This window comes from Tetrao urogallus (assembly GCF_951394365.1).
Source record: "Tetrao urogallus genome assembly, chromosome: 11".
Taxonomy (NCBI): Eukaryota; Metazoa; Chordata; class Aves; order Galliformes; family Phasianidae; genus Tetrao; species Tetrao urogallus.
The window spans coordinates 16,915,680-16,987,518 of NC_136824.1; the positions used below are offsets into that span (position 1 = coordinate 16,915,680).

At 41.4% G+C, this 71,839-nt stretch overlaps 3 protein-coding genes across 3 annotated transcripts; 1 reads left to right on the forward strand and 2 right to left on the reverse strand.

Annotated features, from left to right (window-relative positions):
- Positions 1-3,891: 3,891 nt before the first annotated feature.
- On the forward strand, positions 3,892-15,429 carry CHRNA5 (cholinergic receptor nicotinic alpha 5 subunit; the record flags this gene model as incomplete). Its single annotated transcript, XM_079540842.1, has 6 exons — positions 3,892-4,012; positions 9,190-9,341; positions 10,432-10,476; positions 11,631-11,740; positions 12,537-13,368; positions 15,268-15,429. The coding sequence occupies 6 exons, from the start codon at positions 3,892-3,894 to the stop codon at positions 15,427-15,429; spliced, it is 1,422 nt and encodes a 473-aa protein (XP_079396968.1).
- A 2,483-nt stretch (positions 15,430-17,912) lies between these two features.
- Positions 17,913-23,657, reverse strand: CHRNA3 (cholinergic receptor nicotinic alpha 3 subunit; the record flags this gene model as incomplete). The annotated part of the gene is made up of 6 exons (XM_079541134.1): positions 23,537-23,657; positions 22,155-22,294; positions 22,040-22,084; positions 21,002-21,111; positions 18,660-19,671; positions 17,913-18,041 (listed from the first exon to the last, which is right to left on the reverse strand). The coding sequence occupies exons 1-6, from the start codon at positions 23,601-23,603 to the stop codon at positions 17,913-17,915; spliced, it is 1,503 nt and encodes a 500-aa protein (XP_079397260.1). The 5' UTR covers positions 23,604-23,657.
- Positions 23,658-29,783: 6,126 nt separating this feature from the next.
- CHRNB4 (cholinergic receptor nicotinic beta 4 subunit) lies at positions 29,784-41,777 on the reverse strand (the record flags this gene model as incomplete). Its single annotated transcript, XM_079541133.1, has 6 exons — positions 29,784-29,924; positions 31,845-32,817; positions 35,734-35,843; positions 35,968-36,012; positions 37,298-37,443; positions 41,723-41,777. 6 exons carry the CDS (start codon positions 41,775-41,777, stop codon positions 29,784-29,786), a joined length of 1,470 nt encoding a protein of 489 aa, XP_079397259.1.
- Between the last annotated feature and the right edge of the window lie 30,062 nt (positions 41,778-71,839).

Genomic DNA, 71,839 nt, shown 5'->3' on the forward strand with positions numbered 1-71,839 from the left:
TGCAGAGCAATTGTTTCAATTGCTTTAGCCTTCTGTAATTAGTACTTTGTCAGTATTCGAGTTTTGTAGCTAATAAGGCTAGACTGAGTTTTTTTTGCACCTTGTGCAATACTAGACCTTTTCTTTTAGGTCATAACCTAGGAATGATAGTGTAAAAAGTCCTGAATAGTTGCACCAACATGCAGGGAGTAAGATTTAATCTCCATAACAAAGGACTATAAATATCTCAAGCTCCATTTCTATGTAGAGAATTTAGCATGCAGTCTTCTTATAATTCATTTAAGATATTAGAGAATACCAGCATCTCTTGCAGATTTCTGAATCACTGATATCCATGATGATGGCTGTTTCATAATGCTTGGAATATGCCTGAAGAGTAGCAATGCTGACACAGAGGTTCTTTCCAACTTGTCAAAGATCACTTAAATTACAGCAGACTCCAGCAGTGCTTTCTGTCTTCTAGAAATCCATTACAGCATTTAAGTCAGGGTTTGTCAATGTGTGCACTTCACACAAGGAGTCTTGGTGAAGTAGTAGAAGTATTACTAGGGAGTTTATAGATTTATGAAGATGTTGTTTCTTAAATGTTGCTGTTTCTAAGAGAGGTAAAAAGCACATATGGATCTTTGTTTCAAGAATTACCAGTGCTATTTCTTTGCCTGACTGCTTCATTCCCTGGTGAAAGGGGAACTTCTCAGATTCTGCAGTAATCAAAAGCTGGGATGCTTTACATTTTCTGATCTCTACTCTGTTACGTGTGGAGGTGTTGTGCTAAGCTGTGTAGCTACACATAACTCATAAGACCAGAGAATTAATTCTGGTGATGCATTTGAGTTATCTTTGCTGATTCCTCTTTTGTTTTTTTTTTAATTTATGTATTATTTTGGGTGTGCTTGTTGCTAGCATGGAGTTTACCAGGTATTACGTTAGTATTTTAGATATTTAGTTACTGCCATGGATTAGGTGTTATTTTGACACCAGAGCTTCATGTGGTCCCATGGAAGGTGACAGATCTTTCAGATTAGGTAAAAATATTTACTTGCAATGGTTTGCCCAACATGATGTTAGTAAACTTAAAGACTGGAGAGTTTATGTCTCCCTTGGATGCACAATAGAACTTGCCAGGACAGGTACTCACAAATAGGTTGTCCTAATAAATCGTTGTGTGTTATGTTATTCTAGGTAGCTTCAGAGATAATGAAAGTTAAATAAAGAAAAAATAAATAAATACATTCTAATGACAATTCTTTTCAAACGAAGAGCAGATACCTTGTAGGACTGTTACCTGTGTGATTTACCACACTGTGCTCTGAAACACAGGTTACTTCAGATGCAAGTCCCTGCTCATCCCGTTATTTTGTTTTACATACTTAAAAAAGCACACAAGGTGATAAAGGATGTGTTAAATTTGGCTGCTGCTGCTTTTTTGTTCTCAAACCACTTATTTATTCTTTCAGTTCAGATTCTTAAAACTGGGGATAATAGTTCTCTACTGTGTTGTACGAGTATATTCACTCATAAGGATTGCACGTATTTAAATGTCACGGTTTTGGAAGGCACAGAGCTGTATGTGATGCACTGATAACACATCCAAGTGTATACAAGACATACAAGCCCACGGTGTTAACGTGCTCAGGTATGTCACACAAAAGAGAAATGTACCTTCAGAATACTGAGGGACTTCTTTAAATGTCTTCTGTGTTCTTCAAGGAAGGCTTCCTATACAGCTTTTGTGCAGTAAAAGTTGTCCTTGTTTTCAGGTTTTAACTGTAGTCATTTCTATTACAATAAGAAAAACTGCTAGAATATTTCATCTGCGAGAACTGAGTACCCTTCAGTGGCTCTATAGCTCTCTGCTTTCAGCAGGAGAAAATTCAGCTTCTCAGACGTTTTTCAAAAGATTTTTTACAAAGAGAACAGAGCAGTTTGCTGTTTTTATCTGTGATTAGTTTGGCGTTTGGTTTTCCAGTTAAAGCTCTCCGCAGTGCCCAGTAAAAGCTGCCATCAGCCAATTTGCTGGGGATTCACATACTTCAGTGGAGACCTTCAGCTGTCAGCTCCTGCTGAGAGAGGCCCAGGCAGTTCTCTTGTAACTGTTTCAGTCTCAGCGATAACTATTAAGCTTAGCATGCTACTGTCAGTATTAACGTTTTGCTCCAAGCCCAAACGAGAAGAAAAAAAAAGGTTTATTGTTTAGTAGTCTTTTCTATACCAGTAATAATACAGCAAAATTGCCAGATGATCTACATAAAATATTTAGACAAAGTTTGGGCATGCAGTGCAGACAATTCAATCCTTTTATATCTTCCAGCATCTGTTTGGTCAGGCTGGGACGCAGCTGCAAACAAATTCACGGTTATGTAATAAATCCAGTTAGCTACATCCTGCACTTTGGAGTGGCAGCTATGTTTAGCTCTATTAACTGAACGTGGCTCTGAAATGCGTTTACCACCGTGCTCATATGCTGATAATAGAAACACAGACTTTATGTGGTAACCTTAGGTCAGGAACAGCAGGTGCAGTGCGGTAGGGGAGCGCTCATCACAAACAATAGATTTGTAATTCCAGTTGAAGCAATGCCCAGTAATTTTTGGAGCACACGGAAAACATCCAAACTCCACTGCAACACGAAAGAATTCAACATTGGTGGGTTTGGTTGTTGGGAAGGTTGCTTGTTTGATTTCTGTGCCACGCTTTGGGCTTTCGTTTATTCTCCATCTTGTGCTGACCACTGCCTGTGCACTGAGCACTTCACAGTAAGAGCCACATGCTGGATGTTTTGATGGTGTTGATGCATGTTTTGATGGATGTTTTTGATGCATGCAGCATGCAGCCAGATTCTCAATATGAGGAATGCTTACCGCAGAGCATTGCGATCAATGCTGTGCTGGGAGGAACTCCTGTGTAAGCAGCCCTCCTTCCACCCTGACTGCAGTATGTCTGTCACGCACAGCCCAGTGACACACGCAGCCCAAGCACAGATGCAGGACAGGCAGACAATATGAAATACGAGAGTTCAGCAACTCAGAGTGGGTCTGATGCTGAAGTACCCGTGTTGGTCATTGAACATAATAGCCACACCATTTTTCTACAGCATGAATACTTGAAGGAGAGAATTCTGTTGTGGTTATACGTTGCCACTTTCAGTAAGGCTCATTCCAGGACCTACAAATGCTGGTCATTTTTTTGGAGTGGAGGAGGTCCCTCGTTGTGCAGTGCTGTGCAGAGCTGCTCAGCCCATCTCCCACAGCGTTCCTCTCTAAATGTACAAATCTTCACGGTGTCTTCCATGTGAGCACGGCTTGCTTCGTGCCAGCTGCTTCCAGTGCTGCCGATGCTGTGCACACTCTGTGTATTAACATTACGGCCATTGAAGAAAAAATATCACTAATCACTGATATTTCACAGTTGGTGCATTTAAAGTTATCCCTTCTCACAGCTTTCTGGTTACTGGGTATTGAGAATAGGTCCTGGAAGGAGCTTTTATTATATACGTTAGCTACCCCCGGCAGGTGGAATTATCTTAGGTCTTTTTTTAGCTTGCATCAATTAATTTGTTTTGCGACTAAAAGTTCCAAACCATTCTGACTCAGAAACTGTAATTCCGTGTGGAAGAGCGGTCAGACAGCGCCGGCTCGGAGCTCTCCCTCAGCAGCAGCGCTCCTCCCGCACAGCCGAGAGCACAGCCGACACCCCCGAACCCCAGCGGGGCTGCGGAGCACCGGCCCGGGCCGCTGCCGTGAGGGAGGCGGTGAGGGAAGGAGTGAGGGCGGGCAGCCACGGCGGCCCCCGCCCCTCGCGCCCCTCGGCCGCTCCGCGCGGGGCGTGGCCAGCGCCTCCCGCCGGCAGCGGCGCCCCGTGCCCGCCGCGGGGCTCGGAGGCGGCGGGGCCATGGCCGAGCCGAGCGCCGGGCTGCGCTTCGGCCGCCCCCTGCTTCTTCTCCTCGCCTGCCTCTTCGCTCCCGTCCTCGGGAAGCCCGGAGCCGGCCCCGCCGTCCGCGCCTCTCAGGCGGGTAAGGCGCTCGGCGGGGGTACCGCTCGGCCCCGGGGCCGCAGCCCGGCTCTGGGCTGAGGGGGGAGCGCTGCGGTCACTCCGCGGTGCGGAGGGGCGCGGGGCAGCGCGTTGTCTCTCGGAGTTGAGGAGCGGCCGCCTGACGGCCCGCTGCGGGCGCGGCACGGGCTGAGGGGCGCGAGGCAGCGCGCGAGGGCGGGAAACGAAGCTTGGAGGAGCAAAATCGATGTTCCTTCAAGGAATTATTGATCGAGAAATATTTCTAAGTGCTTTATGGGCGCGTTGCTAAGGCTTCTGCCAGAAAGAATGATAATCCGGGAGTCGCAGGATACGAGCGGGAGGGAAATTAACGGAAGATAAAGTTGGCTTTTCTGAAAGCTCGAAGTTTAGGAAATAGCCCTACGTAGGGTGTAGGGGAACTGGATTGCATCGCCCTCTTGCTTTTAATTCAGCATACACAATTGCAATCTGTTACTGCTAAATGTGAGTGACAAGGTTATTCTGTAACACAGAATTTGGAAACGCAGCGTTTTCCATCGCAGCAGAAGACGGTGAAGATCTCTGCTGCGACCCGAGCTTCTTCCTGACAGCAGGAAGCCACACGCCTTCCCCTCCGAAAGGGGATCTTGGCATTTATTTGTTTATTTCCGCCTCTCTTTTCCTCTTTTTGTTTTCTTTGGTGATTCTTAGAATGCTTCTGCGATGCACACCCTCTAGATTAGGTCTGTACAAGCAAACAGTTTGCCTGTGGAGGTTCTGTGCACTTGCTCATCCTCGCACTCCTTGCAGAGCACAGAGGGCTGCCTGCCACCCCCGTGCTTTTATCATACAACCCACAGTGCGGATGTTTGGAGCAAAAACAGGGCTCCGAGCAGGCAGCCCGAAGGTGATTGTATCTATTTCCTGATGAACTGCAGGCTGCGTGACAGTATAGCATGCTGCTGTCGTTATAAAATTTGTACGTGCACTCATTAGTATGAGCAGTAATTATCCCTTGATGCTAAGCTCTTAGGGGACTGTCTAGTTATACTTTCCAATTATCAAGCTGAAAACTTTGATCTTTTAAATTCAAGTGAGCGTAAGAACTGTTTTCCCTGCTTTCTGCATGCAGATGTCGAGCCGTTGTTCATACTGGTTAAGGCTAAGCAGCGTTGCAGTTGGAAATCTCTGACAGTTTCATGTCTGCAATACGTCACTTTGCTCTGCTGCTGGCTGGCACGATACTGCTGTGCTGGGGGAGAGCAAATAGCAATGCTCCAAATGACTTGAGCAGCCTGAAATAAATGGAAATATGTACAAGTTCCCGCAACACAGGTCTGTCTTGGTTGTACTCTTAACCTTGGAGGTATCTAGATATCCTCTGACGAAACTGAAGACCGTGCAGCAACTGCAACTTGTGATCATTTTAAGGAATAGAGGGATTTGTCGTTGTGTTACATGTATCTTCCGATTAATGAAGGGGGGTTCTCTCTCTGTGTTGAGCATTCTTTATATGTTTTTATTTATATTTTTAAGATCCGTATAGTTAATATAGAAAGTACTCTTCCTTTACTTTTTCCTGTCTGTGCAATAATACTGTGGCTTGTGCTTAAAATTGTCACCAGTTCCCAGCGTAGTCTGATGTGACCAGATCTGCTCAGGGAATTCAGAGGACAATTACCAATGCTCGGTGTAGAAAATTCAGAGTTTATAGGAAAGATGGAAAATTTAAATATATTTCCATTGAAATGACCATGGGACGGTTGTAGAATAAGATACAAAGTGTTTCCACTGCACGTTTAGCTTTCAAAGTGCTTCCTTCATTATAAATTTTGTGAAAGACACTGAAAATTAGAGTATTGTCTTAATAAAAGTGCAAGTGTACCCAAGCAGGTGTGCTGCGTTAATGCCACTCCCTGGTATGCAGGCAAGCTGTTGGGTGTGCTGCAGTTTGCAGCAGGCAGATTTATGGATAGCAGGCTGTGCACTACACCAGAATACCATTAAAGAAGCAAGTTTTAATTATAAAATACGGATATATGGCCATGATGATTATCCTTCATAGTGTTCTTTCTCATTGTAGTGATATTAAATAAGAAACCTGTGCTAGAGATTCTAAATTATAATATTAGACTTCTAAGAAGCCCCCTGCGCCATGGACCTCTTCTCAAAAAGCACCAAGTAGTGATCCAGTTGTTTCTGTTACTAATTGCATTTCCTACTTAATTTTTAACCCATTGTAGCCCTGTCAAAAGTATGCTCCCACTGCATCCATGTTCTTAAGGTAATGATACAAAAAATGAGCGCTCTTGGCATAGAAATGATTGTCTGTGATTGCAGAATTCAAATTTTGGCCACTTCCTGATTTGATTTTTTTATTTTGTCCTGTACACAAAGTCACATGGAAGAAGACTGAGTGGAGAGAGCTTTGGGTGCAAACAGAAGTAAGCGTTGCCTCCAGGATTTATCACTGTAGAGCGCAGCTACCTGCGGTTCAGGCTGCAGAAGTTATTGAGCTCCACCAGGCTAAAGCCACACAGGTGCAGGCATGCTTGGAGTGGCCCTTCAGGAGCTGAAAACCCGCTTCAGTGTGAGCCTTGTTCTCCACTTTGCTAATCCTTTCCATAGGTTTAACTTCTTCCTGCTCTTTTCCAGTGGTAGCCTCCTCCAAGTGCCTGCTGCCTTGCTGCCAGCTGTATTTCCCCTCTTTTGCTCTGTTCTGTACCTTTTTTTCTCCTAACCACCGGTTCTTCAGATTGTTTTAATTAGTGCTAATACCGATAAACGACGGTTACACACGTGGTAATTTTTAAAGCATGCAAATACACAAAGAAGAGTAATTGAACGCATGCAGTCCATGCAGTGGATGAGCTGTGTGTCCTATTAAATAACATACAGAAAGATGAGGGGCTTGTTTTATTTTTGCCCATTCTTCAGACCTTGTTACTGCCTCCAACCTCCTGCATATAACCTCCTCTTACAGCTTATTTAGTAAGCAGAAAAGAGAGCTAGAAGCATGAAAACGTGTGGATATTTCCATGAGAGAGAGGAAAATAGCAATAATTAGTTGAATTATGCTGTTAGTAAATATGGTAATCTCATTAAATCAGTGAGTATGGTGTAGGTCTGAGTGTGAGGTGTTTGAAAACCTTGCTCTGAAGCGTGGCAAAGTGGTAAGGGCACATATCCCCTCTTAGCTCAGCGTAAGAGAAGCTGCATCTGCAAGTGGTGTGTACCTGGAGAGTGCTGTGTTGGTGCACAGGAGGTCGTCTTACAGGAGCACAGAGACTGTGACAGTGCAACTCTGCCTCTGCATTGCTTCAAGGTCAATTAATGCTCACAAATTGTTCACAAAATTCGGTAGCGTTGGAACTTTAACAGGAAAATGCAATTAATGCTCATACAAAAATCATGTATTTATGAAACATTAGGCTGGAATGTACACAAAACTATTCATCATCGAGGAAACAGGGATATAGAAACAGAGAAATTGAGTTGTGTCTTCAGGAAGTGTTCTCTCGGATGTCTGTAATAAGCAGGGCTTGGCAAATCTGTGTGCAGTTAGGAACGGGAAAAAACCCTTGGCTAACGAGGTTGCATTGAGCTTAAATATCAGTAAGAATTCCTAACAGTGGTTCTGCTGCACTGTTCTGACCAGCAGTGCTGACCGAGGTGGAGAAATTCCCTCGTGGTCGGGCCCTCAAAGCACAGCAGAGTGCTGTGATGGGTGGGAGGAAACCAAAAGCTGCGATGCTGCGCTTGTCTGGGCCGGGTGCAGCTGCAGGCAGGGAGCTTTGGTGCATTTCAGTTGGTGTCTTCAGCCCAGCCAAGTCTGCCACAAACGCAAGCCCTTCAAATTGTTGATCCAGGTGGTGTTAAAATGAGTGACAGGCAAACATCGTGCTACCTGCGCTGACCACAGCCCCGCAATCTTAGGCAACAAACTTTAAATAGAGATCTCTGATGTTGCTTTTAATTGATGCTTTTGTTTCCTTTGTCTTCTTTCACAAGAAAGGTTAAACAGTCATTTTCCTGCAAGCACCGTTCACTACTTCATCATCTTCTGTGGCGTGCACTAAATTCACCTCCTTGCCAAGCAAAATAATATTAATCTTTTAAATCTCTCCTCGCGTGCATGTCTGCCTCTGGTTTTAATCTGTTTATGCCATTCTGTGGTGCTTTCCTATTTTCGATGCATCTTTTTTTAGATGGATACTGTTAGTGAGCACATCACTTCTAGAAAAGTCGTGCCATAGCTTTTTGTTATGGTGCATTAAAATGAGATGTTTGTGAACATCTTTGGGTTACTTTGCCCCTTAGCCTGACTATAATAATTATGAAGTCTTTCTTTTGCAGTAGTTTCAGTCAGTTGAAATCCCATCAGTGAGCAGCAAGCTCCTTCGTGTGTTCTGGTGGTCTGTGTGATCTCATGGGCCATCATTTGTTGTTTTCCAAAGCTCTTCCAAACATTCCATTCTCCAGGGAGATGGGAGGAGACATTTAATTTGCTGTTCTTTGTTAACTGTACAAAGACTTTGTCTGTGTAGGTCATCAGTCAGTCTCCAGGCACTGAAATGGATCCCTGAGCACTCTGAAAATGAAGTGACTGACGGCATGCTATTACTTAAAAAGAAACGTGCCTTCTGGTCTATAGAAAAATAGAGGATTTAGTGATAGACACATTAGCACATGTCTAGAAAATAATAAAGATGTGGGGAAAAGTACTTTACAAGTACTGCAGAGCTCACGTGTCGCACCGGCACAAATGTTAGAAGAAGCAAGGTGGAGATAGCTGCATTTCAAACAGGAGCAGAAGCTCTGCAGTGTACTGAAGGCCTGTGTGCTGGTCTTTAAAAGTGCCACTTTGGTTTGGAACAATAGAACTTCAACTCTTCATAGGTAAGTTTTGAGTTTTAGAGATTTCCATGGTTGCATGGCGCCTGGTAAGTGCTATAAGTCAAATGACATGAGTGCATTTTGCCTCTGTTATTATTAGTAGTAAAAGTATCTTCATTTATTGAGCAGTAAATGTGCTGGCAGTACTGAGGGGCCAATACAGCCAGCTCGTTTTGTAACATTCTGACACAGCCGTGGCCATGCTTCTAGATGGAGGGGGATGAGGAACTTATCACTACCTGAGCGTATGCACACAGATGTACTCGTTTAGATCACTGTTAATAAGTTGCTTTTATTGTGCAGGTGTATCTGAACCTTCTTTTATTGCCAAGAGTGAAGATCGTTTGTTTAAACGTTTATTTGAAGACTATCAAAGATGGGTTCGTCCAGTGGAACACTTGAATGATACGATAAAAATCAAGTTTGGTCTTGCAATCTCTCAGCTAGTAGATGTGGTACGTACAGTAAATAAGCTTGTTTCTTTTATTTTACTTTTTCTCCCAAAACTTATTCTCTTCAAATTCTTCTCAAATCGAATCGGTTGGTTTTTCCACTTGGAGTTTTTCCTCCACAGGTTTCTTGTTCCATCTTGTTTCCATAGCAAAACAGTGAGAGTGCATGAAATACAGTCACATGAAAAAAAAGGAAGAGAGGAAAGAATCACAGGAGGGGGAAAATACTGCTTTTTAAGCAGTTGAATAATATAAGGACATAACTGTTAAGTTTTAAAAGTTCTCCTAAAAGTGTATTAGCAAAGACTGGAATGGTTTAGGGGTGCTTTCTGTTTTTTACATCGCAAACTTGCATCAACTGTAGCACTTAGTTACTATTGTTGGAAATAATCCAAGTAATTTTGTCAGGACGGTATCTCTGATAAAAGCAGAATTTATTCGCGATTGTAATGGCGGGCGTCCCACAAGTAGGAGCGCGCCTATGGACACAACATGACAGCCTTTATACCCTGTTTTCTCCCCCTTGCCTCCCCCTTCCCTGTTTCCCCACTGGCTGGGTACTCCAGGTTCACAATCTTATCAGAAGGTTTACATTTACTATTTACTTGTTCATTTATTTGTTATCTGGTGCCAGTCAGTAGTCATCCTGTTGTTTCCAAGATGTCTCGGTGCTCTCCTTGTCCTATTGATATGGTGATTTTCTTTAAAGTCCTTATCGTTAAACAAAGAACACTGGGGGATGATGTCAGGCCTTCCCAATGTCTCTTCAGGCGCTTCCTCGGGCATGCCATGGCTTGTTCTCTGGTTTGCTCTTGTGCAGGATATTCTTGCAGAGTGTATGACAAAATATACATATATACACCTATATACAGAGTATGCGTTCCTGGGAAGGTTCGTCTATACGATAAGTGATGTAAACTTATCAGAGATCTTCCCCAAGTTAATCTACTGGGACTCCCAGAAGGAACTATGATAGTGGAGATCATAAAATAAAAATAATATTATACAATTCTAATGCAGAAACAACACTTGATTCTCACACTATGTGCAATGCAATTTTTTTGTTTTAATAAAATACATTTCATTTTTATAGGATGAGAAGAATCAGCTGATGACCACAAACGTCTGGCTGAAACAGGTGTGTGTAGAAGAGCAGTGAACTCTGAGGTTTCATAACTGCAAATTGAAAATTGGATGCAAGTTTCCTAAATATCTGTTCGCTCGGACGCTGTAGTTCTTTCTTACTTCACGTAGTTTGTTTACATTGAAAGGATGAATTGTTACAAAATTCAGTTTAAAAAAATGAAATATGTTTTTAAAATGTGCCTTATAAAAAGAATTTTGAGGCTGCATTGTATGGCTGCTGAGTAGACCAAGGTGTGTGTTGTCACCATGATGAAAATCACTGCCTCTGTACAACAGGTTTTCTTTCGAGAGCTGTGTTAAGAGAAGTATGAAGGGTTTGTGTATATTGTTATATATTTGTTTTAAGATATTTCTCTTGTCAGGTGTTCAGTGAATAACTACCACTGAAGTTTTCAATTTCAGACCTGTATGTACTTGCTATAAAAAGCTGATTTTGCTCATCACAGCATTTGTTTATGGACAAGAGGCAGCTACAGGCTTGATAATAATCTAAGTCCCATGCTAAACTTAGTGGCCACTATTAGCCTGTGAAATGCTTCTCACAAATCATTCTTAATTTAACTTAGAGAAGTGGTTGGAGGCTCTAATTATATTTGCTGCCTTACTAAATTATTTTTATTTTGGCTATTTTTTTTTTCTGGTTCTTTCCATTCTCTTCTCTCCAATGACTGTAAGTTCAGGCATTTATTTTCAAGAAAACTGTATTACTACTTAGCAAGCAGAACTTACTGCAGTTAAGTCAGCTCAAATGAAATAAGAACTGACCTGAATGTATTTACAATTCTCTCTGATGAAAAATGCAAGTTTCTGAGCATTTGCCCCTCTAGAGCTTTTAGTTCAAATATAAAATACTATCTCTTAATACTTTTACTTGTGTAAACATGCTCTGAAAAAAGATTTTAATACCGTGAGGTCTGTATCAAAATAGTGTCAAATGGCTCTTATCATAAAAAACAAATGCTGGACAATGTCCTTAGTTGTCTGTTCAGCAAATTCAGTGTTGTATGTGAAGTTCAGAAAACTTACAGAAGTGTGATGCATTTGTTTGCTAATTTTAAGTTGCCTGTATGTCTATTTTTATCTGATCACGTCCTGCTTAAATAAACTCCACCTTTATTATGATTTTTACACCTCTTGCATCTACAGGAATGGATAGATGTAAAATTAAGATGGAACCCTGAAGAGTATGCTGGAATTACATCTATTCGTGTCCCATCGGATTCTATTTGGATCCCAGACATTGTGTTATATGACAAGTAAGATTTTAATCTTTTTATATAGAACACCTTTTCCTCTTGCTAACGTGACAAGTGTTATATGACAAGTAAGATTTTAATCTTTTTATATAGAACACCTTTTCCTCTTGCTAACGTGACTCTCCAACCTGCTTGTAGGAGGCTTCTTGTACGTAGTATGTGGATGTACATTTAGTACATTAAGAATTAGCAGTAAGTTTGTTTCTTCAAGAATTGATGGACCCCAGAGGAAATAAGTTTTGAATGAACCTTTCTAATCAATTCAGGTGCATGTGCAACACTTCTAACATTTTCTGGCTTGGTGAGTCAAGAGAGACTGATTATAATTTCAAGCTTGGAAGTGGAGCACAAGTAGAGTGGTTGTTTTTTTTCCCCAATTATTGTGATTTCTCCAGATTTAGAAGTATTTGTGCTGTATTACCAATAGAAACATCAGGGTTTGGTCAGGCTGCCAAAGGTCAGGATTTCTACAATCCCTTGCTTGAATCATCAGGGCTGCTGTAAATTGTACAGATCTTTTAATGGCTTGACAATGTTCTTCACTTTTGTGAAGGTAATTAACTGTGTGAGATTCAGGTTAAAAAACAAAACCAGAACAAACAACAAAAACCACCCCCCCAAAAAAACCAAACCTATAAACCAACAAACCCCCCAGGAAATCAACCAACCACAAGAAGTAAACTATGAACACAGCACAGTACAAAATTGTGGTAGTGAAAGGGGAGAAAGAAGGAGCAAACAGCTGAAACAACAATAACAAAACATCTCTTCCTCCACATATCTCTTTTTCTTTCAGTGCAGATGGACGTTTTGAGGGGACGTCTACTAAAACTGTGGTAAAATATGATGGCACCATTGCTTGGACTCCACCAGCAAATTACAAAAGTTCTTGTACTATTGATGTAACCTTCTTTCCCTTTGACCTCCAAAACTGCTCTATGAAATTTGGTTCCTGGACTTACGATGGCTCCCAAGTTGATATAATTTTAGAAGATTATGATGTTGACAAAAGAGACTTTTTTGATAATGGAGAATGGGAAATAGTGACTGCAACAGGGAGCAAAGGAAATAGAACTGATGGATGCTGCTGGTATCCCTTTGTTACATATTCGTTTATAATTAGACGTTTACCTCTTTTTTACACGTTGTTTCTCATCATTCCTTGCATTGGACTTTCTTTTCTAACTGTCCTCGTCTTCTATCTTCCTTCAAATGAAGGTGAAAAAATTTCCCTTTGCACTTCAGTCCTGGTATCTCTGACTGTTTTCCTTCTTGTCATTGAAGAGATTATTCCATCGTCTTCTAAAGTTATCCCACTTATAGGAGAATACTTGGTGTTTACTATGATATTTGTGACACTGTCCATCGTGATAACTGTCTTTGCTATCAATATTCATCACCGCTCTTCGTCTACACACAACGCCATGGCACCTTGGGTTCGCAAGATATTTCTTCACAAACTTCCCAAGCTGCTTTGCATGAGAAGTCATGTAGATAGATACTTTGCTCAGAAGGAGGAAAAAGGAAATACGAGTGGATCAGAGTCATCCAGAAACACCTTGGAAGCTGCTCTGGACTCTATCCGATATATCACAAGGCATGTTATGAAGGAGAATGAAGTTCGTGAGGTGGGTGTTCTAGTCGTATTAAACTCATTTTGTTAAAAGTGGAAATTTAAAAAAAAAAAAAAAGAACAAGGCAACTGAAACGAAGCACAACAAGAAGGAGGAATGGTTCACTGTGTGGGCACATTCAATATGTGCTAGGTTTTCTAGTTTTTATACTTCACTGGAAGTCATACACTTGTTTCTGCTGGAAAGAAGTACAGGTATGCTCCAACACTGAGCTCCCAGGTTGGTATAATGCTATATGTGAACTCCTGGCATATTTATGCTTTCCTATAGAAGCCCATGTTGTTGTTAATCAAATATGCTCAGGGACACACGGCTGTTACAAGAGCATGTGCAGTAACTGCTACCTGCAGTGCTGCTGCATGCTGTTTTCATAATGAAAGAAGTAGGTATTTTTCATTTTAGTGTTGTACCTGCAGGCTGCCTGAAAAATATATTTGATTTACAATTCCAGAATAATTCCTGCTAAGCCTTTTTCTTGCATCTTTCATTTCCAAATATAGACAATTTTAAATTCCATAGTTTATATTAGTTTAAATACAGGCTGTCATCATAGATTAATTATTTTGTGCTGAGATCAGACTTTGACTGGATGAGCTCTTGAGTGATCTCTTCTAGCCCTATTATCATTTCCCTTTGACAACTTTTGATACAATTTAAAGGATATTTTTCAGTCTGTGCATTTTCACAGTGAGCTATCCTTAGTGTGGGTATTTATGCTGTGCAGGTAAGATCGTTACAAATTAGTTTTCCTTCCTAGCTTTAAACTAGCACCACTTGTAAAAGTTGCTGAGAGGTATGTACTCCTATGTTAGCCTTGGAGCAAATTAATTCTTCTAATGCAGCTTCTCAGGACTGTGCTCTGATATTATCACGAGGGATCCAGACTGGATTTTGAATACCTACTGTACTGTCAAAATAGGATTCTTGTATATACAGTGCAGAGTATGTCCATGTATATACAGCACAAATAGAATAGTTTGCTTAAAGGTATAGTTTTGAGCAAATTGTGGGTCAATTCTCTTTATTAAATTACTTGATTCGATTGTATGTGGCAAGAGAGTTGATAGGTCTTTTGTTTTTGGTTGCTGCAACTCTAAACGCCAGAACTGCACATACAGCGGACTGGGGATTCACTTACATTTTGTTATTTGGCCCCTGGGGAATGCAGGCTTTGACTGCAGAAAGATTTTAGCCCTGGTTGTTGAAAATAAAGTTTACACAGCTGGTGTTGTAGCCTTGCCTTGCAGGATGCAGTAGGCCTGGGAAATGCAGGTAGCTCCAATTGAAATGAAAGTTGCTTTTTTGGCAGTTTTAATTTGCTTGCATGATTATATCAGCTGTACTTGCAAAACTGTCTGTAGACATAAATAATCCTATCAAAAAGGGAAACAGTCTTGAAAGCACTGTGAGTGTTCTACCTGGTGTGTAATTCCATGCACTAATTGTCACAGTTCTCAGATGTTGTGTGTAATCTAGAGCTGCTGTCTGCTGCTAATTGTTTGCAACTTTAGCATCTAGCTTCTGCCTGGGAGTCCTACTCTGTGGTGAGGCTGTGGCATGAATCCTAAATCCTCCAGTATGTTATTAAATTGCATACTGATTTTCTCTCTATACAACTAAGGATGTTCTATGCTCATTGGGGTCAACTGGTCCACTAAAATTTAGCATTTGAGCTGCATATTTTACTGGTCTACATAGAGAGAAGTGTTTTCCTGCTGTGGGTCACAGTGTGATTTATTAATATGTGTATATATTGAAAAGGAGGGGGTAATCAAGTTGACCTGCCTAGGAGGGGGAGGAAAATATGAAGTGATTAATTATTGCAGAGTCTGATGCTGCATTTTCACCCGCTCTTGCACATACTGGACAGCTCTTATGTTCTTTGTTTTTTAGGTTGTTGAAGACTGGAAATTTATTGCTCAGGTGCTTGATCGAATGTTCTTATGGGCCTTTCTTCTGGTTTCAATAATTGGATCACTTGTGTTATTTATTCCTGTTATTCATAAATGGGCAAGTATAATAGTACCTGTGCATATAGGCACTACAAATACATAAGATATTTTTGGATCTCCTGCTTAGATCATTCTAAAAAGGTTTGGTATTGTTAAGTTTCCATGCATGTTCTTTGTAGGCACGTTTCTGATAGGAAAAAAAAATACAGTCCTAAACTTAACAATTGTGATGTTAAAGCATGGCACGTAGGACTCACAGAAGTCAATTTGCTTAGTGCCAGTCTATTAAGATACTTGGACATCAGGTCAAAATCAAAGACCTTTGCAAATATCTGCATGTGCGTGTTAGAAGCAGTACATACTGACACCTACTGAGAAGGAGAAGGATTGAGATTTCTTAATGAAGATCCCTGTAGTCCCATTATTAAGTTACTATGGAAAATATTATATTTACTGTTAAATTTTTGCAGATGCTTGCACAATAGAGTTGTATTTCATCTTATTATATTATGCAAATGAGAACTTGTATCTACACAGTAAATGAAAAATTATAATAGAAACATCACTTGAACTTCCTTTCTTTTCAGCAGACCAATAAACAGAGCATTCTGACTGCGTTATGCCTCCATAAATTTTCAGTGGCATTTGCTGCTAAACTTAAAATCTTGTTAATTCTACCATACTGATGTGACCCTGTGATATACTGAGCCTTAAAATGCTTACAGGATACGTGAGTATTGACATCTCTGTGTCAGCTATATCTCATATATGTATATTTAAAATTAACAATTAATAATAATAAAATTATTTACTCTAAACTATATTAATTAAATAATGGGTGTTAATTTTCAAATTGATTCCAGTGCTGCTATTCTTAAAAGTTTTATTTCTGGCAGAGACTCTAGAAGAGAATGTTTTTCCTACACGTTAGGTTTTGTCAGTTTCTTTGTTCCTCCACAACACAGCTGATTCCAGCAGGGCTCACGTGCAGCCTTTCAAGTTCCCTGCACAGGGAAATGATGCCAACTAATCTGTAAAAACCTGCTGTTATTTTTTTACCAAGTTATAAATAATTCTGGTTGGAAAAGAAACGACTCTTCTGTTCCACAATTCCATCTAGTGTTAGATATCAGTATTTTCTGCTTTCCCATCATAATTTATTTTAAAAGTGAACTTGCAGTCTGATTTAATCCATTAGTACAACAACTTTTTCAGTATCACTAATATTAATGCATCAGAAACTGTGTGAAAATTGCAGAAGTGCTTTGGGCATCTTGTTTCCTTTCCAAATGCAAAGTTTCTTTTTATAGTCCTTCTTAGCTTTGAATTACTTACTCCAGTTTACCCTTATCAGAAAGGAAAACAAAGCAAGGATATTAGCCATGTATCTTTTTAGCTCCCCTCCTGCACCCTGTTCAATAATGTCTGAAGACTCTTAATTATATCATGGGGTAATTGGCAGTGTGGCCAACGGAGTTCCAGCCTTTATACTAGTAACTAACAATTTCTGTAAATGCATGAAGTTCTTTCAGTCGTTTCTTTAATCAGATCACGATGTCTGTGGATGAAAAAGGTATGTTGGAACCCTCAGGGTTTTCAGCTCATCCTCAGGTGTGTGTGAAATGAAATTATTTTTAATAGACTCAGAAGCATGGGCCTTTACTTATGTAACTCCTTTCTGAATGTGCTGAGATGTAACTACTGTAGTTTTGTCTCTTGGTCAAAATAAATGAAAGAAAATCCCAATTTTCAACAGCTTGATTCTCTTTATTTTTATAAATGTTACCTCATTTGACTGCGCTGTCTCTAAAAAGTTTCCAGTTTGGTACAGAGAGAACAATTTATATATTTACAAAGCATCTCATTACAGTATTTTTGTTGTACTGTTTATCCAAGCTCTCAAATCATCTTGTTATTATTTAAAACAAAAGGCATACCTAAGACATAATTTTAGCATACTTTACAGGAGTATTTTGTATCCACTTGCCTTCCCTTGTAATAAAACCATCATCTGTTACTCACCTACTATTCCTTTCATAACAAACCCGCCCACAGACCTTTCTTCCCACACTTTGAATGGGTTTATGCACTGGGTGGCAGTGTTCTGTAGCATTTGGTACATATGCTTCCTCAGCCATTCTGTCCTTATCAGGGCACACGTTGAATTAATACGAACTTATTTCCAAAGGTCCCATCATGTCTGGTGCCAATTGTCTTCCATTCAACTCTGGTAGCCTGTAGTACTCAACCTGTCTTGATTCTCTGAACATCTGTATAATTTTCAGTTTATCAGCAGCTTCTTAAATAGTTCCTATGAAGTTTAACATACAACCCACATCTTTTCCAGCTATTGTGAAAAGGAGCTGGCAAGCACAGCACATATTACTTGGAGAAAGTTTTAAAATATATATTTTTTTCATGTTATCACATTATTTAATAAAGCCTTCTAGGTCAAGCAAAGTCGAGCCAAGAGAGATCCTTATTCTACTACTGAAACACACAGAAGAGCTATCAGGTGCTGGGGTAAGAGTGCAGAGTTTGGTTGGCACAAGTTTTATTTGATTTCAGAGCATGATGTTTAAGCTTTTACATGTCATCTCCAGTCATCAAAGGTTGTAGAAACAATCCTGCTGTTCCCAGAATACATACCAGGATGAAAACCCATAGAAAAATACGATCAATTACCATGGCAACATATTTCCAGTCATCCTGAATCTGAAAAATAAATCAAATATTAAGTACGCATGTTTATTAGATTTTAAAGCATTAGCAATTAGGAATCTTTAACATAGCGTGCAAGTAATTTTTTTGACCTTTCCTGTGTTTATACTGATGAAATCATCTTGAAGCAGTTTTGTTTGAGTATGCTATTTGTGCTAAACCAGAAGCTGCTTCAGATACAAAAAGTTGTTCACCAATTCATCAGACTTCATGGGATACTGCTTCTGTATGCCAACACTGACAGTAAAAAGCTTTGTGTTTTTAGGTGATCACAATTAGCCAGAAAAGCTTACTGAAATACACTACTGGTCTTTAAACAGTATGTTGCAGATGAACTGGTGCACAGTTACCTGTGTGTTTGGTACACATTTTGTAGGTAATGATGAAATTTTATTACGTTCTCATGCAAGATGTGTTGTCAAGAAAGAGAACGCTGTGCAAGAGAACTGCTCCCCAAAATTATCTACATTCAAAGTTGCATGTGTTTGTAACACAGCTTATGTAATTTACTTACACCAAACAGTGCTCTGTGTTGTCATTTGGTTTTTTGTTTTTTCTTCAAAGCAAATTGATCATAAATGCAGTTTGAGTAATGGTAAAATATATTCTTACCTCTTTTGCTTCATTCTGCATTTTCATATTTTCTGCAATGTATTTAACACTTTCAATAGCATCTCTCATTTCTGGTGACAGAACGGAAAATGAAAACAGAGGATCTACAGATTCAGAGCTGGAACTTCTTGTGAGATTGCCACTGAAATCGGAAAACTTCATCCGTTGGTACTGGCAACAGCTGCATGCCACGTCTTGACATACAAAGCCATCTTTGCAGCATTTGATTTCAGAGCTGTTGAAGCAATTTAAGTTTGAAAACTCAGAAGTGTAAAGGGGCTTTGGCTTCTGATTATTCTCTTCATCGCTGGTGGGCCTTGTCATAAACATGATCCTGGGAAGTAAGTTCAAGAAGATAGTTCTCACCCACACAGGCATGGTGTGTGTCTTGGGTGTTCTGTAGTGCACGTTAAGAACGAATACCGTAATGACAATAGACAGCGTTACAAATATCATAGTGAAAAGGAGGTACTCCCCAATAAGGGGGATCACCAGGGAGGTCGAAGGTATGGTTTCAGTGATTACAAGAAGAAACACCGTTAAAGACAGAAGGACTGATATACAGAGCGTCACCTTTTCACCGCAGTCTGAGGGCAAATAGAAAACTAATACAGTCAGAAAAGAAATCAGCAGACATGGAATAATCATGTTGATGGTGTAGAATAAAGGTAAGCGTCTAATGTAGAGAGAGTATGTGATGTCTGTGTAGATCTCTTCACAGCAGTTATATTTAATGTCATGTTTATACCCAGGAGCTTTAATAATGGCCCATTCTCCACTCTCCCAGTAATCTTTCAGGTTCATCGTAGTGCCGATTAAAACCAAGTCAATTTTGGCTTTATCATAAGACCAGGAACCAAACTTCATGGTGCAGTTCTGATAGTCAAATGGGAAGTAGGTCACATCTATTTTACATGAGCTTTTAAATATAGCTGGGGGTATCCAGGTCACATCACCCGTGTACTTCAGTAGGGCCTTTGTCTTGTCATCGACCTGGAAATCTCCAACTGCACTGCAAAGCAAATGAAAATAACATCAGGATGCATCTGATGCAGCTAGTTTCACATTGTCAGTTCATACACATTCAATCTTTAATACGGTTTGTGGAAGCCAGCAATTCCACATGCGATTCAGCTCCATGTCAGTATGCAGGACTGTCAGTGTTTGTCATAAATTATCACAGTTAAACAGCTTCATAAATTTTGAGGATTTGAAAAAAGAAAGAGATTCTCTCTTACAGTAATAACATAGTGCAGTCAGTATACAAAACAGCAAATGTGAGACCAAGCATGTCAGAACCCAAGGGCCAGCATCAAGGGATATCTGCAGTACTGATGTCTCCACTTCTTCTGCGGACCATGAAGGCAGTAAGTAGCGTTGAGGTGCATCTTTGCCTGAATTGTGTATTCACTGATGTTTTTTTTTAAGTTTTGTATCGTTCTCCTGGTCCCATCCAGCATAGTAAGATCTATGTGACAATTACATTTGTTTATACAAAAAGTAAAACTGAAAATGTAATTTTCATTCTTACGGCTGCAGTTAGAAAAGCAGCAGTGTCACTGCTCTCCACAGATTTAGGCTTTGGATCTGTGTAGTGAAACACATCAGACTGAGAGCAGAGGAATCCATTTAATTATGGTTTGGCTCTTCACAGTAGTGTTTTAGCTGTTACTTTTGTATGCTGCTATAGGAAAGGTGTCGAATTATGAGTTTAGCAGATAGAAAGTTAGAACTAGCTTGTTTGTATGTTTCAGTCTGACTCAGATAAGAAAACTGCAGTCCAAGGGAACTTATTGTCATTTCCCTTGTCAGCAGTGTAAAAAACAGTAGTAAAACTGGGGTCTCGTGAAGGGAAAAAGTAAACCTCACTTTGGCCTGCCCCCCCCCCCCAGGGCTTGCACCTTCAGGTTAGGACCTGGCTCAGCCAGCGATGCTGATGTAGATGGCGTGTAAGTAGCAGAGAGATGGGACATTGGAAAGTAAGCTTTTTCAGCAAGTTCACTGAATTTGTTGGTATTTATTAGTTTTTTAAAAAATCAGCAGCAGTTGCTCCTGTAGAATCACAGAATGGTTGGGGTTAGAATGGACCTTAAAGACCATCTAATTCCAAGCCCATGCCATGGGTCTCAGATAGCTTTCACTGGGTCAGGTTGCTCACAGCCCCATTCAGCCTGGCCTGGAGCAGTTCCAAGGATGGGGCACACACACTTTCTCTGGGAAACCTCCAGCATCGCATCACCACCACAGCAAAGAATTCTTGCTTCCATCTCACACAGATCTTCCTTCTTTGAGTTTAGAACTGTTATGACTGAACTAAGAAAACAGGTATGTGGCAGTCTTACTTGTTATATAATACAATATCTGGCTTCCAGATCTGGCCAGAGGGCACTCGGATGAATTCAGCACCTCCATAATCCACTGGATTCCACCGAAGCTTGTAATCATTCCAGATCTAATTAGAGAAGAAACGAGTCAGTGCATTAAGTTTGCAAAGAGATCAAAATCCTGTGGACTAGAGTCAAAACAAGTGCTGTGGGGTGGCTTTTAGGGTTGTTTCGTTTTGGATACCGCCACAATCAGATGTTTCTTAATCGCACATGCAAGTCAGGTGTCTGTGTGGGTCTGGAGGTGACTCAGTCCCTGTACCAGTGAAACAAGGTGAGAAAGGAAGGGAGTAGTAACTTAGGCCTCAAAAAGCACTGCCACGCAGTGGAAATGGATTGAGGGGTGCCTGTGTTGCTGTGTGAAAGCACTGAAGGACAGACCCAGGTGGCATTATTCAGTCAACCGACTGTTCATTAGTGCTCATTAAAACCCAGCTTAGCCAAATTGATGATTAAGATGAAGCTGCCTATTAAGTTGGTTATGCTGACCACCACAGTAAGTAATCGCCTTTTTAACCTATGAAGTTCCTTTTAAGCCAAGGCAGCATTGTCGAGTCAGAGCGCTGTGACGAGAGCCCCCCACGCGGAGCCTCCCGTGTGCCTTCCTATCCACCATGGCAACATTCTAGAGCGAAACGCGACGCTCGGGGACGACGCTGAGCGCAGGAGGGTTACTGCTGCAGCTGATCGCCCTCAGTTTAACAGCTGCACCCCGACGCTGGCCCCGTATTTAGACGCCGTGTTGGTGCGAGGGGCCGGTGGCGGTTACGTTAGTTGAGGCGCGCTCGCCCTAGCCGCGCTCTCACAGGGCCCGAGGCGGGAAAGAGCGAGCCGCGTGCCGCGGTGCTGCCGCGTGCCGCTGGGGGGCAGCAGAGCGCCGGGCAGCAAAGCAAAGCTGAGGGAGAACGGCCCGGAGGCTCCGCGCGTGAACCCCGCAACGTTAGGCGGCCGCCTCGTGCCGGGTTCGTCCCGCCGGGTTCGGGGAACGCTACTCACGTGCTTCAGCCACAGGTTGGTCTCCATGATCTGGTTGACTTCGTCCTGTAAAACAAAGGCGTGTCGGGTGCGGGGTCGGCCCTCCCGCGGGCGCCAGGTGGGGCCGAACACTCACCACTTTGACCAGCTGGGACATGGACACCTCGAACTGGATGATGACGGGGTCCGAGATGTTCTTTACCGGGCGGACGAACTGGTTGTAGTTCTTGAAGAGAGCCGCGTACAGCCGGTGCTCGGGCTCGGAGCCGCCGCAGCCTGCGGGGCGAGGCGCAGAGATGTGCTGCATCTGCTCTGCGATACCCCGAGCCGTGCTGATGTACGGCACAGCAACGCGCTGCTGGTGGGGAGGCCGTGCGCGAAGCTGCCCAGCAGCTGTGTGCTCCGAGCACCGCCCGGCCGTCAGCGCGGCACCGCTTTCCTTTTAGGCGGCTATTCCTGAAAGTCTCCTGCGGGCAGCGCGGCTGCCGTGCTCCAAACAGAAGGACGTGTTTTGTGCTGCTTTCTGGGTGTTGCGGCAGGCTTGTCAAAGGCACAGAGCTAACACCTGCTGAATGAACCCTCTGGACCGTAAATCAACAGATATTTGCGAGGACACTTATAATTTTTTCACTCTCCTGGCTAGTATCTTTTATAAATGAAGCAGAGGTATCCGCAGGTGATGGAGCTGAGGTGTTTAACAGCAGGTGTTGCTTTCTGGTCTTTGTAAGAGCCCTTATCTCCCTGAGACAAGGAAGTTCCCCTCACGTGTAGCTGTATTCAGATAACACTTGGAAGGTGATTTCACTTCTCAGATTAGCGAAATCACTCAAGCCAAGTTGCTAATTGAAAAATGAACATACTTCTTTGATACTTCTGAACTGCTAGCATTGCCCTGGTGGTGGTGGTGGTGGTGTTTTGGTATTTCATCTCCCAAATCAAGGCTTCCTGGAATAAATATTCAATCTCTTAGATAAGTCATATTAAAGCTAAGTTATAGCGACTCTTTATAATGGCCAGTCCCAAATTGCCAGCCTTTTGGTGTGCTACCAGCAGTTGGATTAAATCTATTGCCCACTTTATCTCCAGAATGAACGTATTAATGTTTTGTTTTTTTTTTAAATTTAAACACTTGATTTGCAGAGATAAGGCACTGTTCGCAGCACGCATTTAGAACTTTTTAATATTGTCTCTCTTCTAGTCCGTAATTGCTCCACAATATATAAAACCAAGCCTTTACACATAAGGTGCTTTCTCTTCTCGACATTAATATGGCTTTGTGTGTCTCGTTTGGCATATTGAATCAGGATGACTTAATTACCTCACAAGGAAGAGTTAGAAGCAAAACAAGACAAAAAAGCCCAACAGTGTAACAAACTGGTAGGATTCTGCACATTTCATCCCTTAGTTTGGCGTAAGCTTCCACACTTCTTAAAATAAATTGGTACCCAAGCCACCTCCTGCTCACCTCCTCAGTTCCTCCTCTACACACGACAGATAAACAAATTAAGGATCACTCACCTTGAAAGAGGATGCAAACAACAGCAGTTAAGAGGAGAGCGTGTGTGCTCTGCATGGTGCTGTGCATGACAGCCTGGCGACAGGGGCTGCCGGAGATGAGCTGAGCTGCCAGGGTTGTAGGAGCACAGCTCCGCTCCTGTGATGCGTGCAATGCCTGCGAGCAGCAGCACCCCGGCACGGCGCTGCGCAGTGCGCTGCTGGCAGCTGGGCTGGGCTGCCCCCGACCCTGCTACCCAGGCAGAATCAACTGCAGACAAATACTGTGGGCAACGAGCAGCGTCCCAGCGTGGGTTAAAGCCCGTGAAATGGTGTGTGGGTGAACGAGGTGATTCGACAACGCTGAAGATTTTTTCGATCAGCTGCTGTACAAAATCCTTCTTTGTAAGAAGCTCGTGCCATGTTACTAGGAGAAGTCTAGTTAATGAAAATCTTCCAATTGAATTGTGCTAATGAATATTGGTATTAGGGATGCCTGATTTAGCAGTGATCTGAGATCATGAGACCCAAATTTCCAATTATGCTGTGAATGTTGAAAGTTTTTTCTTGGCTCCGTCTCATCCGTGCAAACACAAGTGCTGGGTGCCCAGCTGTAGCCTGCTTCTTCACTGTGAGAAAGGGATGGTGCTGTTCCAAGGAGTAGTTCAGCACATACTGGCCTGGAGCACTTCTGCTGTGAAGAAAGGTTGAGGGAACTGGGCCTGTTTAACTTGGACAGGACAAGTCTGCAGGGAGGCCTCATTGTGGCCTTCCAGTACCTGAAGAGAGCGTATAAGTAGGAGGGGGAATGGCTGTTACGAGGGTAGATAGTGATAGGACAAGGGGGAATGGTTTTAAACTGAGATAGGGGAGGTTTAGATTAGATATTAGGAGGAAGGGGGTGAGGGTGGTGAGGCACTGGAACAGGTTGCCCAACGAGGCTGTGGATGCCCCATCCCTGCAGGCATTCAAGGCCAGGCTGGATGTGGCTCTGGGCAGCCTGGTCTGCTGGTTGGCGACCTGCACACAGCAGGGGGTTGGGACTGAATGAATATTGTGATCTTTTTCAACCCAGGCCATTCCATGATTCTGTGATTCAGTTTGACGTACATAACTTGCCAGGATCTAAGTGCAGAGTGATGAGATCAATAAGAGCAGAGGTTTGAGTTGGAGGCCTAGCGTGGCCAAAGTGTTTCAGAGTAACTGTTTTTGCACAGTTCTTTTTTTCATGAGTTGGGAAGGTGGAATTGAGGAAAGGTGTAAGATCCCAGCCTGATCCCAAAAGTACCTATTGTTGAAATCTTTTGGGGAAAGAAGATGAGGGACAATGGGGCGTTCTATTTGAAGTTCTGCTAAGGTTACTCTTTATGCATTGTCCTTGGAGAGCTTCTTAGGACTTGTGGGTTCTCACTGCAGAAATAAGAGTTTTAATCTTTTCTTACTCTCATGAAATACTCTGAAGTTAAAAAAGAAACAATTCCCCCAAAGAAACCAACAAAGAAGCAACCAAAGCCCTTTGGGTAAGGGTTATCCTCTATCAACCTTTCAGAGCCCCAGCATTTGATTTGTTTCCCTTTCAGTCAAAATTGAGGTTTGCAGTGTGGCTCATTCCCCGGGTGCCCGTCAGCTTCTATGTTAAATTGTGTATTGCTTTTTGCCTCCCCTGGAACAGCCAGGTGGCGCAGGGCTCTGCTGCACACATCCAGCAGCTGGTGAGGAGGGAGGAAGAGGGGAGAGAGCACAGTGGGACTGCACCCTTCTTTTGGGTGGTGGTGAGAGGGAAGCTGTGTGGGACATGGGACTGTACCCACCAGGTGCTGCTTTCCCTGCTGCTAGGGAAGAATAAACGACAAGCCCGTGTGGTGCTGTGTTAAGAGGTTGTGCTGGGAGAATGAGCAGCAGGCTGGATTCAGCTGCTGTTGGCACAGAGCTTGTTTATCTTGTTTGCTCTATCTCTCAGAGCATCATTCACTGCGTCCCCAGACACATGCTCTTAGGATAATTTCTGTAATTCTATTAGCTTTGAGGAAATAGGCTTTACTGTCCATTTGATTTTATTTCTTTTTTTTCTTTTTTCAAGAGAACACAGGCGTTTGGTCTTGTAGCTTAACCCTTTATGGATACGTTTCCTTGTCCTTCCTTCTCATTTTGCCTTCATGCTTTCCATGAATGAGCAGCATTATAACTGGGATTCGTGTTTGTTTCTTTTTAGCCCCAGCTAGAAATGAGCTAAAGCATCAAAGGCCAGATCACAGCCCATGTTCCCCAAAATTCAGTGTCTAAACCAGAAGAGTTTGGAAACGGCTGATCTCTAGAGGCAGTGAAGAGCCATTGTATCCAGAAATACAGGTATTTTTTTTATTTGCCAAATTGCTGAAATGTCCAGCTGTGTTTGAATGCACAGATATTTTGTCTCTAACATCACATGGTGGAGCTCCTGGTGAAACCAGCTCAGGTTTGTAGCAGGATTATTTTCTATGTCTGGGGAGAGAGATACAATAAGAACACGTCACCATGACTGCATTGCTGAACTACACAGAAGAAGGATTTGTACAGTCAAGGGGAAGTTCATCCACCTAAGAATATCTGCAACAGCAAACCGTGTTGCCTTTGCTTTTTAAAAACCCCGTGTCATGTCGTGCCCCTACTTTGTGTGTTTCTCTGTTAAGATCTGTTAAGATCAAATCATGACCAACTCATGTGATGAGAAGATTATTCCCCCACTCTACTCTGCAGTACTGGTGCTTCTGCTATTAAAAGCTGTCTGTGCTGGTCTTCATTTGCTTTCGCTGTGGGAGTGCAGAGACAATCTCAGATACACCCACCTGGAGGCAGATGGCAGTGTGGTGGTGCTGGCAGTGCTGCACATTCTGAGGGCATGCAGGATGTTGTATTCAAGGATGGTAATGGTAGGGGATGGAGATGGTGTCACCAGAGCCTTTTCCCCACTAGAAGGGAAGCAAAGGTTGGTTGTATGCTTTCACTGAAAGAGTTTAATGGAATGATCATGTTCTTTTTTTTTTTTTAATGGAAAACATTGCTGTAAAAACCTTGATTTGTTTGATGAACTCGAACCCTGTAGTTGTGTTGGTCTGTAGTCTGACATTTTTAGTGCTTCCGTTTCTCTGGAAAATTTCTATTTTTGAAATTTTGTCAAGAAAACAAAATGGAAAACCCTGTGATTGTCTGACAAGTTAAGCTGGGATGGCTTTATTTTTACATAGGTGGAGCTGCTGAGAGGCAAATGCAGCATTTCTGAGTTCCAAACTGCAATTTTATGAGGACAAAGTTCTTCAAACTTTTATGACTTGGGTGAAATTTTCCATTCTGAAGTTTGCTGTGGATCAAACTAGTTCTGAAAAATTTACAGCAATACAATCGTTTTTCCGAAGCACAACTAGGGAAAAGTATATTGCCTTACTCATGATTAAAAAGGTGTCAGGTGGCTCTGGTACATGGAAAGCACCAGAGCTCACCATGTCCTGAATGAGGAGCCCTGACTCCTAAGGGATGCTCCTGGGGACAAGGGTGTGCATTTTGAGAGCCCTTTCTGTGTTTGTCAGGTCAGAGGCTTCCATTTGCCTGAGCTCTGTGGCGGCTGCCTGCTGAGATGCCAAATCATTTCTGAAACTTTTGTCTTTGTAAGAGATAATTTGTCTGAAGGAGCCAAATGTTGTCAGTTGTGGCTGCTTGTGAAGAGTAAGACTGACTGTGAAGCAGAAGTTCTGGGGGCCTCAATTCAATTCCATTCAGGCAGCATCAAATGGAGAAGTGGAGAAGATGGGACAGGGGAGGGGGGTAATGATTGGTAGGAGGCTGATGGCTGAGGGTGCAACAGAGAGAGAAGTGCTGTTGTGGGGAGAGGAGCACAGAAAAGGGCCTGTGCTTCAGGCATGTCCAGCAGTTTGCTGGGTGGACTGCAGGGTTTGAGGCTGACTCACTGTGTCTCTGGTTGCCCCTCTCTCCTCGGGAACGTGCAGTGGTTTGTGACAGCACTGAAGTCTGTGCTGCCTTGCTCAGATTTGCTGTTCAGGCTTCATAGAATCATGGAATGGCCTGGGTTGAAAAAGATCACAATATTCATTCAGTTCCAACCCCCTGCTGTGTGCAGGTCGCCAACCAGCAGCCCAGGCTGCCCAGAGCCACATCCAGCCTGGCCTTGAATGCCTGCAGGGATGGGGCATCCACAGCCTCCTTGGGCAACCTGTAACAGTGCCTCACCGCCCTCTGAGTGAAAAACTTCCTCCTCATATCCAACCTAAACCTCCCCTGTCTCAGTTTAAGACCATTCCCCCTTGTCCTATCACTATCTACCTCATAAACAGCTGTTTCCCCTCCTGTTTATATGCTCCCTTCAAGTACTGGAAGGCCACAATGAGGTCTCCCTGGAGCCTTCTCTTCTCCATGCTTAACAAGCCCAGTTCCTTCAACCTTTCATCATAGGAGAGGTGCTCCAGCCCTCTGATCATTTTAGTGGCCCTCCTCTGGACCCACTGCAAGAGCTCCACATCCTTGTTGGACGTGGAGGGTTGTTGTGGGATTTAAAGGAGCTCCACCTTTACACTGTCTGCGCAGCACCGGCAGCTGCTCTGGCTTCCCTCTGGCTTCTCTGTAAGCAGAAAGAACTACCTAGCAGCTGGGGCATTGTGTGCACATGTGCTTATGATATTCTATGTCGTGGCAGCTGCTGGCAGATAACGTAACACAGAGGAGTCTCCTGGGATAGGCAAAGTGCTCCTCCATTCCCTTGGGTTGCCTCTCAGCTCACAGCCACTGTTTCTGTTGCTGCAGCAAAACAGCTGTGCTATTTAGGTTTAAGATTAGACATTTGAGGTGAGAGAAGCAGATTTAACCCCTTTGAATTCCACACCTTCATCCAGGCCACATGGGGTACGTCCAGAGCAGTTAATGTCTGGGAGAGGACAAGAGCATTGCCACCCCTAGGGAGAGGTGGGGAGGGAACACATAAGTCAGCAAAAGTCCTGGAATTTCTTTGAAAGTTGGGAAGGTTTCTGTGACATGTGCATATCTGTGTCATTATCTGCAGTGATCTAGGTAGGGACATTACTAAGTTCTACTGAAAGCAAATCAGGCCAGAGGTGTCTGCAGAAGCAGCCTGCTGAAGAAGACAGCTTTAAGTGTCTGCTAATCCTCCCCCAGGACAGGTGAGCCAGATCCGCTGCTCAAGTAGTGAATTTTAAATTTGTTCACCATTCATTTGTAGCTGTCAGTGCTTGTAACATTGGTGTGTGTCCTGATAACACCTCTAGGAGAAGCTGAGGTTGGTTTAGCTTGAAGAACATCAGGACTGTGCTTGTCTTTGTGGAGGTGAAGAGGTAGGCTGACATGGTGTTTGGCGGGATGCTCAGGCCCTCAGCCGTCCTTTGCCAACACACTACCTGTGCTATGTGCTTTTATAGCACACATATGTTTGTTTAGGATGGTATTTAAACCTGCTTTAACATCTCCTCAGCAAAACATGCAGGTTTGTTCTCAGGTGTCTTAGCCACCTTTCACAGCTGGTTTGTCCCCAGGATGCTTTCTTCTACTGTTAGCCTTAGATTCATGAAGGTGTGTGTGAATGCCACTTAAAGCTGTTAAAAGTTGTAGGAACATCTCAGGACTATATATAAAGGAGAATTTTTGCATTTTATTCACATTTTGTCACCGAACAGAGCGTATAAATGTTAATATTACATATTAATTTGGCCTCTGTTGATTAACCTACTAGCAGGGACAGCACAATGAGAAACCAGAGGTATGGCTCTGTTTCTCAGTTCCGTCTTAAATATCACAGTCAACACAGCTAAACAATGATTCCACCCACCAAGCTCTGTATAAATCAGACACAAATCATTCTGATGCATTTGAGGAAATAAAAGCCTTCTTTGTAGTATGGACACTGCAGTGTTCTAAGGAAAGAAAATGGCTTTCCTGAGGCAATGTATATAAAACACCCTTTTAATAAATAATCCTTGTGAGCCAAGCTGGCATATTATACAGGAAATGTCTTTCTCTAATATTCAGGCTTCAGAGAGTTGAAAAAAGAGCCATGAGATCACCAGAAGTACTGAACTCATTGGGAAAAATGATTCTTTCTTTTTTCCTTATGTATTTTTTCCTATCAAAATAATGTTGCTGCTTTCCATATCCCTACCGTAAATCCGCTGGGAGAGCAACTCGTCTGACATCTCTCTGGATTTAGCAGAGGGAAACTGAGAGCACGATGAGACCCAGCATTTATGTAGGCATTGGCAGTTTTAGATAAGAGCTAAGGGTTCGTGGCAGCAATGTGGTTTTGAAAGAGCGGCTGCAGAAATAATCCAACAGTCCCCAGAACACAAACAAGGACAAATATCCAGAGAAACAGCCTGTCCACTACCATGGCAACATACTTCCAGTCTTCAATGACCTGGAAAAAAAAGCCAGTTAAAGATATTAGCAATTTGTCATGTTATTTTGCTCTTCCTCTTGCTGATGCAGTCTTTGTTTATGAAAATAAAAGGAAGCAAACCTCAAGGTCCAGGGAACAAAATGACTTTAGACTTGGGAAGGAATTTTTCTCCTGCTACCATTCCCAGCAGTGGAGAAAAAATACTGTAAATATTTCTGAGCTGTCTTTGATGTGTGAGGTGCAGGGCATGGCTGCCTGGTGTTCCGGAAGGACCTACGGTGTAATCCAATTAAGGATTCTTTTCTTTAATTTTAATTTGCAGATGCTATTAATCTCTTTGGACAAAGAGAAAGAGTAATTATTGCTGTTAAACAAGGTTAGTCTCTGACTTTTCTTACCGGCAGTCTTCTTATCAAGAGACTTAATGAATATTAATACTGTTGCTTCTATTAAAATCCCCTCGGCTTTACATGTGTTGTGTGTGGAACAGAAAAAACAAGGCTAGTCTTAGATTCTGTTCTCAAACTGAAGTGACTTTCTGGCTTTCATTGCAAAGGATGAATGTATCAATCTTCGTTTGCATCTCGAGAATGATTATTTTTCCTCTGTCATTGATTCTCACTAAACGTGGGACATTGTCACCCCAGTGACTTCACCATGCTTTGTCATTTATCTTGTCTCTTAGATTAGAACATGACACATTTTTCCTTCAGCACACACTTCTAATTCCCTCTGCTGCTAATGGCAATTTTGCACTTCTGAAATGAGGCTGTAGTAAATGCACACTAACAGTTATCAGACCGTGATCGTGAAGATAGCAGAAATTAAGGTTATGAATCCATAAAACAGTAATATGTGGTATCAGAGGACCCTGTGTGAAAAGCATTCTATTCATTTTTAATGTATGAAATACCCTTGAAAGTTGCTCTTAGTCTCAGTTGGATCTTTTAAAATGCAACATGTTCTTGCAAGGATTTCTGAGCTATTAGAAAACTTTTTGCCTGCTCTGTGAAGTGTGCTGCTTTTCAGTCAGTCTCAGTGCGTGTAGGTCGTGTTGAATGTTAGCATCTGATCTTCATTTATATTGACAGTAATTTCAGTTAATAGAAAACATGAACTACTCAGCAGCATGTTCCTAAGGGACTTCTGCAGTATCAGAAGCCAGGCTTCATTTAGTCTGCTTGGCAGGAATGAAGAACTTACAGTCCTACTGGGATCTGGGACTGAGCAGGATGACAGAGGGGATGCTTGGCAATTTTCCTTAACTGTGATCTAAACAAAACTCTGAACCACCTGAGTATTTCTGAGCATTATCTGTGGTGTGTTTGCACCAGCTGTCTTGTGCTGCCTAGTAGCTCGGGTAGGGCATGTGAACAGGACAGCAGCAGCACTGCTCACGTGTGCCCTGAATCCTGTCCTTCTCATAGCCAATAACAAGTGTGATTTAACTCAAATGGAAGAAGTATCAGTTCTGCTGGCATTAGGATTTTGATTCTACCCATCGTGTTTGCTGTAGCAGAGCAGCTTAATAGCAGCTTGTCTTGCTGAATTCGAGACAGAGATCTTCAGGTGTTCTCAAAGGTTGAGCTGCAGGTACACTGGTTAATGTGAGCTGATGTGTTGCAGTCTGTCTAAATATGATGGGGAAAAATATTTTCAAATAGAGTTCTCTCTGACCTGGCAGTCAGCATTACTGTTTTCTCTGCCAAACGCTACCTGAAGGTGACAAGACAGCTTTTTCAAGGGTGTTTCCTGACTTACTGATCAGCGTTCTCTTTTTGTGTGGTCCTAGTAATTTACCAAATTCATTAAGTTTTTTTTAACCCTTAGTTAGAATATCTTGAAAACCTTCAAGGTAGCTAGAGAGTGCAAATCTCCTTCCTGAAGGAAAGCATGCTACAGAGGAGGACGAGGGAAGAAGTTTGGAGGTTTACTTACACTCTGGTCATTGTCATCACTTTTCATGTGCTCTGCTATAAAGCTGACTCCATCAATTGCTTCTTGGACTTCGGGAGAAAATTTTGTGCCTGTTCTTAACCTAAAATCTCGATGGCTGCTGACATTGTCAAGAGCATCAGTGATTTTCATGTCGTACTTTTTGGCAGAGGCTGTGTTCACAAAGTAAGTCGAGTTCTTGTAGAAGTCAGCTGTGTCCATGCAGAGATTCTCTGCTCTTGTCTTTTTGCAGTTGCACGGCTTTTGCCGTGGCGAATTATTTTCTGGACGCTTCATGAACAGGTAGGCTGGGAGTCTTTCAAGGAAAACCAGCTTTACCCACGGAGGCATGGTGTGAGTGCTTGGAGATCTGTGGTGGACATTGAGTACGCAGACACTGGTAACTATGGAGAAGGTCACCAGTACCATTGTAAACATGAGATACTTCCCGATCAGTGGAACATCTAGAGATGTTGGAGGAACAATTTTGGAGATCAGCAGTAAGAACACGGTCAAAGCAAGCAACACAGATATGCATAAGGTCATTTTTTCGCCGCAATCTGAAGGCAAGTAGAACACCAGGATGGCTAAGGATGTAATTAGCACACAAGGAATTATAAGATTGATGGTATAAAAAAGAGGTTTCCTTTTAATAATGAAGTCATACGTCACATCAACATAATTGGGATCCAAAGGATTTACAGTTCTTCTTCCTGGGAGTGCTACAATGTCCCATTCTCCACTTGGTGTAAAGTCATCCATGCTTGCCATGGAAGTTTTAAGTACCATATCAATTTCTGTATGATCATACGTCCAAGACCGGAACTTTAAGGTGCAGTTTTGTTGATCAAATGGGAAATGCTTAACCTCAATCTTGCAGGCACTCTTGTAAATTGCTGGAGGCAACCAGCGAATGCTCCCATTATTCTGTACAATTGCATTTGTGTATAGTGAAACTTCGTATGTACCATCCGCACTGATGAAAGAAACAGGACAGAAACAGGAGAGAAGACCAGCAAACATTAAGAGGAAAAGTTAAAGACAGAAAAACTTTGTCAGTTTTTGCCTTGTGGGCCTCAGCTGTAGGAGTTAAAGCTTAGTAAGGTTTCAGTATTGAATTCTACGTTGTAGGCAGCTATATAATTTGACAGGGAGATTAATGTATGCATTTCTCCCAGACAGAGAACTGATATTTTGTCCTGTAGTTACAGTAAACAATTTTTATAAAATGATTATTAAATAAAAAAAAGTGCACATTTTATCCAAAGACCTCGAAGCATGTTGAAATATTTCTTACAGTAATTAAGGCTTATAGCATCTTTGAAAGCTGGGTAAAAATGGGATCATTCAGCATGAAAATGGAGGTACCTTTGATTAGGAACACAGCCACAGCCAGGAGCACACAGCAACACTCCCAAATGACTTAGACAAGGAAATAGGGATGAGCAGCTAGCTGGAAATGCAGGGAGAGTGCAGGCAGAGAAAATGTAATTATGTGGTTTATAATTTATCACATCATTCCAGTTAATGTTTGCGTGTTACAAAACCAGGACAGACAAGCCACGGAGTTCTTAATGCCCACAAATGATCTTGGCTTTGTATCTCCTCCGAATGCTGCACTTCCCCAGGAGAGTCTCCTGTGTTATGATGGGCCTTTTAGTTCAGGGAGAGGATCGTTGTCACTCAGTATTCAGAGTGGTTTCCTGTCCACTATTTCTGGGCAAGCAACGTGGGGGTTTTTAACCCACCAGGTGTCCCCAGGCAGTAACTCAAAGTGGTCAGTTGCTGAGGAATATTCTTGAAATCTAATGTTTCTGAGCACGTTCAGTGTATTATTCCAGATGTGCTATGCAACACCTTTCACACTCAGCCAATCTTACTACCCAAGGAAATTATTGCAGCAGGGAGGAGCAGCTGTCAGTGACTCTTTCTTGACATTTGAGGAAATGCAACTGTTTTTATTGACACTGGGTTAGCACTGTTAGACTGCAAAAATGAGTCTAGACGAGATACATTCCATCTCTTTTTGATAAACAAATGCAGTTGTAAAGAAATGTGTGTAACCTAGAGATAATATGTAAATAAATGTATATAATGTAGAGACAACGTGTTGAGTGTAAAAAATGAAAGAGAAAAATCAAAGCACAAACCAGTGAATATCAACTGGCTGTGATTAACTAGGACCATTTTACTGCAGTGGGACATCTGCTCCTTCAAAGTTAATAAAACAGTGTCATTAAAAGAGCTGTTTTGGTGCTAAGGCTGATCTTTCTAAGCAAGGAATTACTACAAGCATCCAAGGCTTGGCACCTGTGTTGCTGCTCTCCAGATCAGTTACGTTTGGCTGTGTAAAGGCTTCCTGCTGCTGGTGAGACCATGGTGGCTGGTTCAGTAGGCAGTGGAACAACCAGACGCAGAAGCAAATGGCAACAGTGCTAGGAGTCTTTAGTTTTCTGCTATTCTGTGGGTTGTTATTTGTCTGTTTTGGTGTTGTTTGTTTGTTTTTAGTAAATAAACGATATCTTTTTGGCATACTCTGTCTCCCTGACTTAGATTTATAGTTAAGGCATACGACACAGTGGGTAGACTTCTGGGCTGACAGTATGTGTGAACTTTTGCTGGCTGCCCTTGGCTCTGTCTGATGCCTATGAAACACTGCTTCTGCAGGAGAAAGTTGTAGGAAGGAGATGATCCTTTATCTAAGGTTTAATTTGAATCTTTGTACTGCTGTAAAAGTTTTGATATGGGGAGGCTTTCGCTTGTTTCTGTGCATTTAGGAAGCTTTCAAAAAGTGTTCCGTGTTGCCCCTACAATCCATTAAGCATTACCATCTGGGGAATACGGAAGAAAGAAGCCAGAGGGCAGTGTCACAATTCAGCAGAACAAGATTTGAGCAGGCAGAATACATCCTAATCCACTGGCTGAATTATTTTGTGACTAACGCAGTAGTTTTTGGTATTTAAATATTTCTCTAAGCTCATCTCCAGCAGTAGGATTCCAGGGACTTAATTCAGATATATATAAACTTCCTACATTTCCCATCTGTACATGTTAGTAAACCATTATGTATTCTTGAATTCATTGGTTTTCAAAAGTATCATGACATTGCATTATACATTTCAGTTATTGTGTGGTTTTGCTGCTTGTTTGTTTTTCTTAAAGACTTGATATCATTTACTTCAGGGATCTGCTAGAGACTTAAACCAAACAGACATAAAAATTGGCAGTTATTTGTTGTGGCAAAGCAGTATTGGACTATTCCACTACCAAGCTTTTCTTTTTCTTAGTGCTGTGAAGCAACAGGGTCAAATGTTGACAGATTCATGATATGTTCTTATAATCGATTTTGGAATCGATTTTTGAATGCTTTATGAAAACAGAACATAATCTGGTTTTGAAAAGGAATGTTAACTGGCAGAATTCTGATGCCTGTGACTTTGTAACAGGTTTATGACTTGGAGTCTGTGTTGAAAGGACAGAAAAAGAAGTAGGAGGCAAAAACGTAGCCAAGTGCCTAAAGTATGGGATAGAAATGCCTTTTTGGAAATGTGGTCAGTGTGCAGCTGTGCTTGTATCTATAGCTCATGCTTGCCATGTAATCTAATCTGATAAAGACTTGTGTCTGGGCTGTCAGCCTCCTCATGGATGTTCTGCTGTTGTAACAACCCATGCTGCAGACATGGCCCAGGTCTGCTGGAATCTCTAAGACTTTGTTTTGCTGAAGTCTTGTAGGCAAACACCTCTGTCAGATATACTGGATACTAGCTATAAGTTAGCAAATTTAGCTTTGGAATTTGATAAGACCTATTTCATTGGTTCTGATGCTTTTTTTTCTTGATACACGATTATGATTTTGTTTGCTGTCTGCATAAACTATGGATGTTCTACTTACTTATTGTAAAGCACAATGTCTGGCAGCCAGATATGTTTTGCAGGTATTCTCAGCATATTTATTCCTTCGTAGTCAGAAGGCTTCCAAGCCAAACGATAATCAATCCACTCCTAAGAGAGGAATTGTACAGTTGTGATGGGGGTATCCAGACCAGACAACAAAACAATCACTATGATGGAGTGAAAGCAGTTGTGTTTGTGGATTGCAAGAGCATGCTTCTGTGGGTTTTATTACCTGGTTTAACCAGACATTTGTAGTCATGATCTGCTCTCGTTCATTCTGCAGGGGAAGACAGAGAGAAAAGTTGTTCAATATTATTGCAGCAGTGTACTGTCAGTAAGTCTCCATGTATATGGCTCCAAGGGGCTTTTGACAAAAACAGTTGTGACTGGTGTGAATGTTGCTACTTGGGAACAGTTTCTTCCCACAAGCTGATTTATTTATTTATTTATTTTCCCCCTGAAGATTTGATTTGAAACAGAAGGCACACTTTGGCCACCAGGAGCCCAATAATTTGTTTAAAGTTTATGTAAGGTTTGTCGTGAAAGCTCTTGGCTGGCAGGCTCTGCTTCACGGAACTGGCACAAGTTTCTCTGCAGCAGATCTGTGCAATCTGGGGTTCTACTGGATGAACAAGATAGGAGATCAGAGAATTGGGAACATTTCTACAGAAAAAGAAAATACTTCTTTGCTGCTGAAGATGCTTGGTATTCTTAGAGCCCATAAGAGCATTTAGTTTTGCCTTCTGCCTGAAGAGTGAAGGCACAGGGAGAAAGGGACTGAACTGCATCATTCTTGATCCCTGCCCATGCAGAGAACCAGCTGTCTGCATCTTTTTCACCCAGGAAAGAGCAGCAGAGCTGAAAGCCCCAGTTCATGAAATCATTCCCACTTATGTGCTAGATTTTATTCAGGCTGCTGTTAATGGCTAAACCTGACTTGGCATCAACAGTCCTTGGAAGGACTGTTAAACACATGTTAACTTGGAGTAAAAATGTCTTTCAGACCCTCTGCAGTCAATTTTATTGAAGATGGGGAGTTGCGTACATGAGAATTGATTTAATGGTTTATGATTGATATTTAGTGATTGATTTAAGCTATTCCAGACAGAACTAGCATGTCTTTCTCTTAGTAACATTTCACTGTGCTTTGCTGATATACTGTGGGATCTTAAGCTCTCTTCCTGGCTTGTTTTCATACCAGTAAACCACATTTTGCATTTTGCAAAAAAAAATGGCTTAGTATTACAAACACAGTACAGAATAGATCCTGATCTAGTGTAACTTCTGTCAGCTGCACTGAGGTAATAGCATGATTTTGATTTTTGATCAGTGGGATTTTATTGGATGAAGATCTGGCTCTGTCCTTATTGCTTAGGCATAGACTGATCTTGCTGTTGTAGATGCATTCTGAAGTAAAACCAGTAAATTGCATGTATGGGCCCTGCCTACCAAATATTATGTAAATTATAAAATAATAGGGACAGGTAACAACAGTCTGACTTTTACTTATATGCTGTGCAGACAGTAATGAGTTAAAAAGGAACAGCTTAATTTGAGCTTACCACACTGATGAGCTGTGCCAGGGAAACCTGCAGTTCTATAGATACCAACTGGGATGAGTTGACAGCTGGGCGAATTAACTTGTTGTACCTGTCAGGACTCAGTAGGTGGTTCATTAGCTTCTCCTCAGCATCTGCTGCAGTGCTTCCTGTAAGACATCAGATATGGGGTTACAGAAGGGACACCAAGGGCCAAGCTGTGGCGATCACAGAAGTCCTATGCATCACATCATTTTCATGAAGTAATGAGGGCCTTTGGTTTCTTAAAGATTGTTGTAGGCTTGCATGAACAGAAGGAATGGTGCTTGCACCAACATCCTGCTGAAGTGGGCTGTCTGTCACAGAGCACAGATTAAAGCAGGTAACTCAGGGCGCTGTGGGTTTCTTTGTACAGAATGAGGTAAAGCTCAGATTGACAAGTACTTTTGGGAACTCATTTGCAAAGCGGAAGCAAACCCACACTCTTATCAGCAGAGAAAGAGTGTTTCAAAGATCTCAGTGAAGGGAGTCTGGGTGTGACTTCGCTCTTCATTGTCATAGGAGGCAGAAAAATGATTGCAGTCACACTTAGAAGCTGAAAGAGCGATCAAGGTGAGCTGCAGAAGTCACAGTGATAGCATGCTCTTTGGTAGGCTGCAATGTTTCTGTTTCAGAATGATTTTGTATGGAAATCAGAAGTGCTAATCTAAGCCTTACTTCATGTGGGGAAAAAAAACCCTGATTTGATTTGGACTAGCAGAGATATTTCAATCTTAGACAGTTGAGGCTGGAGTTCGGAAACTGCAAAATACAGGATCAGCAAGCTGCTATCAAACCAGCCTGAACATTCTGCATGGAGCAGAAGGACCTATGGCACAACTCCAGAGGTAAATGCATCTGTTCCATGTTCTTACTCGTGCTTTTTGATGACACTTTTCAAACCTCTGTTGGCCACATAATAATTGTGATGCCTATGGTCCTGGTGACGTGCTGCTGACTGTACTGACCCCTTGCAGGGGAGCAGTTCTGTGTATGTAGAGTAATTCTGTGTTGTGTGATACACTTGACAGGGATGGACACAGGTGTTTTTGAGAACAGATTCTAGTCCAGTGAATGGATTGATTCTTCAGTAGGAAAGGGTACCGAGCTACCCCAAAAGTGCAGAAATGAGAATAGTGTCACTGCAGCATATTTGCTTAATTGTTCTCCAGAGTGGAAAAACACCACATACAAGTGTTTTAAATTTACTGTGCTTTTTATGCTGTAGCATATCCATGAGACCCAGAGAAAGGCAGATGTAGAAAGACCAGAAAGGTGTATGTAAGCAGCCAAGGTCTATGTGCAATTTAATGTCTAGTTTCCACGTGAACTGGGCTCCAGGCTACTGGAGAGACACAAATCCCTCCTGAAATTTGGTACTTTTGAATTCCACTCAGATTAATAAATACTACAAGAACTTCTTGTTTATGATCCAGTAAGCAAGCAGAGGGACATGGAAGAGAGCTTTGTCAAACAGATCTTTTATTTTTCTACGAGCTGCTTTTTCACTCGAGCTCTGGGGACAGGAATCACCAGGCTCGTTTTAATTCTGTTAAAACCAGTATGTGCTATGGCACAAACAATTGTGCCACACGTGCTTAACCATAACAACGTCCTTCAGGCTTCTCAAGTACAGGCTTCTCAAGTACATCCCAAGCCATCTTGGAGAATACCAGTGTTGTGTTGGTTTGTTTTCTGATTACAATTGCTTTGCACTTGTTTCCAAGTCATTATAAAAGCCCTTGTACCATGCAATATTTTAATATTATGTTCATTCTCAGTGTAAGCCTCCCTAATCAAAGGCTTATCAAGCTAGAGCTATGCTGATCCTCGCTAAGCTTCAGATTCTGTTGGTTTTTGGTTTTTTCTTCCTTGTGTTTTGCAATTAAGATGGAGCTAAATTTGATACTATGTAGAAAGTGGGACTGCACCCCAGGAACGGATCATTTTGTGTTTAGAAGGCTAGCTGAAAAGCCTTGTGGTAGCTACAGAGAGAATCCTGGTTAGTTATTTTTGTTGTTTGTGGTCTCTTTTCAACAAAAATCGTGTGCTGCATATGTAACTGATATAAGCAGACTGCTGCAGTTCAAATATAAGTAGATTGTCGTTTGGTTTGTTTCATACAGTGCTCACTGAGTGCTGCTAGCAAAGAGTGAATTCTTGTTTGAATTGTTTTCACTATCAATAAACTGTGCAGATGAATAATTGCCACGACATCTCATAAAAATGGTTTGTTAAATAATGAATCCCTTGGAGACACTCCTCTCTGTTCTTAGGGAAGGGGCTCCCACAGCGAGGGATTATTCTATTCAAAACTGCCACCTCATCCCAGCCTTTCCATATCTTAATCATCAAGAATAAATATCAAAAGGGCTACTTTGATATTTCAATTCGGTGCTTATATCCAATACCACTAGGTGTCAGCAATGCACTGCTTTAAAGGCTGCCAGGTCCAATCTCCTGTAAATAAAGTATAAAAACAAATGGTTCTAGAATCATTTTTATCATCTATTTTCCATTACCAATATTGTTGTAACCAGATGTCACCTAATGAAAACAAAATTACCGGTCATTCAAGTTTGTCCTTTGTGCATTTCATGATGTTCATGACTGCACTGGAATACTTCTGTTTTTCTCCTCAGAGTTGGAAAAAATGCAAGTGCACTTTTTTCTGCTCATTAATTCTTTTTTTTTTCTTCCCAAAGTAGCAGTCATCAACAGAAATGTTACAGGGAGCAAATGATGCTTTTGGACAGATGATCTTAGCAAGACTGATGAAGCAGCCTTCATCTGGGGGTAGACTGTATTTGTGTACTGGAAGCAGTAATTGGGAAAAAGTACCAGAGTGGATCCTGAGCTAAAGAAATTGTAGCCTCACTGAACATGCTGCACATCTGTTCCGTGTCGAGGAGAGCCCATTGCCTATAGCTTGCAGTGCAGATTCTGCAGTAAGTTTGTATTCTGTGTGGGAGTTATGACCATTAAAAAAATTGCTCCAGGATGCTCCTAGTTTCCCAATAGAAGAAACAAAAACAGATTTGATTCATTACCCAGTGTAATTTTTACCATTTACATGGTCTAATTTATATATAAAACATGAAATATCTCTTCAGGCTGTGCTCCATTGCTTATTTTCATAGTGGCATTACAAATATGTTAGGTCTGAATAGAAGAGAACATGGAGCAATGCTGATAGATACAGGCATGTGCACAGTTATCACTGTCTAAATGGTAACATTTAACATAAGCCATGTTTCCCCATATCCCTGACCAGACATTTAAATAACTGTTGAAATAATATTTGCTTAGAAATAATACCTTGTACAACAGACTGTCATTTTTGTTCTTTCCTCTATCACATATGATTTATGCCAACAGTGGTGACATACCAAATTCCCATCTGTAATTAGGAAATAGCAAGTGGGATGCAGCAACAAGATAACATTTATCTTCTCTGAAATCACTTAATGATGTTGTTGCTTTTCAGTGGACTCGAGTAAAAAGGTTAATATAGTGTCTTACAGTAATGTGCACTAATTTGGAATGCTTATTGTTCCAATGGAAATAGCAGTGAATTTATTTTATTGTAAAGACTATTTTAATTTTCCCACTGCAATTAATGGGAATAAAAAGGAAATGCCAATGAGTTTAAAAATATGTAATGTAAGGTAGGCCCTCGCTCTGGTTCCATAGCAGATGTTTACAAAAGTTGCCTTTCAGTAACTGAAGAAGGAAAAACATGGGTCGAATTGGTAAATGTGAGAAAGATGTGATTTTGTCCTAGTTCAGTTTCGGTTTCGCTCCAGACACTTCAGTGGAGTCGCCCTGTGGAAGATGCTCCCATGGTAAATGTTCTGTGCTGCTTCTGAGCTGTGCGTGTTGGCTTAAACAAATGCAAGAAATGCTGATGGGCTAAAAAAAACTGCTCTTAATAGACATTTACATTTTTTAACATGTATTTATATATTACAACTTGATTTAATCACTAGTTACATACAAATCAAACAATGAGGAAGTAAGAACTTAGCAAAATACATGAACTTGGGTGAATAATTGTAGAGAAGATCTGTCTCATGGCTTATGTCTCAGTTCCATTTTTATTTTTTCTCTGTCACTACTTGCTTTTCCTGTCACAGATGATCGTGGAAGAATTGAAAGGAGCATTCTTTAGTGATTATCCCTGCAATCTCCTACTGTCATTTTATCTCCAACTTACTGTCTACATATCCACAACAGTGGATTTGCTACTATCTAAAACAACACTAAACAATATATTTCATGCATCTTCTTAAAGTCTGCAAGCTTCTGAAGTGGTAGAAACCGCTTGAGAGCTTATATCACTGTCCTACCTCCCAGCCACAAAAGCTATCACTGCTCTGCAAACTGTATGTGAAAGAAAAGATCACTTACCGTTGAAATAGAAGGAGCCCACTACAAAGAGAAAGAGAGTGTACGTATTCCTCATGGCAATAACAGGAAGAGGTGGTTACTGCTCTTCAATTAAGACAGCTGGCAGTAGGCTCTGTTGTCAGGGTTGCACAAGCAAGAGATGTAAAAGCAATCCTGAATCTTGGAGGTATTAAATCCCTGGAAAGAGGCAGACAGTAGGACCTGGCAGAAGCATTCTGCAAAGTGGAGTTTTCATAAGCATTGTGGTCCCTCCCCCTTTGCAGCTGTTTAAAGAGCTTTGTGTAGAGGAAAAGCACATAAGAAGAGGGAACATAATGTGATAATGTTGAATGAGAGGAAATGAAAGAGCAAGCTAAGGAACATGATCCGCAGAACAAAACTGCTTAATCTGTGCTACTAGATAACATTTAGAAGGCTTTCTGGTTAATAAATGCAGGAGTTGGGAGCAGCAGCGTGAGAAGAGCTGGATATAACTTTGTGCTGTAGGACCTGTTAGTAAAAGTCACGTGAATAAATTATAGACCTAGCAGAGGTCATCTTCTACGTCAAGAGAAAAGCTTGATTGCCTGACTACAACACTCTGAGACCCACACGTATGGTCCTATGAACCAGAACTTCAAAAGGCTTTTTGAGAGCAGCAGAAGAGAGAGGGGGAATTGGTTGTCAGCAGCATTTGGCTGGATTTCGTAAGAACATAAATGCAGCCTGCTGATAAATGGCTGTAGCCATGAAGATTCTCCAAAGGAATGATAGGGGAATTCTGTGGAAGTTGTCATTTACAGCTGAGGAGTTCAGCAGAGTGTACAGTATTGTGTGTTTTGAAACTTGCCATGGAAATATATGTGGAAGGAAGGAGAAAAAAGAACTTACCTGTCCTTTGCAAGCACCATAGGACAGACTGAAGCTTCTTCATAGAAAATAGATGTTAATCCTGTAATTACTATTTTATGTCCATACTGAGATTCCTTTCTGCTTAAGGTAATCACAGTTCTGCTCTCATCCCACCTCCCAGCAGTCAGACTCCCAGTGGAGACATTCCTGTTTTACCAGCACAACCTTTGTATGCACTAAGCACTTAATCTTTACTTCTGCGTATAGCACAGTTGCTGCAGAACTGCAGCTTTTTGGAGAAGGTCAGCTGCTGCTGTTTTAAGGCAAACTCTCAGTATTGCTTTGAGCAATTATTTACCTTCCCCCTCGGCACTTTAGCCACCTTTTTTCCACTAATTAGGCCAGTATGTTCTTTTGCTGTCTTTAAAGGAGCTACTATGAACCTTACCCAATTCTTTGTTGTTGCTGTAATTGTGCTATCTACAACTATATTGCATCCCTGAGCAGTTCATCAGTTGTTTTAGGCTCATTTAAGTAGGTGGGGAGAGTTCAGTGCAAAGGATAGAAAAGCACTCACTGCATGCATTTCTACTTCCTTAAAACAAGGTGGTTTGAGTCAGTTTTGATGAAGCATCTTGAACTGTTGCCTTCCCTTACTCTGAAAACTCAAGCTATTTTAGCTATACCACGTCCTCCACTGAGGCTTCTCAGTAGTTCTTCAAAAAACTTGCAACCTTCTATCATGAGATGTATGACTTGTTCCTTCTCACCTTCGCCACCCTCCTTTACTGTAGCACCCTCAGTTATAATTTCCCAAACTTTACATGTCATTTTAACTGGTAAGTGCCTTTGATTTCTTCTAACTACAGCTTGCTGTTGCCTCTTCACTAGCCATACGAACATAAATGTGCCATTGCTGCTCACCTTAAAGATTAGGTTCAGCCTGGTATCAGAGGTGCCCTGTGCTAGCTCCTGCATGTTACTGCATGTTATATCTTTGTGCTTCTATTACTGCCTTTTCTCTCTTATTCACTTTGTGTTAGCTGGAGTTGACTGACGTGTGAGGTTAGAATTCTTCCTTCAGAGTAGTGTGGGAACTGACTGGGGATGAGAACAAACAGCACAGTCACTGTGAGGACAGTGCTTGGGTGAAAAAGGCCAGTGGAATCCCAGTAACTGCATGTAAATGGACTAACTGTGGTAAAAATACAAGCTGGAATAAAGCAGAGGAGTAATAAAGCACATGTAGAAATTGAGCTTTCCCAAAGAAAATGACTCTCTTTTAACAGTCAAAACTTTAGTATGTCCCAAGCAAAACATTTACACTGAACCCCCTTATTGCTTATTGCTCCTCACCACTGCGTCCTTGGCTTGTACCCTGGCTGAGACCTGTGTCATCAGACCTCTTACACTGTTGTGTTTGCTAGACAATGCTATCTTCCATCATGTATGGAGAACTGCTCTCAAGTAGCTGCTCCTTCAGTTATTGAGAGTATTGTTGAGTAAATACCGGTCTGTTGGGGAAGAAAGACTGCATCTGTTTCTCTATTTTTACTTTCTGATATATGACCTATTTCTCCTCAAAGGCAAATCTTCCATCTGCCAACCCGGACTATGCTTCAGCAGCAGTCACAGGGGTAACAGATGTATGGACCCTGAAGCCATTGAGCTTGCACCATCTACACTGCTTGATGCTTAAGAATTGAATAGCAGCTCAAGGTAGAACAAAACTGACTAGGATATATTCATTCAGAGAGGAAATACTGGAGCTTCCAAAGCAAAAGCAGCATGATTTGCAGTTTTTCACTGCAGTGAGACAGGTCCAGATATAGGGATATGACTGGGAAAAACAACAGCACAAAAAAATTTCAAGGTGAAAGGCCACAATTAGTTTCTAGCAGTTATCATGTATAAATGAATTTCAAGGCTTAATTCATGCCTGAACTGAATCAAAAAGGGAGTTCAGATCATCTTGTAAAACACTGGCATTACAGAACACATGAGATTGACTCGGATTTGTGCTTGCAGAATAGCTGTCACTTTCTGCTTGAAAGTTACTGCAGAAAATGTCAACTAATGGCAAATTCTGTATTTCTAGCATCTTACATCTGAATGAACTTCAGTGATATCTGCCAAAGTCCTGGCTCATCTCATCAGCATCAAGGCAGACTTGGCATTCTGATCAACTGAAAGATAGAACTTCTTACAAGCAAGTTCTGTAAATATCCACTGTGTTCCACTTGCAGGTGAAATCATGCTTTTGCCCAATCAATGCTTTCTAAATGATTTCACTAGAACAGATGTACTAGGACTAACATTCTGCATTTTTAAATATTTTTTTTCCCTATTAGCACACATACAGTTCTGTTAGAGATGAGATTACACCAAATTGGTACTTCAGCCATTCTAGTGCTGATTTTGGGGAGAAAAGTTGTACTGCTGTAGCCTCATTAAATCAGGTCATACTACAGCATTGCTAAGTCTACCAAGCAAAACAAAACTGGCACTGCAGTTGGATGACCCTAGCTGTGTCCTCATGTCCTCATATCAGACGGTTACTGTTAGGATGAAGGGGGAAGGGCATGGATGGATGGATGGATGTAACGTGTTTGGTATGTTGTCATCTATTTTGTGTTTATTTTTGGAATTTACTGAGGGTTTTTTTGTTTGTTTGTTTGTTTGTTTGTTTTTGTAAGGGTTGGTAGATGCATTGGATGGGACAGTGAGTTTTCATCCAGAGATAAACCATACATTGGTGGCCTATGTGTGAAATGAGTTCATGAAGTCCACTTCCTACTGCATTAGTGTGTTAATATTTGCTTTCCAAATGGAGTCTGAACAACATGGATGAGAATTTGTAATAAGCTGTCTTCAGAAAGAGTACAATTCCATCCCACTTCTGCAAATGATGATACAAGACAGGGCTGTGGTAGCTATCAAATTATCAAATAACACTCCTTTAAGGTTTTGGACAATGGTGATACTGTATATAGATGCCTGATATGTCATCATGTTATTATCTGCCCCAAGCCCTCCCTGGGTCATTGAAGTGTTCCCCTGGACGTTCCACAATATCCTTTTTGTGAAACTTAGAAAGTGTGGGATTGATGAGTGGATGTTGAGGTGGATGGAGAACTGGCTGACTGTCAGAGCCCAGAGAGTTGTCCTCAGTGGTGCATAATGGAGGATCTGATTAATTTTAATATCTAAAGGGAGGTGAGAGGCAAATGGATGAGGCCAGGCTCTTCTTAGTGGTGCACAGTGATAGGACAAGGAGCAATGGCCTAAATCCTGAACATAGGAAGTTCCATACAAACGTGCAGAGGAACAACTTTTTGGTAAGGATGACAGAGCACTGGAACAGGCTGCCCAGAGAGGTGCTGGAATCTCCTTCTGTGGAGATATTCAAGACCCAGCTGGACGCCGACCCATGCGACCTGCTGTAGGGAGCTGCTTTAGCAGGGGGGTTGGATTCAATGACCTCCTCAGTTCCCTTCCAAACCCTGCAATTCTCTGATTCTGTGATTCCAGAGAATTACCAGTAATAACGCTGTGACTATGATAATAACACAAATGATGCATATGAATGATTCCATAGAAATAGAAGTGGTTCTGGCTCTCATTGTCAAAAGGATTAAGGATCAATGAAAAAGCCACCTTTTGACCTTGTAATATGTCTGATGGTAGATAAAACCACTCATGGAAAAAAATGTTTCCTTTCCTGGTTGATTTTTTTCTAGCTGTGATTCTGTATGTTTTGTGAACTAGCAGGTGAGTTTTATTTGTACTTTCTTTGAGGCAGTAAAGCATCTGACACATAATATTGTCAGCATCATTGACCTTAAAAACTGCACAAATGTTAACAGTTCCAGAGTGTTTTCTAAAGCACTGCAGAAGTGCTGCAGAAGCAGCAGCTGAGGGTGTGTTATGCTGTTTTGGAGATGATACTTTTATTTTTATCAATCTTTTTTGCATCCTCTTCTATGCTTTGAGATTCATTGCAGCCTAGCCTGTTACTCACACATACAGTCCAACATTTCAGTTCCGTGCTGACCAGCATCAGTATAGTAATAAGCCATTTTAATGATGTCTAAGTGTATCCACTGAAAGCCTAATTATTCAAGTAAACATTTCTTCAAGTATTGCTGTTTGAGATACATCTGAGATGTACTTTTGTTGGTATTCAGGAGATTTGAGGCTGGAAAGAACTAGTGTTTTATTGAAAAGGAGCAATCTCCTGAGTACATCAGCTAAGACACGGCTGAGTAGGTTCAGGAGCTGGAAAAGGTTTGATGAAATGTTTGAGGATAGCCTGAATATTTAGCCTGCTAGCTCTCCTGTTTTGGGACAACATGGTGGAGTCTACTATCAGTTATTTGGTAAAGTCAGAGCTCTATTTTTTTCTCACTATGATGATCTATCTCTGTGAATGTGGTAGAAATGAGAAGCCCGTGTTGGTTATTCACTCTTATAACCTAGGTTAATCAATGTTTATGAGCCTTTTAATCTAAACTTTGTGATGCTGTAACTATTCACCTCCATTAAATCACATAAACTGACATATAAATCTCATATAAACTGTACCATGGCAGGATTAAGGCCAGCTCATGAATTACAGCATTAAAGGGTAGCCTCATTGAAACACTCTCTACCAAACCCCTAAACAGTGTTACTGAGTTCATGCCAAGACACTGTTTGAAATGATTTCTATTCTGAAGCTGAGATCACGAACTGAAGAACAAGACCCAAAATTTATAATGTATTTGCAGGCAGAACTTCATGTTGTGTGACTGTGATGGCTCAGGAGTGTTGGATAAATGTTAAAAGGCAAAAACAGCTGTAGGAACTATCCTCTGTATAGACTTTGGTGGTTAGAAAGTGAAGACAGACACCTTATGGGGATTTGAGTCTAATAATATTAACTGATTATCAAGCTGATGATTTAATGGAGGCTAAAAAAGGGAAGTGCAGTTGAATTCTATCACTGAGTTAATGAAAGGTTTTCCTTAGTGAAAAATCACAAATAAAATCCGAAAGAAACTCAGATATGGTTGAATTTTAGCTTAGTTTGTCTTACGCAAAATTCCAACTGATAAGAAAATAAGAACAGGATGAGGAATTTGTAAAACTGAATGTAAATTCTCTTCTAAATTTTAGAAAATAATGGCTGAATAAAATAGATTGATTTTTCTAGAGTGCATGGCACTCTTATGTCTCTTATGGTAGAAAAGGTGTTCTCCAGATCTCTAGCTTCTTCCTTGAAGTTTACTGAGGTGAATTCTCTTGGGATGAAAAATACAAAAATCTTTCAAGTGAGTTTGTATAACATGATGAGGAGGAGATGGGAAATAGACCTATGAAATGGCCACTGCAGAACAACATGGCCTAATAAAATAAAATAGATTTATGTAGCCAGCTCATGTAAGGCACTGGAGATCCTCCTGATGTCTTTGAGGATGTACATATATAAAAGGGGGAGAGGAACTAAAATTCTAACTAGGGGAAAGTGCTTTTAAAGTTTCAGTACATAAAGTATCTGTCAGTGGAAGATGCAATGCTGGGGAATATTTCAAGCAAGATAGTCTCAGCAAGGCAGAATGCAGGAAAATGCCATGTTTTGCAGTGCACATTTCTCAGTCCACTTCGTGGTGCTCATCATGTTCTCTAAGATTTGTGATGGATTTAGGTTAGGTAACCATTTGTCTTTGTCTTATGTGATAACAGCTGAAGTATCTTGGGAAGTTAATTCCCACCCACTGTGAACTCAGCCATTATCTTCCCTCCAGCTTCCTCTCTTCAAGGCTTTTGATTCATATAAAGAAGAGAAAGTAGGTCTCAGTGTTTAACTTCACTTCCAAAACATCAGGTGCTATAGAAATATCTAAGATAATGGCATTGTTTTCTTCTAAGACTACATCTATGCTCATTTTAGTCCACAGATCACTTACAGACTTTGCTCTTGCTGATCACAAGTTTTTGTTGATATTTGCTACAGCTCCTGCCTGAGTTTGAAATCTGCTTATTTTAGCTCTCACCAGGATCTCATCCCTGAGGTTTGGTCAGTTATTCTTTTCTGCTCCCTGATGAAATAACTCTCTTCCTTTCAGTCCCTAGACTGTGATCCAAAAAGAATTTGATGCTTGCTTCAGAATGACACATATTATCTCAGAAGCTCCTTCCTAACTTAGGTAGGAGTATCCTGGTATAGCTTGATGGCAGTTGCATGTTCTTTTAAAACATTGTAAATGAAGCCCAAGTCATTCCTGTAATGCCTGCATTTTGTATGAAATTAACAAAAAAAGAGCTAAGTATGTGCATGTTGAAGGACATAGCTGATATCAGGGTGTTCCTATGTGCAATGCAAGCATTTTTGTGTGCTCTCACTTTTTGAAGTAAAAAGTTTAAAAGTAAATTCCAGGAGTAGGAAGCTTCATGTTTGCCTACCTTGCTACATTATTTGGGCTAAGAAACTATGCTTCCTTGCCTGCCAAGTCGCTTTAATTCTTGCTGGTTTCCAGTGTTCCTATAAAAGCGGTGTTACATCCTTTGACAGAGCTTCTGTGAAAAAGTTTTTTGAATTTATAGTGTGCTTCCTAGAATTAGAACAGTAGAATTGCCCCTTTTAATTCAAATTTATTTATTCTGCTTTATCAAACCAGCTTTTTCAGTATTTATACCTTTCCACTGAAACATCTGCAGCAGCCTGTAGTGAAATCCTACAACAAACCGCTGTTTACTATGACTGCCAAAAATTACAAAGTGTGCAACGTTGCAGTGCAATAGAACACAGGGGTCCCAGGAGTACAGATAGTAAAGAGTGAGCAGGCTGAGCAGAGGCAAACACACATTCAGTGACGCAGATAGAAATTGTAAGGTGGTTTACTACCACTGTGTGCTCTGCACTAATTGGTAAGCTATTGAGACAAGCCCTACTGAATGGTAGAAGTAGATATTATGAATAAATCACGTACAATATTTTCAAGCAGTCTGTGGAATTTAATGGTGCAGTGCCAGACCTGCAGATGGTGCTCAGGATAGTGCAGCATGAGGTTTCTCTCCGAAGTTGGTGAATTTTGCACAGGGCAGAATTGCATTAAAAAGATCACTGTTCACTTGGCAGTGAAATTGTTTGTCTTTTCAGGATGCCTCTATATTCTGCAGGATGCTAATAGCAGTAGGTAACTTTCTGGTGCATACATGGCCATTTGGAAAACTCAGCAGTGCTGTGTTGCAGAGCGCATCGCTGTGATGTGTGAAGAATTTCCCTTGATTTCTTTAAGTCATGCTTCTTCACTGAGGCAGAACTGCACTTTGCTCCATCCTTCCTTGCTTTCACCTTGTTGATCCGGTGCCAGTATAGTAATGGCTGGTTTGTGCACTGAGGCTTTTAGGATAAGGCATTGACACATATGGGTTATTCCTCTGTCATTCACATAAGATGTCTGCCAGGAAAAAATACAGTTGTTTGTAGTGGAGTCCAAAGGTTTCTGTCTCACATCCATGGTGGAGTGAATGGGAACATTCCCTGTCTGCAAATTCTAGCAGAGAAATATAACAATGAAAGGTAATTGTACTGTTTGAGATTTACCTCTTTGTTTGGAACGACTGCTTTTCAAGAGGAGTGAAGGTGAAAAGTGCAGAAAATGGGCTCTGGTACAGAAGTCTGAGAGCCAAAACACTTGGACTTTGTTCTCAGCTTTACCATGAATCTCAGGAACCGCGTCTAGATGTTTAGTGGTAGAGTTTCCCCAGTTGTAAAGCAAAGATGAGGACTTCCTGAGAATTAACTAATGTTTGTAAATGGCTTAGATAGCAAAGAATGAAAAGGAATCGTGAAAACACAAGAAAGCTCAGTATTACTGTGCTTTTACACTTAAATTCTAATATCAGAGGATTATTTTTTATATTATTAATATCTAATATTTTGCTTCTTTTTGAAGGACTGAAGGACGAGCTTTCACAGGAGCTTGCTTCACTCTCATAGATGCCCGCTCACCCCACGGCAGCTCTGAAGGTCAGAGGTGTGTTGGTCAGTCAGCATTCCAAAGCACTGTCACAGATGTTCTTCCTGCAGCTCACATGGCTCTGTGAAATCGCTGCTCTTTGCTCTGGAGTGGCAGCATGCTAGATGCTCCCTGCTCCTTACCGAAGGGCACTAGAGTAGGGAGCACCAAGAAGTCTTTCATCATACATCTCCATTGTAAGCTACAGAGAGCTTTCTGCGTTTGTTTCCACGTTGGTTTGAAGATCTTGAAGGGAATTCAAGTTCTAGAATTGATATTGGGTTTGTCTATTGTGAAGCTAACCTGGCAATACTGCTTCAATGGGGGATAACAGTCATTCAAGTTCTGTTAGCTTTGTAATCGTTTTCTTTCTTCGTTCTCTTTCTCAAAGACTGAAACCTGAATGTAGTTACAGTGATGAATACATCTTAAGCAATAACTTGCATCTTCACTGTCTCAAAATGAGGGCAAATTTGTTGAAATTAGTTGAAAGCATTGGCAGAAGCTCATGAAAAAGCTGGAGACTGGCTGGATTTCCAGCTTCAACATCTCAGGCTTTTGCAGTTTTAAAGCACCCAGACTTGCAGTGCAGCATGGGAGGTTATCAGTGAGATTCCTTTTTATTTTAATTGCTTCAGAGGAACATACTTGAAAATAAAATCCAGTTTAAAGTTTAATAAAGTTTTGCTGCAAGTGAAACTTTCCATGGCTGCTGTCAGTGAGTGCTGGATCCTTGTTTGAAGTCAGCTGAAACCCAGCAGAAGGGCTTGTCTTGTGGCTCTGCCATGAGAGCTCCTGTGTGGTGCTCTTCGGATTGCACATAATAGGGAGAATAAAGTTTGTGTAAGAGAGTGAAAACATCTGTTGTTTCTGCCTCCAGGGAGATGTGGGATCGAAGGTGCAGGCAGTGGAAAGGATTTGGGAGGAGGGAGGTAAATAACCCCAGCATAGTTGTCTACAGGACTGTAGAAACTCAAAGTAAGAAGCTCTTTTGTCCTGTTTCATGGACTCATAGAATCATTTGAGTTGGGAGGGACCCTTAAAGCTCACTTAATCCAAATCCCCTGCAATGAGCAGGGACATCTGCAGCTACATGGGTTGCCCAGAGCCCAGCCCAGTCTGACTTTGAATGTCTCCAAGGACTGGGCACCCACCACCTCTCTGGGCATCATCCCCTTTAGCTAGAATTGTTTGATGGATCACAGCTGAATGCTTACTGTGATTTTAATGCTGGACCTTCTTAGAAGCACTGACAAAGCAGGCTATTGCTTGGGAAGTATTGAACATATGGCAGGGATGTTTTTGATATCTCTCATCTCTTTAAAAATTAAACATGCTAAATGTGAAGGAATATTGCTGGTAAGGATCTACAGGGCACGTGGTTCTGTGAATATGAGAGTGCAATAAGCTTAAAAGCTTCAATGAGTGACTTCCTCCAAGGTTACTTAAATGGTGGTTGGGGTTGTTTTGGGAGGGTGAGGGCACCACAAATTCTCTGTGTGAACAGGTGGGCAGCATTTCATTAAGAAAACTGCTCAGAATTGTTTTTGATTGCCGTATTTGTTGGCATGTGGTCAGTGAAGGCAGCATTTGTGCCTGTTCCTAACAGTTCTTAAAGACTCCTTGTGGTCTCTGGCCTCACTAATCGAAATGGTGAAATGCGAGCAAAGAAACAGCAGATGGCAACAAAGAGCTTGACTTATGGTGCAAACTGCAATAAGAAAATGCTCATAAAGGAAAATTATGCAGGAGAATAAAGTAATGCCCTGTTCTTGGATTTGCAAAAAAAAATTAAAAAAATAATTAAATAAATAAATAAATAAATAAATAAATAAATAAATGTGTAGAGCCATGTGCCTGTAAGGCTGTTTTTAATTTCCTTCTGGTTCTGTCGCTTGCTCTAGTGAAAAAGGCTACACCTCCTGCAGGCCTTGCTGTATGTAGGATTTATGAACCTTTCCTAAATACATAACGTCTGGGATTTCCTCTGACCTCCTTCAACTTCAGTCTGCCAGGAACTACAAGGAAGCCACTTAGAAGAACATTCAAAGTGAGACTATAAATTCTTTTTTTTTTTTTATAAATCCTCTTTTTTTTTTCCAAATAAAAAATAGAGCTCCCTAGCTTCCTAACCAATAACCTCTTATCTCAGTGTTGCACATCAGTAGATACTTTTGGAAGCATTTTTATTGCTGTTGTTGTTGTTATTTAGAATAAGAGCACAAAGTTGATTTTTGATTTTTAACTATGTAAAGCTTTGAAAGGTCTACCAGTATCCCAAATCATGTATTTTTTCCTTTGCCTTACCCGGCATGCCACAGCAAAATTTGTTATTTCCAAGTCAAAGGAAGCGGTTCCTCCTGTCTGTTCAGATTTGGTTGCTTAAGCTTCTTAGTGCCTCTGGTCCTTTCATCTGTGCTGTGCAGAAAAGAGTAATTTGTGCTGACATCATATAATTGCCCTGAAGGAAAAATATATTACATATCACCAAGTAAAGGGAGAAATGTATCTATAATTTAGGACAATAATGGGGTTTAATTCACGGAGTCTCGTAGCATTTTGCATACTGATAGTTTCTACTATCATTAGCAATGTCTTGGGATTCTGTTATGTGGATGTGATAAGTTACGACTGAAAGGAAATCATTGTGGGGACCTCAGTTTTGTAACCGTTTCTAAGGCTTATTATCCCTTGTGGCAAATGTGTTTTTGAGAACTCAGAAATCATTTGTTTTTTCAAGTCAAAGAATCAGTAGAAATTCTTGCTGTTTAAGGGGTGGTGTGGTTTGGGATAGTTCTGATGAACAACAGGCAGGTCCGCCTCTATGGCAGCAAGCCAGGCTGACAGCCCCCATTGAATCAGTGGAGTCCTGGCAGTTATTCTCAGTTGGTCTGCCAGTGCTCATGGCCCTGCCTTCAGCACAGCACTGCACTGTTACAGAACTCTGCCATGTCTATGGAATACTCGCTCTTCCTTTTCAGGCCTGCACAACGTCCCTAAGATGCACACAGAGCTGCCTCTGTCCAACAGCATCTGTGACCTTATGCTTATGTGTGGCACTCTGTGCCTGGGCTGATGTACCCAAGGAAGCATGCCAGAGCTGAGTTTTGGTGTGAACCAGCCTAAGATGGTACCAAGAAAGCACAAGAAGTTTGGATGAGCAATTTTGATGCTCCAAAGCCACAGCATAGTGTCCTGTCTCTTTGGAGTACTGCTGACAGCTTCGTCCTGCAGCTGTGCTCTCCTCCTGTGATTGTCACTGCTGGGCAATTACCAGAAAGGCAGCTTTTTGTGCAGTATCCCTCCACTCTGGTTATTGTTCAGGTAGTAATCTGTGGGACATGGGGACAGATGTGCTTTTTTAGTTTTATTTTGCATACCTGTTCCTTATGTTTAGCACATTTCACAAGCATGCCTGTTTACTGGCTTTGCAGTGCTACAGATAGTAACAGCTTTTCAAAGTGCTAGAGAAGCACTTTTGAGAAGGATGGGTGCTGTCTCCAGGCTGGATTGCACAATAGCCATATGTGCTTGGGAACAGACCTCCTCTTCCCCACTGCCAGCGTCTTGTGCAGGCTGAATAAATAAATGTCTTTTGATTAGGCTTCTCAGTCCTGAAAAGCAGAGCCACTTAAGCCCAGGGTGGCTGTTTCCATGGATTGTGTGTCAAAAATCTCGTATCCTTCTTTCATCATGTAGCTTATAGCTAGTGGTACTCGTGTGCCTTGGCTGTAGAAGTCAACAAGAGCTTTCCCTGCAAGGGCTTTACTTCTGGACATCACAGCTTCCTATTGACTACGAACACTGCACATCTGGGGCACACATTTGCTAGGCAGCTCAAGTACAGCTAGTCCCAGATTAGGAGGTAAGGTAAAATGAGAGAGTGAAATTTAGGCAAATCATGTAGGAAATTAATTACAAGATTAGGATTAGAACACAGCTCTCAGTTCTCAAAAATTGTTATGTATCTGTGCTGCTTCCTTAGAGAATGGGATGGGTTTGTATCAAATGCAAACCTTCCCAGTTTTTGAGAGAGAAGCTTCTTTGATTTCTTCCTCAGTCCTGGCAGGGGGCTGCATCTACTTTCAGAAGAGCCTGCCAATAAATAAATGAAAAGTTTACTATCCTTTGCATGCTGTTTGCTGTAAGCTTCAGTATCTTAATGCCCAGTAGATGGAACGATCTATTAGTTATCTACTGTTATTAGCTCTGCACGAGTTAATGTAGGCTCAGGAAAATTCGCTTTGTAAGAATTTAAGAATTACGTATTTATGTGACAACTGAGATATGTAGATTCTAAAACCAGAACACATTAGCTAGTGTCCTCCCTGCTACAGACCACAGCATTCTTACCTCTCACATGTAAATTTGAGCTAATCTAGAATGTAGCTATTAAACTTCTGCTTCCTGAATTAGACTTCAGATAATGAAGAAAAATCATTGCTTTAAATGGCAGGGTTGTGATGGTTAATTAGTTTAACTGTTAGAAGTTTTCCACTTATTTCTAGGTTGCAGCTGCAGTATAACGTTGTGTCCTTGTCAAAGATCCATCTGTGCTCTGAAATCTCCCTTATTAGGTATATTTTAAACTCTTAGTCCCTTTTTGGTGTCTTTTTAATAAAGCAGAGTCCTTTTCAGTCTTGAACTTCTTTTTTTTAATTTGTCAAAGTGCTCCTAGCTATTGTGTCTTTAGTGTCAGGTGATGATCTCACTACATGTTCAATGGATTGCTTCCAAATGTTATTTGATCTTTCCTTGTTTATAAAGGATCATCTTTGTTCTTGTAGTTACTGGCTCCCAGCCTCTGTGTCCTGGGAAGTTGTCCTCAGGTACTGTAGGTCAGGTGCAGGTCATGATGCTGTATGACACATGCATTGCCTCTGGTTTAGGAAATAACTTAAGTAGAAACATACGATGTGTTTGCTTTTCAGTAAAGAAAAGCATAGTGCATTTACAGAATTCAACAGGAACATGACAACTTCTTATATGTAATTGAGAGTCTCCGGAGACTGCTATGTCTTGGATAGCTAAAAATCTGTTTTCAGTGCAGGCTACACTTCCATCTGCTACTTATGTGTTGAAGTAAGAAGCATGCCAGCATGCAAGAGAGCAAAATGAGTCCCATTTTCACTAGGCCAGAACTGTGTCTGACTTCCTTGGTGATGATGTCTAATTTGAGGCAATAGGAGTGGTTGGGTTAGACGGATTGGCACAAAAATAGGCAGATCTTTGGTTGGTTTGGTTTTTCATCATTCAAAATAAAATGTTTTGATTTTGCATAGGTTGTGAACATTGTAGTTCGCTGAACTGGAGATATTCTGAACTGCAGTGCTTCCAGCCTCTCATTGCCACTGCTTTGCTTTTCCAAAGCTATTTAAATATTCATATCCTATTGCTAATTCCTCTACTTTGAATGATCACTTTCCAACAGCAGGAGCAGGAAATGTGCCTGGTTTAAGGCATGTGCAGTCATTTGAAATTGAGAGCTAGCTTAGATGTTTCTGCTTGCCCATAACTTGTGTCATAAAGACATGCCCTGCTTTGCAAGGATTTACAAGACTATTTTTTTTTTTTCTGCCTCAGTTAAGCTTTCAGTTACTTCTAAGTACAATAGGCTAGAGCTGCAAGAATTGGCAGCTGTCAAGGAGAGGTTATTTTTTACCTGAAGACAGCTACTGAATGTGAGCATCTGAGAGAAAGGTGAATCCTTTGCGATTAGAGCTGTGTGGATTGTCCAAAGGACCACATGCATCCTCTGAGCTCTCCTGGTGACCTAAGCGCCTTCAGTCCTTGCACTTCTAGCAAATGATGTGCTTGGGCTGCTGTCATTGAAATACATAGCTTAGAATGGGAGACAGAAGAGTTTGGAAATCAAGGTGTCAAGAAAGAGTTTCTCCAAGGATCAGTTACATTGGCAGAGGAAGGAGGAGAAACTTCCCAGAGAACTTACAATGTGAGATTCCTTCTAAAGCCTACGTGTGTCAGGAGGAAAAACAGAAAATGGCTTCAACATTAATGTTTAAAAGGAAAATGGAAGAAAAGGCAGTTTAATCTGAATGTTCTCAAACCATCTGAATGTTCTAACCATTTCACATACAGGATTTTTAAGTATCCCCTACAGAATACTTTTATGTCAGCAAATACATACACACCACAGAAAATGATAGTACTGTATTGGTGATTTAATGCTAGCTATTTTCTTTTCTTTTTTATAGTTCTGGAGATGGGAGAAAACAAATCTTCCTTAATTAGTGATCAGTTGCCGTGAGTTTCAGCACATTTACTGATGGATGTAATGAGCAGGCAGCAGCTTTTGCAGCTTCCATTTACATGAGGGGAATGGAGAGAAGCTGTTCTACTGTGCACAGCTGCATTGCATGATCACATTCAAGTGGCCCAGAGTAGCAGAGAAATTCAACTCCCAGTGCCTGTGTTGTTGGCTGTGCTTGGTCAGTAAGGGAGGGGTGTGAGGCAGAATGAAGAGTGTGATGGTAGGTTTGAAAAATATTCTTTTTATTCCTCCGTTAAAACTAAGTTTTGATAATTGTGAATGAGGATTTTTTTTTCTCAGTTAAAAAGTAAAGGTTGCTGATCAGTACAGCTATCTTCTGTTAAACTTCCCATTTTGCTGAAGGGGTTTGTTCTGTCAGAGAAGTGATTGCTATTTATCAGCTAGTAAAAATAACTATATTGACATGAGTGGAGCCCAGCGCTCTGTCCTTTCGGTGTATGTGTCTAGCTTAAGGACATACGGTGCTGGATTTGCTTCTGCTTCATGTAAAGGTGGGTAGAAAAGGGTAAAGAACAAAATGCCCAGATTTTTGAAGTTGGGGGGCTTCCTCTTGTTTCAAGATTAAATTTGATTCTCTTGTGTGTTATAAAAGTGAAGAAGAAAGAGTGTGAAATGACTGTTAGAAGGAATCAGAAGCAAGATGGTATGGGATTTTCTTTCTGGTCATTTAAAACTAGATTTCTTGAACTTGTTTGCATTTTTCCTCTATTTTGGAGAGAAAAGGCAGAGGCATAGGCCTTGTTAGAGATTCATCATTACCTGCTAATTTAAGATGTTGAGAAAAGCAAAGATGCTAAAGGCTTTCATAATGCCCGCAGCAATGTCTAGGGAAGTGAGAGTTGTTAAGGAATGTTTTTCTGAATCAAAAAACTTCTTTGAAATGTATCACTGAGGTTTTGCTGAGTTCTTGGGAGGGGGGAAAAGAAAAAAAATCCACACTAATCCTCACTCTTTATGTATGAAATTTATAATCAGTCTTTTGTTTGCATGAAACTAATAGATATTTCAGTTGTTGAGCTACTGACAGGGAGGCTGTAGAGGGACTGGTGTAGAAGTGGAGCTTAAAGATTACGAATACTGAGTTGGAGTGCAGTTAGGTTTTCAAGTCAACAGAACTCCCTCCCTGTTCTCAAAGCATAACTGTAGGTCTTTGTTTGCTGGAGCCATGGAAGACCAAGGGAGATGCTGTTTCTTTGTGTGTGGCTCTAAAGAGGGGCTTCCAGAGAGTTTGTATGCTGTGGAACTGGTCCCTGCTTACAGAGGAGTTACTCCAGCCTTCCTGTGATAAAGTGGTTTTCTTGATGAAACAGATAAGTTTGGAGGAAAGTGGTAACAGGTGAGCCCAAGATATTAAGACATTGTGTAGCAGCTTGTTTTGACTGTTCTGTCCCCTTCCTTATGTATTTCTGAGGTCAGTTACTATGTGGTGAGTGGAGAGAAATACCACATCCCTAGCTTTCCCAAGTTCTGTGCTCAGCTCTTGTACTCAAAGGGCACTGCTATCCTGCTTCTCACTACCAGTCTCACACCTGTATGAACTGCTTTGCTGGGGATGCTCCAGTGCTGCAGAACTAGAACTGACGTGAGCATGTTAGTATGAAAAGCTGTTTCCAGTTAAAGCGAGAGCAGTGCTGATTATACTGCAGTTATATTCTCTGAAGCACATTTGAAGATGTCAGTGCATCCTTTTTGTCCTAGCCCTCATGTAATGTCTGGGTATGAGGCAGCAAGGCTGTGAGCCAGCAGGGAGCTGCTGATCCCACCAACTCCTCCTGCAAACCCGTTCCACCTGCCTTGATCTTCGGTGGGCAGTTGTGTTCTTCACATGTAAGTTCCTGTGGGTTTTGTTGCTCTTTCAAATTATCTTTACAATACTCCTTATTACGTTAAGTGCACTTGCAAAATATTTCAATTGAGTTTTCAATTAAGGCAGGTCAGTGTTTTACTAATGATTCAACTGCGTGCTGCTTTCAAGCAACTGCAGTAAAAGAATCTCCAAGCAGGTGATACTGAGGAGAAAGACTTCTGTTTGGAAAGGTCGTGCCTGGAACTTCTCTCTGTTTCATTTATCACAAAAGATAGCTACAAACTACCTAGCAAGTGCCCTACAAATAGTAGAAATATTCTGACATGTTGCTGATCTCAATTAATGTTTGGTAAATGCTGGAGACAATGCAGTGCTTTCAAGTACATTTGAAGGGCTGTCCCTGCATGTAGCTGGTGTTTCTGAAATATTGCTTCCTCAAGATAGTAATTAATAAAGGAAATATCTCATTATTTTAAGTAATTTAAAACTGCTTGTGGAAATTAAGGTGCAAACGGGCATGGTGCCATCCTCACAGCCTGCTTTGCACTAGGAGTTGCTCCAACACCTGCTTGTACCTACTCAACCACCAGGAGCATTCTGCTAGATGGGGATCTAAATGAGATGCACAGAGGTTTCGCAGGGCGTGCTGATTGGCATCGTGATGCTCATGGGTCAGACAGCAGTCTAAGGAGGCATATTTCACAAAACTGTAGGTAACCAGCTTGTTAAGATATAAGAGGTAAGAGCTGTTAGTCCAAAGCTACATACCTGAATGATTTGGGTGTGCCTGTGTGTGCATTTGTATAGGAAGAATGAGATAAGCATTTTTACATAGAATGCCTAGCAGCGCCTCAAAGGACCTGAAAACTGCCAGGGCACTTCTATTAAAAACAAAAACCACTCTGTAAAGATTTGCTTGAGATCATATAATGAGCCAAGATGACCTGTTACTCTATGCAAGGCCAGGTGCTCCTTCCCCACAGTATATGCTTTCTTTATATAGAGTAAGCCAGACTGTTGTATTTGTTGTATTTGGGGTTCATGCCCAACTACGTCTGATTTTTAAGTGGTGCTGTGCTCTGAGGAGTTGCTATTACCAAAAAACACCAAAAAAAAAAATAATAATAAAAAAAATAAATAAATAAATAAAATAAAATCACCAGCCTCCAAAAAAACTTCTGTGGTTCCTCCTTTTCAGTGGCCTGGGTCATTCGAGGATAACTGCTTCAGAGCTGGGTGGAAAGGGGGTCTAGTTAACAAAACTGTTTCTTGTGCAGGTTACTTGATGGGATTTTTCTACCTTCCTGGTTGCCTGTGTGCAGATGTAGTGATGTGTTTGGAAGCCTAGCCTTGACAGTGAGCATGGCTTCAACAAGTTCCAAGTTTCAAAAGTTATTGGAGGTCTCAGTGCACACAAATGTGTTGTGTAGAAGACTTGTTTCCTTGGGGAAAGCTGATTACGTCTTCTAAGGTAAAAGACAAATAGCCTGGCTCCTAAGGTACAGTTTCAAAACCAGCTGTGTGTTCTGCTAGAAAGATTGCTGCCCCTGTGTAGCTTACAGGGGACACAGCATGGAATTGCTTTCTGATGCTTGTGTTGCAACTGGCTCCTTGAAGTATGTTTCTCTGGGGAGGTCATGTCATGTGCTGCTTCCACTTGGCTCATAGTTGAACACCGTAATTTGAAGATTCTTTGATGCTGAAGCAATTAAAAAAAAAAAAAAAAAAAAACCAAATTCATCTACCACCATTAAGTATGATGACCTGCCAGCTGATAGTTTAAGTCATCTAAAGAACAGGAAGATAGGCAGCCAGGGTGGGTTCTGCTCTTTGTTTACAGGAGTCAGGTAGGTGCACTTGAGTAAGCACACATCTGTACAAGTCTTTAACTGTCACAGTCCCACAGTCAGGCAGTGGAGGAAACCTGTGTTGCAGTGGCAACTAATGCTGTAGCCCATGGGTAGTCTTCCTATCTCAGACAAAAAGGCAGGCTAAGGTAACTGAATTGATTTTTATCTGCTTAGGAGTGAGCTGTGGAGATGGTGGTTACTTTGTCCGTTTCTCAGTAAAAGGTCAAAGCTTTTAACTCGATTGCAGATCCAGATCTAAGATTAAAGGATAAGGAGATGTTAGACACATTTTGTTTCTTTTTTTTCTGACCTCTATCAGTTTGTTAGCAGCATAACCTGATAAAGGATTTGTGATTCTTGTAATGCTCACTGTCCTCCTGGAGACACAGAAGCAGAGTGACTTGCCTGGTCACCCAGCAAGTTGGTGACTGAGCTAGGAGTGCTCTGCCCCTGGCTGTAGTTAAAGTCATGTCATTCTGCTTTCTCTTCTCACAGAGGGAGCATACGAGCAAGTTCTCTGTTTTGTATACAGTCGTCTATTCCTGCTGTGATCAGGAAGGAGAAATTGTGCACTGCACTATTGGTATGCCCTTAAAGCCTTCTGCTGCTCTACAGGGGGGAAAAAAGAAACCAAATGGAGTGGAAAATGCTTTTTGTCAGTACTGCTCATAATGTTTCAGGAGAGGATGATTACTTCTCGGGATTCTGAGCACAGCAGTAGAGCACGCACTCAATATCATGATCTCTAAATAAGAACTAGATGCTTTTTGGTTTCAGGTTTAGGAAGCTCCAGACTCTGCTCCTTTGAGCTGTGCTTTCAAGGCTTGCATAGCTGGGCGTAGGCACTGTGGTCCTGATCTGATCTTTTTTCAAAGTCTGCAGCAGCAGCATTTAGTGCTTTAAATCCCAGGTCCCTTTGGATGCAAACCTGACTAAGAAATCTGTCATTTAGTTATCTAGATGACTATACATGAAGTTTTGAAGCCTATCTTGCTGGATTTGTCATCTCATATTTTGTGTGCTTGGGTAGACTGACAGATATGTACATTAAGATAAGTATTTTGGCATGTTTAGCAGCCAGTAAGGTAATTCTTGGGGAGCAAAGAAAAGCATGTAATAGTGTTGTATACAAAGTGAGGTGATGCCACTGGGAAGTCCTATTTGTTTGTGCGCAACTTTCTTGTTGCTTAAACATGAATGGTAGCTGAAAACAAAATCAAGACACCCCTCCCCTAGAATTTTGTTTGGATTAATTCCTCAGCTTCCCATGCTCTAGGACAAAGCCAGGGAGGCCTATCTGGGCTTGTTCGTGCTTTCAGCCCTACTTCTGCTAGGCTCTTCTGTTTCTACTGCTAACTGCATGGACTTCAAGTCATCTGCATGCTTTGCTTTGGATCAAATTATCCCTGAAGTAGTATCACTGAGGTCAATGAGGAGATGAGCCTGGATTTCTGGAAATGTATTTTCTGTTCATGTTGCCTGTATTAATTTCTTTCTCTTGCCATTGTCCATGATCTCACTCAAGAACACTGTGGTTAATGTAGGACTATTCTAGGACGCTGGATTTGTGAAGCAGGTGCTATGGAAAATACATGTTGCTGGCTTGCTTTTTTTCTAAACAGTGTGTATGTTAAATACTAGACTAAACCCTTGCAGATCAGATAAATGAGAGGAAGGGAGACTATTTCTAGATGGTATTTTCTTTCCACTGCCTCAGTTTTTGCATACTTGCTATTTTGCTCTCAACTGGAATCAGAGTGTTTGGCACATTTGATCTTTTCAATCTATTCCAATTACAGAGATTTGAAGTAGCATCCGAAAAAAAAGTGCTGATCCTTTCAGGTTGGCGCTCAGCAGTCAGCACAGCACTTTGTCACAGCTCTGCTTGCCAGCATGCTGGCTGCTATATATGGCTCTGCACATGCATGGGTTGTGGGAGCCTCGGTGCACAAATAAAAGGAATAAAAATCAATGTGTTGCTGACACTGGAGGGATAATGGTGGGCTGTACATTTGGTGCTGCTGTCAGCTCTCTAGTGTGCAGCGAGATATTTCTAATGCTTTGTAGCAATAAAAAAGGATTAATATTTAAAATATATGTGCCTTTTCTGTTCCACTTTCCTGAAAGGCATGCAATTATATCTGCTGTTATCCCAGAAGCCTTTAGGAAAATGGACATGCACTGAGTGTTATGCTGACCTCATTCTTTAAAAAAAAAAAAAAAAAAAAAAAAAAAATTCTTTTACTCCATCCTTCTGTCTCAGCACTGCTGGTAGAACTGTCAGATTGTCCTTGTAAAGAATTATAAGGTGAAAGAACTGACATGAACAAAGATAGCAAGCATTGGATAATGCCATCTCTAGATGTTCGCTCTTTACCAAAGTTCCCTGCCATCTGCGCTGGGAAGTTTATTTCTGTGTAGCAAAAGAGTCAAAGCAAAGGGGTTTTGAAAGTATATTCCCAAAAGCAAAGGGGTTTTGAAAGTATATTCCCATGGCTTTTGTGCTCTTTACTTGTTCTAATAGTGGAAAAAATAGTGGAAAAAAATAGAATTTTTTAAGTAGTCATATCTACTTTCAGGATGCTTAGGACTTAAAGGCTATCGGATGACAAGGCAGTGAGAAATGGAAACAGTGAAATTTGCTCACTTGACTGATATGGTTAGGTCTGTGTTCCAGGCTGTGGGTAAATTCCTGCAGCCCACTTAAAACAATCAGCATTAAACAGTTCGAGTCTACTCGTGAATTAAAATTACTTTTTGCTTGTAGTGATATGCAACAGATACTTTTCTACAATGAAGAGGGTGCTCCGTGCAGTGTAAATCTTACTATGCTTGGTTCTTAAGTTTGAAATCAATGAAGAGATGCCAGTGATTTGCCCTAACCTCTCTGTAACATACAAATTCCAGTAGTTTACAGATGAAGGGCCAGTAAGTGGCCTACAAGGAGTAGGAACCATAGTTCTGCATGGCATGAGATGAAAGTGCACAGAAGTGGTCAAGGAACTGGAAGAATTTGTAGGCTCTCCTGGCAGAGCAGGGAAAGTGCAGTGGAAGCAGATGAATCATCCAGTAAGTGAAAGCTGGGGATGGTTACAGCACTTCTGAGGGCAGTGACTGAAGGGCATATGCTTAACCCTTGTCCAGGGACTACGGAAATCACCAGTAAGGCTTTGTTTGTCTTCTGGTATTTCCTGCCATGCATGGAGAGGGGTTTCTTAGTACACCAGTAGGACCTAAGCACTGCATTCTGTCTCTTTTGTGATCTGTTTTCTCTTGGTGGTAGGTGGCCAGGAGCAAAGGCACTGACTTGGGCTCTCCTTACCCACATGCATTCTATTGGGAATGCTGTGACTGCTGCTCCTTCATGCCAGCTCAGTCCTGCCACGTCCATGCAGTCACCTGGTTGCTGTACTGTGAGCACGCGGTGGTGGGAGGGAATGCTTAGCAAATGTCGCCTGCCCTGCTGCTGTACTCAGGCAAGGCAGTCAGCTTGGCTCATTCTGAATCAAATGCATTTTTCTCTAGACAGTAATTGATTATTCTTTCTGGATCAGCAGGCCTTGTAAAAATTGTCCTTTAATCTGAAAATTTAAGCAAAAATGCTGGTGTTCCAGATGTAAAGCACAAAGGTTGCATTTCCTTAGCTATAAATTGATCTGACAGCTCTTTCTGTTCTCACAGTCTTGAAGGCGTTCTCTCTGGACCAGCATTAGTCCCACTTTAATGCTTCTTTATCCTTTGGAGAAAGGCTGCAAGCAGAGCAGTCTGAGTGCAGTGACTGAGGAGCAGGTGGCAGGGTGCAAGTGGTCAGCGGCGCTGCAAGGCATTTGTGCAGAGCTGGGTGTTGGTTCCTCATGACTGTCAAGCCCAGTGGGCATTGTAAGAAACAGCAGCGACTGCCCAGAAGTTTCTGCTGTGACATATCTGCTGGATTTAGGGATTTAAAATAATGGCACGTTGTTTTATCTTCATTAACCACAACCCCCCAAAAATATAGGCAGGAAAAGGATATTAGTAGCTAATGTGGGGTAGGAAGAACTGTGCTTGAGCAACTGAAGGTCTTTATTCAGATATCTAATCTCTAGTGGTGTTTAGTAATACACAGGATGGTTAGGGAAGAATATAAGAAATGTAGTACCCAAAATACATGTATATCAGATACCTTTGTAAGGGAAGAACTCCTGTCTTCTGTGTTATTTAATTTTATTCTTAACAATTCCAAGCATATCTGCCTCTTTTATGGGCTCTGGGTATCAAACTAATATTTTCATGGGTTCATTAATGACATCTCCCTTGGCATTGTCTTCAGGGATAGCAGCTCAGACTATTGCTAAGCACACATGCATGTGGTTAGCATTGTGTTAGCCTTGAGTACAGTACTATGTTTTAAGAATATTCAGATTGAATGCCCTGTCATTCAGCATCCTTCTGAAAATCCTTCCAGTCAAACTGAGGGTTAATTATTACCAATTAACTTTACCAAAGCAATTGAGCAGGTGTGTTGTTTAAGTCACTGTGACTGCAAGGCTATCTAGCTTTGAGAACCTTGATTGCATACATACTTTGCATATAGTCACAGGTACTTGTGCTGAGACTATCCTGCTAATGATGGTATGGCTTTGTTGAATTGTCTCTGGATTTCAGTGTCCAAATCAAATGATTGAGGCTGAGGTCCAGGATTTTAAAAATATAACTTGATTACACCTGTGAATAGCAGATGAGAACCTCCTGTGCTTGCTAGCAGATTTCATGTATGCGCACAGGGACAGCACAGTCTACTTAAACTCCTTATTTCCATTCTTGTTGGTTAATGCTTTTCTGTGCATTTACAGAAGGCTGCGTATTTTATTGTGGAAACTAAGAGGAAATACTGAAAGCTTACTTATTATGGTGAGAAAGTGTAACCTTGCTTTTTACATTCAGATGGCTGCAGTTCAGTATGAAGTGTAATCTAAATACAACGTTGGATTATGGTAGTAAGTAGGGAATGATAGTAGTGGATAATAAAGTTACTCTGTAATTGTTTGTATTGCTAAGATTGGTCCAAAACTACTGAGAGAGAACCAAAAACCAACTTTCCAGGAGCAAGCCTGGTATCTGTAAGGAGCTCTCAATTCTGCATGAATTTCAAAGAACAAAGTAGGCTTGATTGTATCTGTGGCTTTCAAAAGCAAGCATTCTTATCTCTATGAAGATGCAGTAAAATAAGAGCAAAGCACCAGTGATACCAATTTGCTTATGGAGGTAGTAGAAATGATGTTATTAAGTACCAGATTTGGGTGAAAAAGACAAATTCTTTAGGGAATGAATTTCTTTAAAGGGAACTCAATGTTTTTACTGTAGAAAACAGATTTAAAAGAAAGCCATTTGGAAGGAAAGGTGCCTTCTGTAACCTCTAGCCGACTTCAAGTGCAATTTATCATGCCAGCAAGTATCCATCAAGCCTGTCTTTTCATGTTAAGTCCCTGAAGATATCACACCTCTTAACCCAAACACTCCCACATTTATTTGATACATAGTGCTTAATGCTTTGCCATGAATGAAGTCTATTTAATATTTCATAAGTCATGTTGATAAATGATAGAATCATAGAGAGTCTTAGATTGTAGGGCACCTTAAAGATCACCTCATTCCAACCCCCCTGCCATGGGCATTTTTGCCAACCACCACATCAGGCTGCCCAGGATCCCACCCAGCCTGGCCTTGAATGCCCCTGGAGATAAGGTATCCACAAGCTCCCTGGACAACCTGATCCAGCACCTCACCATCCTCTGAGTAAATAATTTATTCTTAACATCTAACCTAAATTGCCCCTCATTTAGTTTTAAGCCATTCCCCCTTGTCCTGTTCCTATCAGACCATAGAAGAAGTCAGCCCCTCTCCTGCTCATAAGCTCCCTTCAAGTACTGGAAGGCCATAATGAGGTCTCCCTGGAGCCGCCTTTTCTCCAAGCCACTTTTTGAGCGTGTCCAGATCCCTCTGGATGGTGTTCCTTCCTTCTATTGTATAAACTGTACCACTCAGCTTGTTGTCATTGGCAAACTCACTGAGAGTACACTCCATCCCACTGTCTAAACCCTCCTTTGTTGCTTTATTGTTGCTTCTTACCCAGAGAAGGCTGTATTTGAGGGATGTAAGCCTGCTATGAGTCTGCTCGTAGCTATTTGTAATGAACTGCAACTATACATATTTTAAGCAGGGGTTTAACTCTTTTGCACACATATTCATTATGAGTACAGCTTTACCGAGGACGTTTCTAAATTACTCTAGGATATTTGGAAACTCTTCAAATATGGAGCTAGCTAGCCTGATCTATTTTTTTTTAATCACTTATTTTTAATGAGGTTGTCTATATTGTGGTCCTTTTCTACCTCCATCTAAGGATGCAGGAAAGTCTGTGGCAGTATTGATGGGCATGTGCACTGTACTGGAAGTTCCCTCAACACAGAACTACTGTGCCTCAGTGCTGAGCAGCTCAATGGCACGAAGTGTGAGGTTATGGTCTGAGCCTGGGAGGGATTGCATGAGACCACCAAGCGCTTGCTTGTTGTGAGAACAAATGATTTCCTAGGGTGTAAGTTTAGCTCATTAACTGTCCCTGCTTTATCCTTTTCAATTACCTAATTTGAAAGTCAATGGCTATGAAATAGGAATTTTCAGTATCTTTTTTCAGTGCATCTCTGGGGAAAATAACTTGAGGGACTCAGAGGGAAGGATTCTTGGCAGCACTAATTCACCATTAGCTAACAGTTACATTTGTGGGTATTAATATCATACACAGAAATAATGTGGAGTGACTTAATTCTGTGCTTTATCATGCTCATGACCTGCTCTGCTTTCTGGTCAGTCTGCATAAAAGCACATTGAAAGAACAGAGGAAAATACTGGCTCATTTCAATTGTTTTACCCTTTGAATTATTTACTTTATGAAGCAGAGATTTGTTTTTCTTTCCTAGCTCTGAAGCAGACCAGAGTCCCTGCCTTGCTCAAGGCCTTTCGAGTCACACACACAGCAAATCTGTGTTTCTCAAGCTGCTTTATAGCTGGTGTCTTCAGCAGTGAGGGCAGATAGTAATAGTGAGGTGGGCAGACCTCAGTAGTATTTATGCCCAGGGGCCTCACCTGGCCTGTGCTCTGTTCTGCTGTGTGCAGTGCTGCAGGCAGCTAAGCTTAGTTTAGTAGCTAGTGTAAATAAGGACAGAATTAAATTATTGCTGTGTCATGTCACTTGCCACAGTCTGTTTTCATGGCTCAGTTGCAGTCTGCTTCATGTCAACAAGCTCACAGGATTGGCTTGCATTTGACATTGCATTAAGTTGCAAGGGATGAAGCCCTTATGACCCTTTGCCCTGTTCCTCCCTGTGCCAGAAAGCTGCATGGGACATAAATCAGCACCTGGGGGCTGTAATGTCTGCAGTGTGAGAGTGAGCCAAAGCTAAATGCTGTTTATCATGCTGAAGAAGGCAGTGGTTTGGGAGTGGGCTCATGTGCTGGTCCCTGTGGGGAGCAGCAGTCCCCTTGGGCTGAGCAGGCAGCTGGGAGGAAACATGTATTGAATGACAGCTTCATCCACTGCTGGTTGCTGTCATTTCATACTGCAGGCCATGAAGCTCCAATAGGAAAAAAAATCTTTCATACAGACTTGGATTTTCTTTATCTGAGGATAAAGAAAAGTTTCTACCTGCCTATGGTACAATGTTAAGGGTTTTTGGCTGTCTGCAGTGCAAGGATGCTCAATTCATCTAATTTATTGTAGAAGTTGTGGCATGAGTGCTCACCCTGGCATCTAGAGCTCTGTTTTATGGAGCAGCTCCTCTATAGTAGGAGTAAAAACAAGTGTTGTACTGTTCAGAATACTGCCGATAGATAGGAACAAGCTGTCGTACTCATTATTGTATTTATAGTACAGACCTTGCAGGTATATTTGGAAGAAGTTAGTTTTATGATGAGGGTGTTTTTATTTCAGAAATGGCTTATAAGGTCTTTAGTTTAATCCACACACATATGACCAGCAGAAGGAGGATTATGCAGTGAGTAATATCCTTTCAGGCCTGCTTGAACCAAGACTCAGGCTGTAGGTCAGGTGCTGATTGTAGACCTTGCCTTGGTCTGCAATGTATTGGTTATTTTTCTTTTTTTTTTTTTTGGGGGGGGGGGGGGTGCACAGCACCTCAGCCCATCAGCTTTCATTTCTCTTCAGACCATGAGGAAATCTCATCAGGTTAGGATGCTGGTGCACTGGAAATCAGATTCTCTTTGAAGTGTTTGTGCAACGCAAGCATGATCTTTACTATTGAAATAAACTTTCTTTAAATCTGCTGGGATGAGGGGCCTTACTGAGTCTCCTTCTAATTTAGGAGCCGTTTAAGATCAGCAGGTCCTTCCCCACCAGTGCCAATGATTTTTAATTGGAGCTGAATTTCCAATGCAATGAGGAATTTTAATTTGCTTTGCTCTGTTGCCTTATTCTCCTGGTACATTAGTATTGCTGGTATAACTTATCTTCAGGTTTTCCAGCCAAGAGACAGAGTATTTCTCTTGGCCATGTCATCATAATGCTGGTATCAAATAACCCTCTGTGCTTGTCAGGGGCTGCGACTCTGACCTTGCAATTGAGGAGTTCCCCCAGTCTAACTCTAAGGCAGTAACTGTGTGGGGTTTTGTGTCCTTCCCAAGGATTTCAGTTATTGTTCCCAATCAAATCCTAAAGCATGGCTTTAAAAAAAAAGAAGTGTCTTTTGAACATTGCTGTACTGGGTTTAGTCTGGGGCCGAAGAGAGGACAAGGACTTACTAATGAACAGCGGAAGGAAAAACAAACATAAGGTGCACTATTCTATATTACAATGAGGTTCATCCTTGTTAGGCAGTGTTTTCCTGTCCCAGGAGCAGGTAAATTCCAGAGCACTGTAATTTTCTGAACACAGACTTGTGTTAGTTCTGTGGATGTGAGAACCCATGCTGTACTGTGTGCTTTTCTTTGTGCTAATGCTTGCCCAGCTCCTGTGAGAATGTTGAATGTTCTCTCTTTGGACAAGCTTATGACTTACCTTCAATTTAGTCTCAAGCACTGTGTCTCAATTAGGTTTTGCGGTAAGTATGTGTAAATTATGCTATGCATGTTTCAGAGAGCATTTCTGTGCTTAGAGCTCTTGCCTGCTAATCAGTGTGCAGAAATAGCAATGCAGCTAGCATCTAGTTTTTCTCTTCATGTCTATTTTTGTTCACTTCTTTAAATATACGTAATTTAAATAAACTTATAATAGCAAGTCCTGCTGCTGTTGTACAAATCTCACTTTGTGCCTTACTGTGAAAATTGGAAACATGGTGGTAGCCTCTCTAGGTTTACCAAATATAAAAAGGGGGGGGGGGGGTGTACAACATCCAAGTGCTTTCAGGTGCCAGTGTTTCTATGATATTTTCCACTAGGAAGAGCTTTGGGGGGAAAAAAAAGTAGTTTATATTTTAAGTCAAATACTGGATCAGTTTTGCCTCAGAGCAGAATGAAGTGTATACAGAAACTTGTCAGTTGCTCACTTCAGTTTTCTAGTTATTTTTCTATTTATAAAGTGAATGTGCATCTGTGAAAACATTTAATTCCTAGACCTCACTGACTGCATGGATTAGCTTTGTTAATAAACTGTAAGAAACTTCAGAGAGTTTAGCAATGGCTGGAGTGTGGCTCATGAAGGGGGATGCTAGAATCTGATTTCTGCCTCAAGGATAGTGAGCTGCTTTGGTGGGCACCTTCCTGCCCCTCTTAGTTGTACAGAATAGTTATTCAAAATCATTCTGTTCCCCAGGTGTATCGATACACTGGGAGTTAATTTACTCTCTTTGTTCTGTATTGTATATCTCATAACACTGTGGCAGGTTTTCTTGCAACAAATATAGAAATAGTTTTTGTCTGACTAATGATCCATTTTTCCTTTTCCTTTGCTTGTTCATAACACCACACCTTGAATTAGGTTCTCACGATTTGCATGGATTCTGTGTAAATGAACTTTTTGTTAGACTTATGATGATGAGTATGCATGGCTTGCTTTGCATGTTGAACTCAATTGAACTTCCCCGTTCCTGGTTCCCACTACAATCACCTACGATCCCAAGCAGTGGCAATTCAGCCCAAGTAGGAAGGTGAGCAGCACGGTGTCTGCAGCAGGTGCTGTGGAATAGGTAAGGTGTCTCCTCAGAAGCCACAGCCCCTGAGCCTGCGCCCCAGCTGGATGTCAGTGGAGCCCAGTTACTCATGGAAGGTAAACGTAGTTCAGAAAGTTCTCAGGGAGATTGTCTGCAGGACATACACAAACACAGTCATACACAAGTAGAACATGCCATTTTCAATCTCTTTCCTCCTAATAATTCATAATAATGAGAGACTTTGCTATAATTACCCTCTTCTTAAACTGATGATCAAAATGAGGTCTAGATGATACTCTAGGACTCCTTGTATCTCATCTTCTGGCCCTTTTGATGACATTTCTCTAGTCTCTAAAAAGAGGATGCATTGTTTTTGTTTTTTTTTTTCTTTTTTTTTTAAAGCATTAACAATTTTAGCCTCAAATATTTCATTGATCTCTTAATACCAATTGAAAAACCCTCTAATTTTGTACACAACTCCCAGAAACCAGATATGTAGGCTTAATAAAATTTCTGATCTGAAAATAAAATATAGCTGCCCATCAGCTTCTCACAGACATACACAGAAAAGATGGCAAGTAATTGAGTATCCAGGATGGATAACAATGATTTCTGTCCGTAATTAACTATGACTTTCAATGCATAGTCATGCAGTAGCAGCTTGACAGTGTGAGAATTATATTGCTATTATTCATGGTAGCTTTTCTAAAAGCATCTTCCTTGAGTTACTGCTCCATCGTTCATTTGTTGCAGTGTCTTAATGAAGTATTTTGTACTCAGATGTTTACAAATGCACAGCGTAAAGCAGCCACATGAAAGTAAGTAATATAAGAAGAGCACGGAGGCAGGAAGGAGTCTTTCTTTTGATAGCCTGTGGCTGAGAGCAGTTGAGGACATGGATTGTTCTTCACTGCACTGTTCATAATGCAGCAGCATTTAGATGCCCTGGCCAAGAGTGAGATAGCACTGTGCTAAACCTATATGTGCCTGTGTAAAATGTGCAACTGCTTCTTTAATCTTAGAACATTCTGTCTTCCATTTCTAGAGTTCTTGTGGTGCTGCCTCTGTTTACTCCCACCAGTTTTGCAGGCACAACAGAGGAGCACAAAAGCACAAGCAGAGCCCAATTGATAGAAACTGCTACTGTTTTTATTGCATTTGATATTCCAAGTAACAGGAGATTTATTGAAACTGT